Raw genomic sequence first — 72,089 nt, 5'->3', positions numbered from 1 at the left:
CTTGTGTTGTTGCAATAGAATTTTGAGGATGATACTTAAAAATTGAGACAATATTTATGTTGAGGTCTCTTCAACTAGTTGACTTGGAGCCTTTGTTTTGGTACTAACATTTTTGGGGAACCTTTTTATTTTTCTTTTTGATTTGTGTTTTATTTTGTATTTGCACTTTTATAGTGTTTTCTTTACAAGTGTATCCTTCTTTAGATTTCTTGTGTGAGCTAATAGGATCCTAAGCTTGATAGCTTTCTTATCTTAACTTGATGTTAACATATCCCTAGTAGGTCTTTCTCTCAACTATTTCTTCTTCCTTTATCATGAGTATGAGGATAAGTTCATACTCTCACTAAAGTGGGGGCTGAATGTAGTCGTGTCATAAATTGTATGCCTTTAAAATTTCACACTCTATTTGGCACCCACATTAGTATTCTTTCACCTAGATCATTTTAATCATGCTTATGCCTTATTCTACCTTGTAATTTAATTGTTAAATATGTAATGTAATCATTGTCAACTGTTAATTCCAAGACTAGGTCCTATGTTATGGACCCTAACACATTATTTTTCCCTTGGTTGGCTCCCTTTTTAGTAGACAAGGACATCCAATGTCCTAGTTCCTCCAAAAGAGGCCCAAATTTGAATATTTATGAGTGTCAACCTCCATCATTCATGATCCAATCTTGATCTTTGAATTTGATCATTATTTGTCAACCTACATTTTAAAATACCATGTGATCCCTATATAAAGCACATATTATATCATTCATAATCCTAATGGACTAATATATTCTCAACAAATCATTCTAAATTTGAGTGATAAACATATTGAGTAGTCTATAAGCATTCTTCGTTCAATTATGGATTCATGTTTGCCATTCATTGTTATCATGTTATTGCATTAACACTTGCAAGAATTCCAAAATGAGAATTGCATCACTACCCTTCATGTGAGGATCCATGAGAGTCTTTCATGCCTAAGGTAATCTTGTCATTTTAGCATTTCCATTACTATTTTACCTCTATTCTTGGTGCAGGAGCACCTTGTCAAGTTCAAGCCTCCATGAGTCAATTTTGGTTCTTAGCTTAGGTTTGGTAATTTAATAATGTAATAAGTTATAAAAGAAAATATAAAACTTGTTTGTATTTTTTTGGAGTCTTAGAGTGTCATTTTGGGGGTCATTTGTCAAATAATGTAAAAAATGTCAATTCTTGCAAAAGGGTCATGTTATAAAAAATGCAAGAATAGGAATATGAAGATTCAAATGATGTAAGCAAGGTTAAGAGTCAGTTTTTTTCAATTGGGGAATGTTTAGAATACTTTAAAAAGTATTGGTGCATGTTGGTAAGGGGTGGGAAGTTGTAATTTTCATTTTTGAATATCAAACACTAAGCTTTTCCTGTGTTTTCATAGAAATCTCCTGCTACATGCTCTTGTATGGCCTGGTACCATCAGATTGTGCAATTTTATAATTTGGAATTGGTAGAGGGATGAGTTAAGATTCTTTTGGTTTTGGTTTGAGATTTTTTCATTAAGATTTAAAGATTTTATAGAGATTTTATTGAAACTGGTCTTAAAACCCTGAATTTGAAGGTTTGAATGAATAAAATGATTCCTTGAGCCATTCCACCCTGTAGAACATGCTTTAACTTGGTGGAATATCAAAAATATATGCAATATTTTTGTTTATGTGATTTTCAGGATCAGGGAAGGCAGATTGTTAAATTTTGAGTGATGCCCAAGTTGATTTCATTCAAGTTTTAAGCCAAGAATGGTGGCCAAGAGTTGGAGTTAGAAGAAAGGTGATTGTTTTAAAAATGGTTTGGAGAGGTTTTTAAGATAATATTATACCTTCTCAAGGTGTTGGTGAATTTATTTGAGGCTTGGGAGTCATAGGACTTATAAACCCTTGGTGGAATAAGTCTAATTAAACCTTTATGCAAGCATAGCAGCAGTTTTTTGAGGGGTATGTTCCAAAGAAATCTTAGAAGATTTAAATATATATTGTATAAAGCCCAAATGAGTATCCAAAAGTGGTATCATATCTTCTATATTGGTTTTAGATTGAACATTATGGTTGAAATACATGAGTTGTTGCTCTAATTAGGCCTAATTGTGGCACTAACAGTCCATTTTTTGAGGAAGATATTTTAAAACAACCAATGCCAATTATTTTAAATGTTTTAGGGGAGCCAAAAGGGTATCCAAAAACACTTTCATAGTTTGGCAATAAATCTTGCTCAAAAATTTATTAATGATTGTCATGTTTAGGAGGGCTACAAGGAAACTAGGTTGCTAGGAAAGGAAAGATCTTGAGGTAAAAACCCTAACACTTTGTGTGATCAAATATTATTATATATGTCATTTAAGTCCCTGGTCTGCATCAATTGGTATTAGAGCCCAAATATTTGGGAAAGTGAAGAAATTTTGAATTTGTTTGTTTGTCTTTTGTAGGTTGAAGAGAGAACCTGGATGCCAAGAGACTAAGTGGTGAAGAAGAGAGGAAACCTAGGTGAGATGTCATGAAGATAGAGAGAAGCAAGGTGAAAGAGATGTTCTTGAAGAGAGATGGATTTTTTAAGGAGGTATTTGCAGGTTGAGGGTTCACTAGAAAAGAAACAAAAGAGGAAACAATTGGAAAAAGAGAAGGCAAAAAAAATGGAGATTGAGCAAGAGATTAGAGAATTGAAACAAGTCATGGAACAAACAAGAAAGGATACGGAGGAGCTGTAAAAAAAGAATGCAACTTGAAATACAAAGATGACATTTACATAAAAAGGAAGGTATCATGGCCTATTAAGAAGATAGTTCAGAAGAGAAGACAATTTGGAGCACCAAAACCAGATGAGAAGAAGACTTTGTTGATGGAAGAAGACAAGGAACAAGCCAAGCAAGCTGAGATGATGGTAGAGGAAGACAAGCAAGAAAATAATGCAGTCATTCCAAGCTAGGAAGATTCTAAAGCAGCAGGTATAAAACATAATCAGATTTTGGAGGGAAATGATATTGAATTAGTGTCAAGGTCTGATCTATTTAAGGTCAAGGATGAATTGATTTTGGAAAATAAAATTTTGCTTCAAAGGTATAATGGTATGATGTTTTCTTCATTTATTTTCAAAGAGGGTAGTGGCTTTTCAGTTTTGTCATTTCAAAGGTTCGTAATCCTAACAAGGCAACAAGCTTAGAGGTAGAATATTAGGTGGATGAAGAGATTATATTTAAACTTCAAAGGAGAAAGAGTAAGGAAGGAGTCTATGTATTTCTTGTTGAGATTTCAAGAAAGGAAAAACTTAAGTTCAATATGAAATAGATTGGGGGAGAATAAAAAGTTACCAAAGCAAGATCAACAATGTTTTTAGACAAGGAAGGAGACAAAGAGTAGCCATCAAGAAGATTATTCAAGTTGGAGCAATCCATCAAGACAAAAGGTGACAAGTAATTTATGTGTTTGATCCACTAGAAGGGTCTACAAGATGAAGGCAGAATTTTGAGGCCAACGAATGATAAGATATAGCATGATTTATTTTTACAACAGAGTCCTCAAGGGGACTTCAGTTCCGTTTTGGCCAAGAGTATGGTGTAGGAGCACCTTGTCAAGTTCAAGCCTCCATGAGTCAATTTTGGTTCTTAGCTTAGGTTTGGTAATTTAATCATGTAATAAGGTCTAAAAGACCATATTGAACATTTTTGTATTGATTTGTAGTCTTAGAGTATCATTTTGGGGGTCATTTGTCAAATAATGTAAAAATTGTCAATTCTTGCAAAATGGACATGTAAAAAATGCAAGAATGGGAATATGAAGAGTCAAATGATGTAAACGAAGTTAAGAATTTTATTTTTTTAGTTGGTGAAGGTTTTGAATACTTTAAAAATAATTGGGGCATGTTGGTAAAGGGTAGAAAGTTGTAATTTCATTTTTGAATATCAAACACTAAGTTTTTTCTGTGTTTTTCATATAAATTTGCTGCTATAGGCTCTTGTATGGCCAAGTGTGATCATAAAATGAAAATTTATGAGTTGGGATTGGTAGAGGGATGATTTAATATTATTTTGGTTTATATTTGAGATATTTGTATTAAAATTTGAAGATTTTATAGATATTTTACTGAAAATGGTCTTAAAACCCTGGATTTGAAGGTTTGAATGAATAAAATGATTGCCTAAGCCATTCCACCCTATGGAACATGCTTTAACTTGGTGGAATAGAATAAATATATGTAGGTTTTGTATTTATGTGATTTTAAAGAGCATGGAAAGTGAATAGTTAAATTTTGAGTGATGCCCTATTTGATTTCATTCAAGTTTTAAGCAAAGAATGGTGGCTAAGAGTTGTCCAGTTAGAAGAAAGGTGATTGGAAATGGTTGGAAAACAATTTGGATAGGTTTGTAAGATAATATTAGACCTATTAAATGTTTTGGTGAAGTGATTTGAGGCTTGGGAGTCATAGGACTAATAAACCCTTGGTGGAATAAGCCTAACTAAACCTTTATGCAAGCATAGAAACAATGTTTTGAGGGTTATGTTCCAAAGAAACCCTAGGGGATTTCAAGATATGTTCTGTAAAGATCAAATTGGTATCCAAAAGTAGTCTCATATCTTCTAGATCAATTCTAGTTTGAAATTTAAGGTCAAAATACATGAGTTGTTGCTCTAATTAAGCCTAATTGCAGCGCTAACAGTCCATTTTTTAGGAAGACATTTTCAAACAACCTATCCTAATTATTTGATATGTTTTAGGGAAGATAAAAGGGTATCTAGAAATGATTTCACATTTTGGGAATGAGGCCTTCTTAGAAATTTATTAATGGTTGTCATGTTTAGGAGGGCTACAAGTAAACTAGGTTGCTAGGGAACGAAAGGTCTTGAGCTGAAAATCCTAACACTTTGTGTGATAAAATATTATTGTATATTTCATTTGAACCCCTGCTCTACCTCAATTCTCCAAAGGATGTGCATACTTTTTACTCGTAATAGTTGGTGTGGAGATGGGAACACAAACACAAGGTTTGACTTAGACAATCCTTTATATACAACACGACTCTTACCCATTTTTTGTTTGTACAAGTTTATGTCTAATAGTGAAATTGGTATAGTAGTGAAAAGTATACTAATGTAGGTTGTGATATATTTTGAATAGGAAAAATATCCTAGACTAATTTGTTGGTCACCCATGTCTTGTTGTTCTAGCTGAAAATTCTAAGAGATGGCATTTCAAAACCTCTTAACTACATTCCTACTCACCTTTGTTAGTTTTGAACATCTTCAAACTAGGGTGCCCAACTACTCTATTCAGCTCTTTGTGCTCCACTTTTCATATCTAGGTTCCTCTCTATATCTTTGTTCCAAATTTGGCTTATCATGTCTATTATCCTTCTTGTATCTATTGTTTATTACTTGTTGGTTAGCAAATTTATCTCATTAAATTCTTCTTTACATGAATGATTTTATTGTGTTAGATATCTATATTCCTAACATTTGCAGCTAATATGATCATCAAGGAGATGAAAGTATTGGCTTGAATATTTATATTGATGTTGGCTATAATATTTTATTTTATTTAAGAAAACTTGAAAAGTTAAGATTTGGCATTACTACCTTTTTCATTTCTAAGTGGAAACTAATGCCCTCGGAAGGGAGGGAGTGTATCATCAAGGAGAGGAATGTAGATCTTGGAATAAGACGAAATTGCGATCGAGCCATGAACCTAGAGAGAAGTTGGCATTGGTGGGAGTTGTTGTTTTCCATTGTCAAGGTAGTTGAGTCGTGACCTTTTTCAGGCAATTGATCGAGTTTCAGTATATTCCTTCAATTGTCTTAATGATTTAAAAATAGAAAATCGGAACTATAATCTTATCTTGTAATAACTGAACTAAAATAAAATATTATATAAATTCAACTTTTAATCATATAATTGTACAAGAATAGATATACACATATATATATAAGTTGCAAATAAATATATATATATATATATATATATATATATATATATATATATGAATGATTAAGCTTTCAACGGCTATTTAAGGCAAGACATCTTTATCGTTGCATTTGAAGTTAGCTTGGGTGGCGGTCGGGTGTAACGCACACCCCACCACCTCCGTGCTAACAAACAAGACTGTAAGTTACCTTGGAACGAAACGAGGTTTATTTATGGATGTTGAAAAAATGTAATAGAGGTTATGCTCTCGACACAAGAAGAATTCATATGATCAATACTTCGAAACTAACGCAGAGTCTTCAATACTGCTCATTAACTCATTGTAACAGAAGGAGGAGTGCCAAAGTAGGGACGTGAAAGGAGCCTGTGTTGTAGCTCTTGCCTTAAACTGAGAACCAGGCATGTTGCTTTTGATCTTGAGCAGTATTTAAATAGCTATCAATAGACTTATATGTCTATACTATTAAATATTCAATCATAGCCTGATGTATATGATCAAGTGAATGTACATATTAATGAAGTCAATCGAGAACTTATAGTATCACTCTAGTCTTGTGTAATATTTTCTATCTGGAACCGTAAGAGTACATATATGGTTTTTCTATCTGTGAAAGAGAAAATTAGAAAGAAAGAATATTGTATGAGAGAACTTTAAGATCGATCTCTTATCTTGTTCATCCTTAAATCATGCATGTCGAGTACATCTTAATCATAATCTAGGAAGTGTCATTGACTCATAAACATTTGTATTTGGTTCAAACCCAGAAAGGGTATCGTTTTTAATAAGAAAGAAATGTTTCCCCAGTCTTAATTTTCGTACTTATGCCTTAAATCTTTGTTGATCTGTTTGGGCTCACAAAAACTATACATTTTTAATAACAGAGTATGTCGCCTCAGTACAAATGTTTACACATTAACTTGAAGGTCGATGAACCTAGATCAATACAGTCATATATATATTTAAGTCAAATAAATGAATTCATGTCTATATGGTATTTAATGTATTGTCATTATAAATCAGACAGTTAAGTCTTGAGATGCCAATTGTGGTAAAGTCATGCTCAACTAAATGAGAAGACCGTTAATGAAATAATAATAATTAATTAATTAGTTAAGATGGATGGAAACGTTTCTTAATGGATAATGAAGAATGTTAAGTCAATTAGCCTTTGAGAAGTTGCCTTGTTAGTGGTTATTGAACCATTGAAGGTCATTTATGGTCGTTAGTGTTAGTAGACATTAAGTAGTTAGCTTGTCTTCTTTTTTAGTAAGCTAGTGAGTCAGTTGGGCTCAGGAGATTTGTACAAGTCAAGTAAGGGTAGTGAATACTAACAGCATGTTAATCATGCTTGCTATAAGGAAAGTAGAGTGCGGAAAATACCTTCTCAAATGTTAAATTCTTAGAGGTAAGAAAAGGTGTCTTTAATTTCAACTACACTCACTAAGATGCACATAAACAGAATAACAGAGTACAATTCACAATCACACACCAAAGCACTAATCACTTGTATTAGAGAAAAGAGTATTTACATACAAGATATAGATTCAAATGCTCTGTTCTAGTCTCTGTAAAGGCAGTATCCAAAAATTAGATCAATTTCGATCCACACAGATTACAGTCACAATAATTCTACAACCTAGCATTCGGCAATCAACAGTCCCCTCCAATCGATCAACTTTCAACTAACTAACTAACTTTTTGCAACCATTTCTACAGATGATTTATATCTCTTTTTAGAAATGGTTCATTTCAGTTTCCTCATGGCTCCAACCATCGGACACTTCAGATTGCTGAAAAAATGCTAAGTACTCTACATTGGCTTCCAATCAAGTTCCTCAGACTCCAACTCAGACCAACCATCGACATCCAACCCAATAGGTCAAAATGAGTCACGCATGGTCCCCACTTAGTCTCAAAGGTTATCGGCAAGAGTTCTTACTTTGGCAATGTCTTAGAACTATTTTATCAAACTCAATGTCTCATCAAAATCAGCTTTATCGCCAAGACAAACCTCACATCTTATTGACATGGTCTTATTAGAGTACATTATAACTTCGGCAAACTACTCAAAAAGACTTATCAAAAACCAAAGTTATATCGAAAAAAATCCTTTGTCACCAAGACCGAACAAAGCTATATCAAAACTAGCCTCCTTCGCCAAGAGTGCTTCAAGTTATACCGAAATTGGCTTTATCGATAAAATATATGACTTTGGTTAATAGCTTGAACCGTCTTACTGAAATCATATGTTATATCAGAATGAATTCAACGTTCGATGTCACCAAGACTTCTATAAGTCTTATCAAACTCGTTGCATCTCCAATTGTGTGTAAACCACAAGGGGTAATCAACTGACTTCAGAGCTTGTCAATAACATGAAAGTTTTCCACATCGAATTGATCACTAAAAAAACCAAATGCCCATCTAAGAGATTTCAACTAGTAATTTTGAGACACCCTTTCTCAATATTATCCCACTTGACGAAGAACTTGTTGGTATTTCTAGAACATTTAAGACTATTCAAAATCATGGGCTCCAAGGCCCATTGAACTAGCACACCATTCGAACTTAGTTGTGCTCATAGGATTTGTCAATGCATCTGGAACATTCTTCAAAGTATCCACCTTTTCCAGATTAACCTTTCTATCTTCCACCATGTCACAAACAAAGTGATACTGCACATCAATATGTTTTGTCTGAGTATGAACGGTAGGATTTTTTGCCAAACAAATGGCACTTTGACTGTCACAGCAGATAGAAATTTTCCCTACATTAAATGCAACATCAAAACACAAATGTTTAAGCCAAAAAGCCTCTTGAAGGGCATGAATTGTTGTCATATACTCTTCCTTCATAGTAGATAAAGTGACTATAGCCTGTCACTTGCTCATCCAACTTATTGCACCACCATTTATCATGAACACATATCCACTAGTGGATCTTCTACTAGAAGTGTCCCCTACCCAATTAGGTTCCACATATCCTTGAATGCTAATAGTCCTTTATGATCCAGCCAAATTCCCATGGTAACACAGAGCATATTGATAAGCACCTCTCAAATATCTAAACACTCTCTTCACAACATCCCAATGTGGTCTTCCTAGATTTGCCATAAACCGGCTTAGTACTCCCACTACTTGGGAAATGTCTTGCCTAGTATAGACTTTTGCATACATTAAGCTGCCAATAACACTTACATAAGGCACCTTGGTCATGTCCTTCTTAGTAGAAGATTTTGGACAATCTTCAACAGAAAGATTTGTTCTTTGCAACATTGGAACAACTAACTGCTTGCAATCTGAAATATTGAATCTCTCAAGGATGATACTGATGTACTTACTCTAGCTAAGCCAAAGTTTTCTACTCTTCCTATCCCTTCGGATTTTCATCCCCAGAATATACCTAGTTGCACCTAAATCTTTCATTTCAAAATATCCTGACAACTAAGATTTTAAATCAAAAACCATACCATTATCATTCCCAATGAATAACATGTCATCCACATATAGAGAAATGATAAGTAAATGATCATTTTCAGTTTTATAATACACACAGTGATCTGATTTTGATCTTACAAATCCCAATGACACAAAAAAGTGTCAAAGTTCTAGTACCACATTCTAGGTGACTATTTCAAACCATAAAGGGATCTCTTTAATTTGTAAAGCAAATATTCTTTACCCTATACAACAAAGTGCTCAGGTTGGGACACATAGATCTCTTCCTCCAAAACTCCATGAAGGAACGTTGTCTTCACATCCATCTTCTCAACCTCAAAGTCATATGTTGCTGCAAGTGACAAAACAAATCTGATAGATGTCAGCTTAGCTACAGGAGAAAATATTACCCCATAATCAATTCCCTCTACCTAAGAATAATCTTCCATGAACAACCTAGCTTTATACTTATCCATACTGCCATCCAGACCAGTTTCCTTCTTAAATACCCATTTACAGCCAACTAGTTTTTCAACCTTCAGGCATAGGCACAATTCAAATCTAGCATCGAATATCCAAATATTTTTAGTGAATAACCATATCTATTAGGTCACTGCCTCTCACATGTAGTCCTCCTCAATGACTGAGGTGGAGGTTCTTGTTCTTCTTCTTGATCAAAACTCTCGGAGCTTCTTGAGCTCTCCTCACTTTCAGGTCCTCATGAAGTTCACAGTTCCTCCTTTTCTAGAGTTAGAGGAATTTCAACTACTACTTCCTCTTTCTCTTTCTTTTCAGGCTGCAGTTCTGCTAAGGAAGGTTTCAGCTCTTGGAAGATTACACTTCTATTGTACAATACCTTTTTCAGTGACAGGATTCCAAAGTTTGTCTCCTTTCACACTGATGCCATAACCAATGAAGATACACTTGACAACTTTGTTTCCGAACTTGGATCTATTTACATTAGGCACATAAGCATATGCCTCACAGCCAAAGACATGAATTTGTCTCAGAGAGGGCTTCTTACCAGACCATGCTTCCATAGGAATTTTGTCTACCAATGTTGAAGTGGGAGATCTATTTTGTAGATAACACGTCATGGATACAACCTCAGCCTAGAATTTATGCTCCAAACCAACACCACCCAGCATGCTTCTCTCTTTTTCCATCAAAGTTTGATTCAACCTTTCAACAACCCCATTTAGCTATGAAGTATAAGGTTTAGTCTTATGCCTCTGTATTCCATGATCTTTGCAATATTGTTCAAAATTTGCAGAACAGAACTCATTGTTATTATCAATCCTTAAGCATTTTTTTTTTTTACCAGTTTGGTTTTCAACCAAGTTTTTAAACTCTTTAAATCAATTCAACACTTCTGAATTACTTTTCAGAAAGTATACAAATGCCCTTCTCCAATAGTTATCTAAGAAAGAAACATAATATCTATATTTCTATAATGAAGGAACATTAACTAGACCAAATACATCAAAGTGAACATAATCCAGCAAACCAAAAGATCTATAAGGACTAGAATAAAATGAAATGCGGTGTTGCTTTCTATATATGCAATGTTCACAAAATTCAAACTCAAAATTACAAGCATCAAGCCCCTCTACCAAGTTTTTATATTTCAGAGCTTTTAAGCCCTTCTCTCCTATGTGGTCAAGTCTATGATGCCATAACATCATTTTTTTTTGTGGGAAGTTTGACCTCCAAAGAATTTGTAATGTTTTCCTTGCAGGAATCCTTGTCTGACTTTCTAGAAGCACTGTTACATTGAACAAACTATGCATCCAACTTGAACAGAGTACCAAACTATGCTCCCTTGGCCAACACTATGGAGTCTCTAGTCATCTTACAGCCACCAACTGAGAATGTAACTTGTACACTAGCATCATTCAGCTTACTTTAACAGAAAGAAAATTTTGAGCCAGACCTTGTATGTGCATTACACCATCAATTTCCTTAATTCTTCCATTAGGAAACTGAATTCTAACTCTTCCTTGGCAAACAATTTCAAGAGATGAATCACTAGCTAGATACACCTTTCCACCATCATATTCCTCATATCTAGAGAACCATTCTCCATGATATTTCATGTGGAAGGATGCACCTGAATCAATTAGCCAGACATTATCTGATGTCTAAGTTGCCAAGGAAGCAATGAAGGCATCTACATCACTTTGAGAAGACTCAATGTCAAAAGAGTTCTTCTTCTTCTTTTGTTTCTCCTCTTTACAATCCTTTTGGATATGGCTAGTCTGCCCACAATTCCAGCACTTCGCCTTGGACTTCTTTCCAGGAGACTTTGATCTCTCCTTTGACTTGGATTTGGACTTCTTGCCCTTTTTCTTTCCTTTTTCATTTGATCTGACTCAAACAGCAAGAGCCTCCTTGGTCATCTAAAAATATTTCCTTTGTACTTCTTCTGACAGCACCGAAGCAACCACATCTTCCATTTTGAAAGTGGATGTTGTACGTCCAATAGCCATCACCAAATGATCTCACATATCAGGAATGGATGTTGTTATACTTTGAATAGCATACAACAATCCTCATCATCATTTTTTACACCCACATAAGTTAGCTATGCAATAATCATGTTGAAAGTATTCAGATGATCTGGTACAAATGCACCTTCGTTCATCTTCAAAGAGTAGAATTTTTTCCTCAGGAACAACCTATTTACCAGAGACTTTCCTTGATAAATGTCGCCAAGTTTCTTCCACAAAGAAGTTGTTGTCTTCTCCTCGTGAACATTCAAAAGAACAGAATCTGCAAGACACAATCTAATTAGCCCTTTGGCTTTCCTATCTATGAGATCCCAATCCTCTTGTTTCATGCCCGATGGTTCAGTTCTAGACACTGCAACCCATAGATCCCTATCCACCAATAGGTCTTCCATCTTAAGTTTCCATAACTCATAGTTTCTATCATGGAACTTCTCAACATCTAATCTTCCCGATGTGCTCGTCATCTCAATCTGTAGTCTTAATCACCAGTCTTCTACAAAAATCCTACTGCAATATTAATACGAACAACCCGTCATACCCACAAGGATAACACAATTGGTCAGGCTCTAATATCACTTGTAAGGAAAGTAGAGTGCAGAAAACACCTTCCTAAAAGTTAAATTCTTAGAGGAGGAAAGTAGGGGTGTCTTTAATTTAAACTACAGTCACTAAGATGCGCATAAATAGAATAACAGAGTAAACAAAATAATTCACAATCACGGAGAAAACACCAGAATTTCATGTGGGAAAAATCTTACGAGTGAAAAAAAACTACATACCAAAGCACTAATCACTTGTATTATAGTAAAGAGTATTTACATACAAGATACAGATTCAAATGCTATGTTCTAGTCTATGTTCAGACAACATACAAATATCAGATCAATTTCGATCCACACAGATTACAATCACAATAATTTTGCAACCTAGCATGATGGAAATAGCTCTGATACCAATTGATGGAAATATCTCTGATACCAATTTATGGAAATAGATCTGATACCATTTGATGAAAATATCTCTATACCAATTGATGGAAATAGGGAAAACAACTAAGAGGGGGGCTGAATCAGTTGTCTATAAAACTCACATAGTCTAAACTTATTCTCAAATATGATAATTAAACATGAAAGCATAAATCAGCAACACATCATAAACACACATAAAACCAAGATTTTTGATGTGCAAAACCCTGTTAGGGGAAAAACCACGGTGGGGATGAACCCACAAAATAAGTATACTCTGTTAGAAGTATTACAATGGGGAATGCACATGCATTCAAGAACACTTCCTAGATATCATTGCTCAAAATCAGAAGGCTCACTACCCAAGGAAGGCTTAGTGCATGTACAAACAATCACAGATCACATCCAGAAATTATGAACTGGGAAATAGCATCTCAATAATATCTAGTTCAGTTCCATTAAAGCACAAAAACAAATTTTTTCTTCAGACTTCTTCTTAACCTTCAGAAGATGTATACATTCAACACACATGCATACTCATCCACACACCACAACTATGCTCGATCACAAGGTCATCACAATTATTTATACATGACATCAACCTTGGATAAATCAATAAGGTCGACTCAACACTCATTACCTAATTCAAAAATACAACCATACTCAATACAATATCACATGTGGACCAAGAAATGGCAATCAATACATAGCACGGACCCAAATATTATGCCTTGAACATGTTACACCTCCAAAAATTATGCCTCAAACATCTACAATATGCTACAAGCATTCGATCGGCCAAGAACATGAAGAACACCAACATACAAAAGAAAAACATCAATTACGAACTCAATGATCAATGCGGACCACCAGCACAAAAGTCACACGATCCAAAAACATCCACAAGCATTATGAATTACCATAGCAACATCTACACCAACACAAATTACTGGAATCACCAGTATCTTCATACTGGACCTTAGAAACACTAACTGCAATGCCTGCCAACTTTGAAAAATCACTTGTGGACCTCAAAACTATGAACCACTTGAATTGAGGATACACACGAGCATCCCAAACATGTATCCAAATCCACAAAACAATTTATTATAATGTGGAGAAATGCCAATTAAAATACTATCACGTTGTCACCACAGAACAACTAAAAAAACAACCACAACACAGATACACATAACTCAATTAAATATCCATGCGGACCTCTGAAAATATAACTGAATAAACTAAAGACAACTCTCTGCAAACCCTTTAATCTACAAACTCTGATCTTCATCATGTTACAGTTGAACAAACTAACTCACTGAAGCTTCATTGCATCAATGTCTCAGATAGAGAAATATGTTGACATCAATGACAACCCATCTCCCAAATATCTATTAAGCACATATTTGCAACATTCTTCCAAAAATATCCCCCTTTGGCATTGATGGCAACATATGATGTGATAAATAATCAATGACACAGAAAAATCAGCAGCTCCCCCTCAGACTTTGCATACTACTCTTATCTTTTTCATCTCTTCACAATTTTTCACATGACTCTCTCCCCCTTTGACATCAATGAAAAAGGAACATATTTGCAATCAAACCACAAAACTTACTCTCTCCCCAAATCTGAATGTCTGACACATAAAAGTGAGTACTTTTCCTGAGTAGTAGTCACCAATCATCAATCTAGATCACAAGATATGACTATAAAATGCACCGAACTGATGCATACCAATGCATCTTAATTATGATCAAGAGGGGAAACTGCCCCTAACTTCTCTCTAAGATACTCAAAATTATCCTTAGGCAAAGGCTTCATGAAGATGTCTGCAATCTATTCCTTAATATACACATACTCCAATCTATTCCTTAATAGACACATACTCCAATATATTCCTTAATAGACACATACTCCAATCTAACTTCCTTCTCATTTACCTTTTCTCTCAAAAAGTGAAACTTGATGGATATATGTTTAGTCTTAGAATGAAGCATCAGATTGTTAGAAATGTTAATTGCACTCAAATTTTCATAGTAGATATCAATAGGATCATCATACGCTAGTCTGATATCTTTCAACATTTGTTTCATCTATACCACCTGAGTACAATCATTTGTAGCAGCAATATATTTTGCCTCTGCAGTAGATAAAGAAATAGAGTTATGTTTTTTGCTCAACCATAAAAACCAATCTTTTTCCCAAGAAAAATGTACCCCACTACTACTATTTATGTCATCCACATCTCCTGCCCAATCAGCATCAGTAAAATCATTCAAATTAAAATCATCTTTAGGATACCATAGACCAAAATGCATTGTTCCTTTCAAATATCTGAAAAATTCTTTTGACATTTGCAACATGAGATTCTTTAGGATTAGCTTGAAATCTAGCAACAAGACAAACAACATCCATGATATCAGGTCTAGTATGAGTCAAATAGAGAAATCAACCAATCATGGATCTATATCTAGTCTAATTTGCCTTAGGGGAATCATCATCTTTAGTCAACTTACATCTGGTCACTGTAGCAGTACCAACCAATTTTGAATCTTCCAAACCAAACTTCTTCAATAACTCTTTTACATACTTGGACTGAAATATAAAGATTCTTTTTTCTGACTGTGTGATTTGTAAACCCAAAAAGAATTTCATCTCTCCAATCATAGATATTTCAAATTCATTTTGTATAAACCATCATTCCCTCCAAAGATAATATCATCAACAAAAATTTCAACAATCAGAATGTTATCATGATTAATCTTGAAGTACAGATTACTATTAGTAGTACCTTTGGCAAATCATACCTTAAATAGATACTTATCAAATCTGGCATACCATGCTCTTGGTGCTTGCTTCAGTCCATACAAATCTTTCTTCAATGGGCAAACCATGTCTCCTTGATCAGACAATTGAAATCCATCTGGTTTCTCCATGTACACATCTTCCAATTCACCATTCAAGAATGCTGACTTGACATCTATCTAATAGACTTTGAAATCCTTGTAAGCAGCAAAAGAAAGAAATAATCTTATAGCTTTGATTCTTGCCACAGAATCAATTCCTTCCATTTGTGAATATTCTTTACAAACAAGTCTTTCTTTGTTTCTAACAACTTCACCTTGCTCATTCAATTTGTTTCGGAAGACCCATTTGGTTCCAATTACATTTTTGTCCTTAGATCTGGGAGCAAGAACCCATGTATTATTTTCAATCTACATCAATTCTTCATCCATTGCTTTTATCCAATGTTAATCTTTACGTGCTTCATTCACATCCTTAGGTTCAATCTTTGAAATCAAACAATACTCAACTTGATCTTCAACAATTCTTCTTCTTGTTTGAACACCTTTATTCCTATGTCCTATGGTTTGATTTTCATAATGATTCAAGCTTACATACCTGGGAGTCTTAGGATTCTCTTGAATTTCAGACTCTTGTGTTCTTTCTTCGGCACTTGCACTACTTCCTTCTCCTTGAGACACTGGATTCACCAGAATGATTTGAACTTGATTCTGAGTTTGAGGTTGCTTCCCATTGTTTGTACTGTCATTTTGATCATCTAAATCATATCTGCAAGAACTGGATTGTCTCTCATTTCTTCCATCAACCCTGACATTTGCACTCTCAACTATCTTCCTCGGTCTCTTATTATAACATCAGCGGGCCTTGTTTTTGGTAGAATAACCAAGAAATATTCCTTCATCACATCTAGCATAAAAAATTCCTATATCTTCATCCTTCTTGATATAACATTTACTTACAAAAATCCTAAAATATTTAACAGTAGGAGCATGACCAAACCATAATTCATAAGGACTCTTACTGGTATCACCTTTGTGCACCTAGTTAAGAATGTAAATAGCAGTACTCACAACTTCTCTCCAATAGACATGCAGAACATTTCCTTCCAACATCATTGTCCTGGCAGTTTCTTGAATGGTTTTGTTCTTCCTTTCCACAACTCTATTTTTTTTAGGGGTTCTCGGAGGCAACTATCTTCTTATCACGTGTTCTTCACAATATGCATTGAACTCATTGGAAGTAAATTCACTGCCTCTGTTAGATCTCAGACACTTTAGTTTCAAACCTATCTTTATCTCAGCCATAGCCTTGAAAATCTTGAACTTGTCTAGAGCTTCAAACTTCTCCCTCAAGAAAGTAACCCACATCATCCTAGAATAGTCACCAATCAGCAACATGAAATATTTGTCCCCTTGCAAACTTTTGACTCTAGAAGGACCACACAAATAAGTATGCACAAAATCCAATAATCCACTTGAACAATGCTTCTTACTTTTGAAATTAACTCTGGTTTATTTCCCTAACTGGCATTCCTTGCACATAGTGTTAGCAGCTTTCATCAACCTAGGAAGATGGATAAGTGCACAAAGATGGTGGTCAGAATAGTAGAGACACCAAAAAAAAACATGAAAAACAACAAAATTCACACGGGATATTTCAAATTTAAAGAACCTCGTACGTGTTTAGGCTCATTTTATCAAGCCTAACTAAAGCTAAACCGCGTACGAGGTTAAAATTAGACTCACCATGTACACGGTTCAAAAACTAAAACTCCATATGTGGTTTAGAAACTAGAAACCCTATACTCGGTTTAAGTTTGTAAACCACGTACGCGTTTTTCTGTCAATAAAATATAATTCATTTAGCATTCTTTTTCAGTAGGATATATACATAAAATATAACATTTAAGTATAAGAAAGATAAAAAACAAAGAGACATGCCACTGAGTTATATTTTATGTATATATTGTCAGGATGTTTGAGAGTGGGTCCATATCTCTAAGAGTTATAATGCAGATTGTAGTTTTTTAAGTATTCTTATAAATTTCAGACTTAATCAAATTTCAGTAATCAACATGCTCATATCAGAATTATCTCTCTCGTCTCTTCCCTACATTCCTCCTCTCTCTTCCTTAACTCCTACCTTTTTGTCTCTTAGGTATCTCCCTCTCTACTTTCTTCCCTCTCTCAGGTATCTCTCCCTCTCTACTTTCTTCCCTCTCTCAGGTATCTCTCCCTCTCTACTTTCTTCCCTCTCTTGGGTATCTCTCCCTTAATTTCTCATCTCCCTCACCCTCTTTCTCTCTTTCATATATCCCTCTCTTTCTCTCCCTCTCTCAAATATCTATATCTCTCACTCTATCCCCCTCTCTTTAGTGTCTCTCTCTCTCTCATTCTCTCCCTCTCCCTCCCCCTCCCCCTCCCTTTCTCTTCCTTTTTCAAGTATTTATTTCCCTCTAACTCTCTTTCTCTCTCCCCTTTTCGCTTCATTTCTCTTTTTCTCAAGTCTCCCTCTCCTTCTTTCTATCAAGTCTCTGGCTCTCTCTCTCTCTCTCTCTCTCTCTCTCTCTCTCTCTCTCCCCCCCCATTCTTTCTCTCTTAATTATCTCTCCCTCTTTGCCTCTATCTCTCTATCTCACTCTCCTCCTCTATCAAGTGTATCTCTTTCCCACTCTCTTCCTATCTCCCCCCCTCTCTTTCTATTTTTCACTTAACTCTCTCTCTCTCTCTCTCATTCTTTATCTCCAAAGTCTCTTCCTTGAATCCTCTATCTCTCTATCTCACACTCCCCTTCTCTCAGGTGTATCTCTCTATCATTCTCTCCCTCTTTCCCCCCCTCCCTCTCTCCCTTTCTCATTACCTCTCTTTCTCGCTCTCTCACTCTCTCCCTCTCTCACTCTCTCCCTCTCTTTGCACCTCTCTCTCTACAGTCTCTTATACTCTCCTTCCATCCCTTCCTCCCTCTCACTCTCTCTTTATCTCTCACCCTCTCTTTCTTTGTCTCTCACATTTATCCACCTCTCTCTCTCTCTCTCTCTCTCTCTCTCTCTCTCTCTCTCTCTCTCTCTCTCTCTCTCTCTCTCTCTCTTGTGTCTCCCTCTTAGTCTCTATCTCTCTATCTCACTCTCCTCCTCTCTTAGGTGTATCTCTCTCCCATTCCCTCCCTCTCCTCCCCCTCTCTTCCTCTCTAGGTTTATATGGTATTCTTAGGGGTCATATGATATCCTAGGGATCCATGCATGTGTCCTAAGGGGTCATAGGACACCATATGACTCCTTAGGACACTATATGACCCATAACGACATATAAAAGGTCATATGGAGTCCTAAGGGGTCATAGGACACCATATATGACCCCTTAGCACACCATACATAAGGGAGGGAGAGAAAAAGGGGTATGGAGGAAGGGATAAGGGGAGAGAGGGATAGAAAGAGAGAGAGGGAGATGTAGTATGGAGTAAGGGATAAGGGGAGAGAGAGAGAGAGAGGCACCTTGTACACGCTTGAGAAGGGGAGAGAGGGAGACAATACACATACATACACACATATGTGTGTATATATACTTAATATATTATATATTATTATATACATATATATATAAATATTATATATTATATATTATATATTTATATATTATATATAAACTATATATTATATGTATATACACATTATATCTACAATATCATATTATACACACTCCCAAAATTTAAACAAACGTAGCGAGTACACACTATTTATAGTAAAAATAGTGCATACATGCTTTTTATTGTTAAGATAGAGTGTACATGCTTCTTACACCATAAGTACCCCATACGCTCTTTTTATACCATAGGTACCCCATACACGCTTTTGACTTTTTAGGCTTGGAAATAGGCCTGGATGACAAAGCTACGGTCTGGAAGTTTGATTTCCCTCCTTTTCCTTCCTTTTTGATGTGCTTTATTTTATCAACTTGATTTCTTGACTTTGTCATCATCAGGTTTACACTTCATCAAGTGGGAAATTGCAACCATATTTTCACCCATCTTCTAATCTTTGTAACCATATATTTTTTTAAAATTTGAACATCAATAACATATTATTATTGAATTTGTTTTACCAGTGTCTCCATAGTTCTCACAGACATACGTGCACCATTTTTTTAATAACTTTTGATATACTTGTCTTAATTTTAAAAAAATTATATATTATTGTCGTGCACTTTATTCTTTACAATTTTTTTTTAAAAAATTATTTTCAATTTTTTAGTGCAACTTATGCTTCGCGCACGAACAGGTACCTAATTTTCAGGATGTGCTCGATTGGAAAAATCATAAAAAACAAAATACTCAACAAAAAAATACATATATTCTAGTGCTCACTCTTAAGTATCTTTCTGCCAAAGGATTTATCAAAATACTAAATCTAACTATGACTTTTTTGATGCGCACGTCAAACACTATGTTATATTTTTCTGAAAAAATAAGGGTCTGTTTTTCATGCACGAAGGATTTGACCCCCTTAATATTATCCAATTTTGATGAAGTTTAGTATTTTGGAAACTAGATTCAGAGTAATACAATATTTTTTCTTTGATTATCTTCATATCTTGAGTGAATGACTTTCAAATGTTTTCTCCAAGTTCAGATTCACCTGATTTCAGAAAGAAAAATAAAGTGTCCTCTTATACCCCCCTTTTTTACCACTATCTTTGTGCACTTACCCAGATCTCTCACAGCCTAAGTAGAACTTATCTTAACAATGTTATCAAAATTCACATGACACATTATTCTATGTCACAACCAACTTTCATCAACCTGAGAAATCAAACATCTTTTACCATCACATTTAAATAAAAGATGTTGCCTTTAGTCTTTATACCTGATGCAATCTCAATTTGGGAACTACTCAAGATTGTACACTTGTCATTATTGAATTAAAGATCATATCCCTTCTCAACCATCTATCTAACACTCAAGATATTATGCTTTAGACCTTCTACATACAGGACATCATCAGTATTGTTCTTACCATCAAGAGAAATGGATCCTCTACCACAGATTATACCAGCTTTGAAGTACAATGAATTTATGGCAGTATGATTTGTTTCACACACACACATACGATGAAGTCAAATCGGATCTTGTATATATATCATATCAAGTATAAGAGTACAAAATGATGTCGAATGACATATACAAACTCCCATCGGAGCAAGAATTGTATAGGCTACAAAAAATGGGTGTGTCTACAAAAAAAATATCTGAGCTACAAAAAAGAAATAATCTAGCTAGCACCCTCTCCCTCATCGCTTGGCGGAGGAGGAGGAGCCTGATGCCCAGGATCCTGACGAGGTGCCCGTGCTCCCTCTGATCATGCCATATACTACAAGTAGGGTATCACCTGTTGCACAACAGGAACTGCGACACTATATGCTGCCACATAATAAGCTACCCTACTACTCTAGAGAAGGACCTCCAGTCATAAAGCCTCTATCTCTGCTCTCGACTCTGCCCTCAATGAGGTGATCTAGAAATCACGCTCGGCCCTCACCTCGACAAGCTGTCGATCTCACTCTACCAGCTGAGTCTGAGCCACTATCAACTGTGACTACAGCTCTGCAAGACGTGCTTCTCATCGACCACCCTGCGTTAGTCCCCTACTCTCTCGTAGGCTCCCCACCCCCATCTCCACCTGTGGCTCCACCCTACTCATCCTGCCACTGCCGGACCTATCTCGGAGTTGCTCGCTCCTCCTCAGTCCCACACAATCTCGCTCCTACATGCCCTAGGGATCCACCCTCACCCCTCTATTGTCCAACATCAACTGGCACCCTACTGCTGCTAGCACTAGGATCACCACCACTTCGTCATGGAGCCTCAACTCACTGTGCCTGTCCCTGTATGTGGCCCTATCCCTGTCCCTATGCCGGTGTGGGGACATCATCCTCAATATGAGGAGCCTCCTCACCTAGATCTATGAATCGAGGGAACGGATGCTGCTGCAAATAATCTCTATACTAGGGAAACACCCTCGCATCCACTACATCATTCATATAATCCCACCTCAGGCGATGTAAACTAGTCAGCTCCTGCATCACCAAAGCATAGGACAACCGTGGAGACCATCCCTGTCTCTCCTCATCTACATAGTGCACATAAGTTGTGTACTCTTGTGAGATCCCCTGAGGCCGGCCATACTGCCTCATCACTCGAGAAATGATGAATTGCTCCACAATAGTCTTTGATCTCCCAATCAGTGGGCGCTTCATAAAAATGTCCCTATAAACCATCTGTGAGTCATCCCATGGCTCCAAGCCTTTGTACGGTCTCCATACAATGGTTATCAGGTCATCTAGCTGCCATCTCCAAAAATTTGTCTTGCCTAGATGGGGCTGCATAATGTATCCGGCATACGTGTATATAATTGTTTGTCCAAGCTCTCTACTATCATCTACTATGGGTCGACAGATGGGAAGGTACTCCCAAGCCCACACCTGCAAAATATATACACCAGCGGCCATGCTCCGCCCATCTCTATACACGATCTCATGCATCTCTCAATACATGTGGGCCAATAAACATGAACCCCAACCAAATCTCTAAGGGGTCTCTATCAATCTCTATAGCATCTAACCCCATCCGCATTGGAAACCCTGCTGCCCTCTGTCTGGCATCAAAAACAACTTATGAACCCTGCTAGAACACATGCCAGAGGTTACTCCTCATTGTACCTACTCATTAGTATTTTTACTACTTATCAAATTGCCATTAGTTTTTATATTCAAAGTCATACTATATACTCTAGTTGGTTAACACTACCGAATCATGTAGTCGATATACACAGAGAAGTCGGTATGCACAGTCTAGTTGGTTACAGAGGAAAGCAGTCACAGAACGCAGTATACACCGAGCTATCTACTGAGTATCTTTTTGAGACTATCGAGCAGCAAAGATGACACACCGAGTTGATATACACTGAGTGAAACATGTTACCAGATACATTGAACCTGGACATGCATATGAAAACATGTTACACGATCAAGGCACATCTAACCATTATTACATTGGAAATTGCACCAGAAGATTGTGTATGATTTTGATATCAATCTAACCAATGAAATATTTTGTATAGTTATTCATTCGATAAATCTTGTTTGTAAGATCGAAGAAATGAATTAGATCACCATCTTAAGAGATCTATTTATACAGCATGAGTTAAGGGTGTGTATATGAGTGTAATAAGACTGTTACAGAGACATAGAGGTTGCCGAGAAGGTTTTTAGAGAACAGTCGAAGAACAGAGTAAACAAAAGGGTTTACCGATCTACTATATGGGTTACCGAGGTATGCTATAAACAAGGTAATCTATTCTAAGCACATAGAATCTGCTATAACATTTCATATGTAAAGTTGCAGATATTTGTAATGATTTTATTGTAATATTGTGAAGTAGAAAGAAAAACCTTTAACAGGGTAAAAGACTCTAATCAAGTCTATAAATTGTAAAGCCTCTAACCAGGTGCAGAATTCAGATTAAATGTTGTAAAATCCTTTAGCAAGGTAGATCTAATAGATCTTGTTACTCCTAACAGGGTAAGCTATCAAAAATAGCTAAAATGTAGCTCTAACCGAGCACTCTTTATTATTATAGTAGTGAAGTTGTGGGTGCCATCCCCACCGCAGTTTTTCTCTCTAACCAAGAGTTTCTGTGTAACCAAAATATATGTGTTATGGAGTGAATCATGTATGATTGTTATCTATTTGTTTTAACTTTATTTTATGTTACTGCACTATTTTGTTTATGCATAACAGTAAAGCTATTAATCAAGAAAAATTTTGGAGTACTAATTCACCCCTCCCCTCTCACTACATTAGCTTTCCATATTGGACCTAACAAGTATGTCCCAACTAATGAAATGAGTCAAAATGTCAGGATCACTGAAGACATCCCTCACTGTCTATAATCTTGGAAGGTGCCCTGAATCATTTGGAATTTTTAGTCCAGTGTGTGTGACTTCACATAAATAAATCAATTTTCCATAAATCTTCAAAAAAGGAAACAAAACAAGAAAGAGGAATTGGAAATTATGAGCACAAATCTTCAAAAAAGTAATTAATTGACAAAAAGAATTAAAATTTGAGAAAAGAAATCAATTGGAGATAATCTTGAAAAAAACAAATTAAAAATTGATAAATAATCTCAAAGAAAGCAATTAAAACAATTAAATGTTAAAATTGAATGAAATAGATAATAAATCGGTTTTTTCCTGATTTTATCTTAATTTTAGTTCAATTTCCTTTAAATCAGTTTTTCTGATTTTATCTTAATTTTAGTTCAATTTCCTTTAAAACTGAGAAAAGCATCCAATCACATCAATTCACCTGGATTGTGCTTCCTCTTGGAAAATCTTGACCGCTCATCATCATTTGATCTCAGTCGTTGGTTTCTTTCTGAATTTTCTATAAATTTAGGCTTGCATCTCTCATTCAAAAATATCCTAGAGAATATATTGTTATTATACTATTTTTGCTCTAGGTTCATTGAGAATATTGCATGCATATTTAAATCATTTATCTCATTTATTGCTTAAATCTTGTTAGATTAATCTTGCATCCATCTAGCTTAATATCATGCTCATATAGATTAAAATCCTTTGTCTTGGTGTTGTCTAGTCACCGGTATTGCTTATACAAATCTGAGAGCAATCTTATACTAGCATCTTTTAGAAGGCAATGGGTCGATTTGTTATGGTTTTCATATTCATGATTATATCTGTCTAACCATACATGTAATGACTTGATTGAAGTGTTGTGCATGCGAATACAGGTCCACTTTTCACAGACACATTTTTGGCGCCCACCGTGGGGCAGAAAACTACTTTTTCGGTCTCAGAATCATTCTTTTTATCTTGCAGGTTTCATCCGTACAGTCTTTGTGAAATATCGTACGAGCAGTTTCACTGCATCGTGAGACATTACATTGAAGCCTGCAATTTATCATACGACACAATATTATATCCTATAAATTATCGTACGAATCAGAATATGGACTCGTACGACATACTGCTTCTGTTATCTTATGTCATTCTTTATTGATTTCTGACTCGTACGATAAAAGTTTTCTGTCGTTCCATTTTATGAGAATTGTCGTACAATTCTGTTCTCTATTAATTAAAAGCAAGTTTTACTTTTCGAGGTTTTTCTTGAATTAAATTTGGATTATGTTGACGCTAACCTTGAATTGTCTTTTGTCTGCCTGGTATTTTCACAGCCTGACCAGTTTCTTGCAGGACGCTTGTCAAAGAATTTATCAATCAAACATACGCCTATCAAAGAATAAAAACAACATGACTACTGATGCATTGTTTTTGCAGGTTGCCTAAAGAGAAATCAATCAAACATCGTGTATTCTTTAGTTTTTTTAGGCACCTAACTTGCTATCTGGGTAATGAAAAAATCTGTCTTTTGTGGTTTTTTGGAAAATTCCAAGAGGTAGGAAAGTATGCTCTTGTCTTTCTAAGACAATCAGAAATCTAGACCCTTGAGGCTTTTTCTTTGTTTGATATTTGTACATCTTTAGCAGGCCTGCCCTCTTGAGGGGTTGAAAAACTCTTAAAGTCGTTATGGTCAGTATGAGGGGAAGGACCTAAGTGGGCACAGCTAAACGTCAAGTACTCCAACCCACTATAAAATAAACATGAATTGATGAAAATCAAGTCAACAACAGTGCTCAGGAATAGTTCTTAGTACCTTCGGGTATATTGAACCTTGGTTTTCAAAGCTGGGAGAATGGAACCCTTACTAGATCTAATTAAAATTAGAAGCTACCTGATTCACCTTCAAAAGGTTGATAATCTTTGTTCAAGAGAGATAGTAACTCTCCCAAGACACTTGCCATATCGTGCCCCCATTAGCGTTTGGAGTCGGCTAATACGACGTTGAGAATCCATTACGTGAGACTCAGCGGTCGTATTCTGATTAGCTATTGGGTGTGTACACTAAGTTAGCAAGCAAAGGCTTTCTTCTCTAAGCCAACTTCCATAGGGTTTGCATGTTGTGATTGGAGTTATTATTCATACTACGTGTTTTCTGTGTTTTCATCCCTCAAACTAAAAATGGAACATTAAAACTGGAGAAAACAAATCAACAAACTCAGTGATCAAAACTCTGTCTATGTCACAAACTAGTCTATCCTGGTCAAAAAAAAATAGTCCATTTCAGAATTGGTCATACTCAGTTGTCATACTCAGCCATTGAAAAACTCAAAAAATTTATCTTTGTCTTGTTAACAGTCATATGAGCCTGATCATTTGTCGTCCTGCACCATATCCTGTGTCATATGAGTCTGCTAATTTGTCATCCTAAGCTCAATCCTCTATCGTATGAAACCCAATAGTCTATCGTTTAAAGTTAAATCCTGTGTCGTACGAGCCAGAACTGCACTGAATACTTTGTCGTTCGGGACCTACCAATTTGTCGTACAGTACTAGGCAGCAACTCGTACAAAACAGAACTGTTGTCATCCTGAAGCTGTTAAACTGTCGTACGATCTCAAAAAATTTGTCATACGAGTCTCTAATTTTGTCAGTCCAGAATAGTCAAACCTGTCCAAAACAGTCTACAGTGAGCCTAAAACTAGTTATCATCCTCCTGAGCATAAACAACCTTGATAGTGTACCTTTGTCGTTGCGTTGCACGATTTTGTCGATCATCTTTAAGCTAGTTCAAACAAACATCTTATCAAACCTAAGTTAACTTAGATAACATCTTACGTAGGATAGATCATTCCTGAAACCAGACCAGGTCTTAGTTACTTCTCTCAATCACTACATTAGATGAACTGCTAGCTATAATTTGATCTTGACTTCTGCAACACATCTTGCTCTCGGTCCTATCGGTTACAAATGCCTATTCAAACCAGAAGCTCTCGCAGCAAAATAGACAAAACAAAAGAAACACCCTTTTCATCAAATGACAATCCATTCTTCAAAGAAAACCCCTTTTACAATAAACCGTCCTCATCATAGATACCAGTTTACGACATACCAATCTTTGGTCAGCCCCTATCTCCCACCATGTCTGAAGAAAGACAAGATAGAGAAGCTAATAAATGAGATATTCATGATGATTTCAGCAATCATGCCACTGACAGTGATTCCTCATCAACTGAATCTAAGCTTCCTAAACCTCCTAAAGCCAAAGTACATAGATGTCAGAATGATAAAGAGTTCTGAAAAATGATGAAGGTCATCATGGCTAGGGAAAAAGAAGAGTATTTCCTAGAATTAGCAAAGCAAGGCACCAAACTCCCTACTAGTTATAATGTGGAGGCCCTCATCGCTAAAGAGGAAGAGACACCATGGGGAAAAATAAGCAAACAAATCCAAGCATTACAAACTGCAGTCACAACAATACAAGACAAAGATAAAACGCCAAAACAATATTCTCTGGACACAATATTCCCATTCCCATTTGACAAAAACTTTTACATGTCTCCATTTCCTTCACGAGTTGAGATCCCAAAATTTGACAAATATGATGGTACCTCAGATCCTCAAGATCATGTCAGAGAGTTTTGTGCCGCTTGTATGGAGTTCATGCACGATCAAATGTACCTCATGCACCATTTCCCAAGGAGTTTAGGGGGTCAAGCCATGGAATGGTTCTCAAGTCTACCCAAAGGGATAAAAAAGTTTGAAGAACTAATCCAACTATTTTTGCAACAATACGCATACAACATTTGACATCCTATGACTATGATAGATCTTTGCAATACTAAACAGAAAATAGGGGAGCCTTTTCTCACTTTCCTCCAATGTTGGAGAAAGATGTTCTCTAGGTATTCACGACCTATCCCAGACTCTGAGAAAATGGATATATTTGTCAATAACCTGGTCTCATAACTGAAATACAATATACAAATGCAAGTACACCCATCATTTAACAAAATGGTAGATAATGTTATTCAGATGGAAGATGTGCTCATAAAGAAAGGGGATATCTCACTTTGGAAGGAAACACAACAAGGTTCTAGCTCTAAAGAAAAGAGTAAATACTGGAAATATGGCTAAGATAGCAACAAGAACGTCGTTAATGATGGAGTGGTAGATACTGTCCAAGCAAAAACAAAATCCACAATATTCAACTTGGCCAATGGCACGCAAGCACTCAAGGCAGCTGAAACTACAACAGAGAATCCCCCAAAGTAAACAAGAGAATGGTTTAAAGAAAAACCTTGGCTTTCAAAGCCTAAGCGTGATTTTACTCCTCTAGATGAATCATATGAATTGCATTTTAAAACTTTATTGGTAAATAATCTAATAACATTGCCAGACAATTCTAGACCATATGACCCAGAAATTAGACCCAAATGGTGGAGAGAAAATGAATACTATGACTACCATCGGAACAAGGGACATAACATAAACAACTGCATGAAACTCCAACATGAAATCCAAGATCTCATTGATGCAAGAAAGATCATTGTTGGAAATCACGTGACTAATGTTGATCATAAGGCCTTTAAAGATCCCTTACCCACTTATGAACATGGAGATTCCTCAAAATCCAAGCGAGGAGCTAGGGTCAATTATACCTACACTAACAACGATAATATGATCAACATGATTGAATCTGCTCAAACTAAATATTGCAATGTGATCATAGTCCCAGATCACCAAAATCAAACACAAACTGTTAATGCCATGAGTCGCACTCAAAGGAAGATTACTCTCCCAGGAGCTAGTTCCTCAACTTTCAATCAAACAACATCAAATCTACCAAATTTTAACACAATCATGGCCAAATCAAAACAACTGGATTCATCGTCTTCTCCTGGTTATAGTATTGTCGAACAATTGAAGAGAACCAATGCTCAAATCTCCTTTTTTTAACTACTTAAGATCTCTTCTACTCATAGAGAGGTCCTGGACAAGACTCTACTTACCACTAGTGTCCCTAATGATTTAGACATAGATCGGTTTCAATCTATGGTGGGTCACCTCACCTCACCTCATTATCTCACTTTCTCTGAAGAAGATGATAACTCACTGAGTCACCCACGTAACCAGCCATTACACATTGAAGCCATGATCCATAAACACCGTGTTAAAAGTGTTTTGATAGATTGAGGCGCTGGGTTGAATATTTGTACCTACAATCTATTGACACAGCTGGGATTTTCTGAAAATGTTATTGATCCAATAAAGAAGATAACAATCAAGGCTTATGATGAAGAAGAAATAACTTCTAAGGGTTTGGTACTATTACCAATCAGAGTATGACCTATGGAAAGAGATGTCATTTTTCAAGTCCTCGATCTTCATCTTTCATACAACATCTTATTGGGTAGGCCATGGTATTTCATGAAATGAAAGCAGTACCATCTACGTAACATCAATGCCTGAAATTTCCTTATAATGGAGTTGAAGTCAGTATTCATGCCGATACAAGCTATACCTATATTGCATTAACACAGAGTGCTGATGCTTTTGTTCCTCATAATAGAGAAGCCTCCACAACTGAAAGTTTGGAATCTTTGCTAAAATATTTACAAAAAAAATTGAAAATCACAAACACTGGCATGGATGGCTATAAGATAGAGCCTATACTCTCACTAACGTCTCTTCCTCCATCACCAAGACAGTCGGGAAAACCATCAAAGGCTATGAAGCCACAAACTTCAACTCCAAAAGTCATGTATGATGGTCTCTTTATACAGTCCTCTACTTCTCTTGCAAGTGAAATAGAAGAGGATGATGTTCTCAAATCACTTTTCAAAGAAGATAGTGAAAACAAAGAAATATGACATTGTGAGATTTCTCTGACACAATATGGTCCAGGCTATAAGATGCTTCAATGCATGGGATATTGAGGTACTGGTCCTCTAGGCAAATATCAAAAAGGTATTGTTGAACCTATTAAGTTACAAACTAAGTCTGCCAATGATAAAGATGGATTGGGATATGATCCAAGAAAGCAATCAGATCAGAAGTACACGTCCCACCATCAACGTAAGTGGAAGAAAAAGGTACTACCTTTAACAACACAAGAAATTAATACTGACCAAGCTCAGGAAGAGTGTGACGATGAACAAAAAGAATTGCCCACCCAAAGAGAGGAAACATATGGTAATCAAGTTCCAGTTATATCAGCTATAGTACCACAGGAAGTAGAAGTCCCAAAGGATATGAGAGACGAAGTATACAGGATTAGAGATTTGTTTGCACCACTAAAAGTTCTTGTCACATATATGGCAGACAACAAGTAGATGATTCAGAAACTGATTCAAATGAGTATGAATGGGGTCCAGACCACATCTCAAATACATCTACTACAGAAACCCTTGAAGAATCCAGTGATACCACAGATGATGCACAAGAGCTGATATGCTTAAGAATGCAAAAGGAAATAGAAGAAATCAGACTAAAAAGACAAGAAGACTATGAATGATAGCTGGAGAAAGATCGGACACACGTAATTCCTTCACCTACCAACCCTCCTAATGAGATAAGACAAATCAGGTACGAAACTACAAAAGAAGAACTAGAAGCTACAGAAACAGAACTAGTCATTAGTCTAGAAGAAGTTGAATGGAATAGACGACAAGGATTAACAGAACCATCAAAGTTATGCCCACAAGTGTGTCAAATACAAGTAATCAATGAACCAAATCACAAAGGAACTTGCAGCATCAAAGATGTGGGTGTTGATACTATATATACCTTTACTAAGCTACTTCAAGATGAGTCAGCAACTTCATCCTATGACTCTAATGACTTAGATAGGAGCTCTATTTATAACAACAACTATTCAACAACGCATTATGATTACTCTATCATGAATGATGAGATATTGTCTACTGTCACACCACGGTATGTAGTCCAGTGTGAAGTAGGTGATGATGCTAGAAGTAGGTCAGTTGGGTTAGATCCAATGAATACTAACATGAATTTTGATAATTATGTCGTAACTCTTCCTAGTCTCGAGACACATACGCAAGGTAGTCTTCTGGAACTCAACTGGTCAGTCTGAAGCCATGATGATAGTACCATGAACTCCCTTGAGCCTGTTCCAACCTTATCCTCAATGCATCTGAAACCGATTGATTGTACTCTTTATAACCAACCCTTGAATGTACCTACTTTTACCAATGACTATACATTAGCCTACTATCTCAATGCAGTTGAACCCATGTACTCTTCCACTAGTGAACAGAGTGAAAACATGACTCAAGTGGATATCAAGTATCTTAGTCGCAAAAATAAGAAAAATAAAAATAAAAGATCTGATGGCGAAAACCACATTGTGGTAGTGTTAGAATCTATAAAAGAGAAAATAAAGGACGTACCTAAAGGTGAAAACCTCTTTGAGGTTCCTGAAGGTGAGATACTTGATATACTACCAAGTCACTTCTAGGAGAGATCTTCTATATTGATCAAGCCAACTCAGCCAATGAACATTGGGAGTCAAGAGACGCCACACATCATTCATTTAGCTCAATCACTATCAACAGAAGAGTTAATAGATTTCAGCAACTTTTTTTAGAAAAGAAGATCAACTTTGCATGGACATACTCAGATATGCTAGGACTAGATCCTGATCTCATCATGCATCACCTCTCTATTACACTGGGAGTTAAACCAATCAAGCAAAAACTTTGTAAGATGCATCCCCATGTGGCATTGCTAGTCAAGGCTGAACTAGAGAATTCGCTAAAAGCTGGATTTATCAGAGCTATAGACTACGTAGAATGGATATCAAATATAGTACCTGTACCAAAGGTAGACAAATCTATTAGAGTTTGCATAGACTTCAAGGATCTCAACAAAGCATGTCCGAAAGATGTTTTTCCATTGCCCAACATTAACAAGATAGTAGATATGACTGTTGTATATGAAATGTATTCATTAATGGATGGATTCTCTAGTTACAATCAGATCAAGATAGCACCTGAAGATCAAGAAAAGATAGCTTTCACATGTGCATGGGGAACCTTCTGCTAGAATGTTATGTCGTTTGGTCTAAAGAACGCGGGAGCAACTTACCAAAGAGCAGTAACCACTATCTTCCATGATATGATGCATAAAAACATGGAAGATTATGTTGATAACACCCTAGTAAATACTATCAAGAGATCTACACATATTCAAGAGCTAGGCCTCATACTAGATAGAATGGAAAGATTCAAGCTCCTATTAAATCCTAAAAAGTGTGCATTTGTAGTAACATTAGGAAAATTGCTTGGTTACGTAATTTCAAAAAAAGGAATTGAGGTTGACCCTGAAAAGGTCTAAGCTATAATGGAAATGCCTCCGCCCAAGAATATCAGTTAGATGAGAAGTTTACAAGGCCGTCTTCAGTCAATAAGGCATTTTATATCTCAGCTAGCAGACAAAGTTCAACCCTTCACGAAGGTATTAAGGAAAGGGATTCAATACAACTGGGATAAAGATTGTGAACAAAATTTACAACAAATCAAAGAATATCTTTCTAATCCACTCATATTAATGCCACCGATTCAAGGTCAGCCATTGATCCTATACTTATCAGCTACAAATACTTCACTAGGAGCACTTCTGGCACAACAGGATGACAATAAAAAGGAACGAGCTATTTATGACATCAGCAGAACATTGGTGTCGTATGAAATAAACTACACTATAATAGAGAAGGCATGCTTAGCATTGGTCTTTGCATCACAAAACTTAAGGCACTATATGTTGGCACACTCTATTAAGTTGGTAGATAAGATTGATCCACTCAAATATCTTCTCAGTAAAGCAACGCTTACAAGGAGATTGGCCAAATGGGTCATGGTTCTTACAAAATTTGATATTGAATATGTGGAACGTAAAGCCATCAAAGGAAAGGTTATTGCAGACCAACTTGTTGAGGCTCCACTTGAATACAGTCAATGTCTGCATATAGAATTCCCAGATGAATCAATCATGCACCTTACTGTACAATCATGGAAGATGTCATTTGATGGGTCTTTCAATCAACATGGTTCTAGTGCCAGGATACTTTTTATTACTCCCCAAAAATACTCAATTCCAAAATCTTACAAGATTCTCTTCCCTTGCACGAACAACATTGCAGAATATGAAGCTTTGGTAAATGGGATCAAGTTGGCTATCGAGTGGAAGATTGTTGAATTACACATCTAAGGAGATTCGCAACTCATCATCAACCAAATCAATGACCTATATCAAACAAGAGATGAGAAATTGATGCCTTATAAGAGAATGGTGGATGATCTCAAGAAATACTTTACCTTCGTATCATTTCAACAGATCCCCAGAATAGAAAATAGAGCAACGGATGCAATGGCCACTTTGGCATCTATACCACAACTACAGGAGTCTAATTTTTGCTTTGAATTCCTGGTGGAAGAGTTACATTACCCTGCCTATGATTCTCTTGAGTCCCAGGTAGTCTTTTCTATTATTGGACATGACTCATCTCGTTATAGCCACATTTACTCTTACCTGCATGACCAAGTTGTCCCTGCTAATCTTTCCCGAAATGAAAAAAGGAACCTAATCTGAAATGTGTCACAGTATGTCATCATTGCTAACGACCTATTCAGGTGAGGTTTAGATAATACTTTGCTTAGATGTCTAGAAACCTAAAAGTCCCAACGTGCATTAACTGAGGTTCATGAAGGTGTTTGTGGATCCCATTCGAACGGTCTAACTTTAGCATGAAAACTACTATAGGTTGGCTACTACTGGCCAGACATGGAGAAAGAAGCTATAAAATTTACTAAAACCTGTGAAAAGTGTCAACTACATGGGCACCTTATCCATGCTCCTGCAAGAGATCTCCTACCCTTTGTGACACACTGGCCCTTTCAACAATGGGTGTTTGATCTGATTGGCCAAATATATCCTACATCATCTAATGGACACAAATTTATTATCACTGCCACTTAGTACTTCACTAAGTGGGTAGAAGCAGTTCGGCTCATCAAAGCAACCGGCAAACAAGTAGCTCTCTTTATTCTTAATTATATCATCTGCAGGTATGGTATACCTTCATCCATTATAACAGACAATGGAGGACAGTTCAAGAACAAAGATCTAGACAAACTCTGTGAAAAAATCAAAATAAAACAACACTTGTCCTCAATATATTACCCTCAAGGTAATGGACAAGCAAAGGCATCTAACAAAAACCTACTGACTATCTTGCACAGAACAGTGAACAAATCTGAGAAAGATTGGCATCTACAGCTCAATCCTGCATTATGGGCTTATAGAACAAGTATCAGAACACCTACTGGGGCTACACCTTTCTCTTTGGTGTATGGGTCCGAAGCAGTATTACCTATTGAAGTAGAAAAACCATCTCTAAGAGTTTCCTTGTAAGGTCTTGTTACTGATGAAGACTATAGAATATCTAGATTGCAAGAGCTCAAATTGATGGATGAGCGTCGGCAAGTCGCGTTTGATCATCTTAGAGTGTATCAAAAGAGAATGTCTAGAGGATATAACAAAAAGGTTTGACACCGATAATTTTAGGTTGGTGACTTAGCTCTAAGAGAAAATCCTAAAAATCAACAGTTTCGAGACAACAAAGGGAAGTTTGAACCCAACTGGCTGGGTCCCTATATCGTTACTGTAGCTTTTGGCTCTAGTGCTTATCAACTCTCAACATTGGAAGGAGAATAGCTTCATGAACCAATCAACACCATCCATCTGAAGAAATTATTCACCTAAATATTCTCTACTCCAACAGCTTATACGGTGAAAAAGTCTTGAAAAAAATCATAAAAATTAGGAAAAGTCTTGAAAAAAATCATAAAAAATTAGAAAAAGTCCTAAAAAAAATCCTTAAAATCAGAAAACGTCCTGAAGAAATTCAAAAAAAAGAAAAAGAGAAAATTAATTTTAAAAAAGGAAAAAAGAGAGAAAATGCCTTGCTGAAAACCTGGTAAACAGGCACCTTGGTAAAAAAAAAAAAAGGAATCTCTGCCAAGCAGGTGAAAACCTGGCAAACAAGCGCCTCTTGTTCTCAAGCGCTCCATCTATCAACGCAACGTTGGCATTCACGCTTTCATGCATCTTTGCTTTCGCTTGTACATATTTCAGTCACTTTTGTGACATCCTAGTTCATTGGAACCCTCATGGCTTGAAACCGATCATTGTCATAGTCTTAGGTTAATCGACAAGAGCACAATACATGTCCTAAGCAGTGTCAACCAAGTCAATCTTACGTCAGTGAAACCTGGTTGTCCACTCTGAGTCAGTCACCTATCTCCTGACTACTAAGGAGTTTTATCACTGAGTTAACAAGTAAAACAACTTAACAGAAAACAATCCCTAAATTGTTTGAGATATGCATGGAAATTTTCTTTGTGTGTTGTCTTTTATATTGGTTTTTTATTATTATCCCTATGAGTAACTCGACGAAGTCTATCTTGACTAAGAGGAACAAGGATTGGGGGCATAATATTTTCTTTGTTTTCTCTTGTAGGAATGATTTCGATGATCTGAAAACATCTAATCAGCTAGGTGTTTGTGATAAGTGCCTTCACATCAAGGTGAAATCGCCTCACATACCTTGACTCCGCTTATGTGAATGCTACAGGGAGGTCCATATCATTTCTTTGTCTGTTTTGAGGGAATTTCTTTATTGTGCAATCCGGATGCATGCGTAATTTGTCCAAGGATATGAACCGAAAAAGGGTCATTGCGGACAAGATAATTAATATTGCACATGAAAAGAAAGGAACTATAATCTGCCTTCTATGTTTGTAAAATGCTCAATGATGACAATTAAGCTTTTTAAAATCCAGTGACTAGGTTTAGGGTTGCATCTCATTTTGCATTTCATTCTGCATCTTTTGAATTTAGAGTGATTTCGGTATGGTAACAATGATTTCTTTATCTTCTGAATGAGAGTTGGAGCATCATCATTTCTTAGCTAAGTGGTCTCTTTTCATCATTTCCCCGATCGAGTACTTGTGTTTTTGAGATGTTAGCTGCATACATAAAAATTTAATATAGATTCATACATTTCATTATTCACTCATCTGCATCCATCTTATTACATAGAAAAATAAACATTTGCATTACTAGTTACTCATTCTCCTCATTTATCTGCATCATCATTTATTTGCATAAAAAGAAACAAAAATAGACATCCATAATCATTTGCATTTCATTCATCTATACTGAAAAGAAATGCATACATATAGAATAAAGCATATAGAACAACATCCCATAATCAATCAACACAATTACAATGAAATGAAATCACGAGCTTGTAAATCGGTTGTCCTGAGTTCATTTTTGGGATCGAAATCGAAATCTAATGTCAACTCTCTCATCGAAATTTCACAAAATTTGGACCACTTAGCGCTTTTCATCAAAAACTCATTCTCTCTTCAATTTGCACTCAATTTCTCGTTAATCAACGTTGAATCTCAATTTAATTTCTACAAATCAACTTTGAGCTTAGTTTTCTCATCAACGCAAAATTTTCAAAATTTCCTCTGAATCAATTTGTGCTCAAATCATTATCATTGCTCAAAATTGCCAACCATCATGTACCCTCGCTATCTTTCGATTTCGCTCCTGAGGGGGCATACTCATGACCTTATGACCTCACATCTTCAAATGTCGAGGAAAATTTTCAAATCTTCACCGAAAGACGAGCAAAAATCTTTTTCAACTAAAGAAAATCAATCAAATCCTCATCACTAGGAGCATCTCAACTTCATCCCTTTATATCAACTTGAGATTTCTCAATCATCTGAATCAAACCTATTTCTAGGAGCATATCAGTTTCATCGCTTCAAATCAAGCTGATATTTGTCTTCGTCTAAATCAATCTCTTAACGTTAATCAATTTCATCGCTTTTCATCAAGTTGATTATTCGTTTAAACTCAATCAAGGGTTTAAAGAGTTTCTTTGATCATGCTCAATCTAAGCAGGTGTTCAGTATTCGTTGCTTTGGATCAAGTTGGATAGTTTATCTTCATTGTATCTTGATCAATCAAGTTCAAGATCAATTTTTATCATCACTCACTGTGTCTAGATCAATCAAGTTCTAGATTAGTAAGATCTGCTTCTTGATCAATCAAGTTCAAGTTTGGTATCTTTGTTTTCTATATCTCCTAAGTTCAATCAAGTTCGGGAACGTTATCGCTTTAATCAGACTTCATTCATCTTCGTCACTTCGAATCAAGCTAAACATCTCGCTTTCATCAAGTTCATGATCAATCAAGTTCAGAACTGGCATCTCCTAGACATCAACTATTCTTTGAACCAACGTGCTACTCGCACATTAATTCAAAGAGGGGAAAATGTAATACCCTAAAAATGGTCATCTAAACCATGGGCCCCTAATCTCGACAACATCACCAAGGTCCTAACCAAAGGCAATTAAATTAATCTTGAGCACACAATTAATTTCTTAAATCATCAATTTCACATGGCAAAATTAATCACCCAATATTAATTAAATATTTATTTAATTAATTAAATCATTCCAAGTAAATCATTTTAAACAATTATCTTATTTATTTTAATTAAATATCCTAGCATATTTAATTAAATAAATCAATTTGCCACAAATCTTCCAAAAAAAAGGAAACAAATCAAGAAAGAGGAATGGGAAATTATGAGCACAAATCTTCAAAAAAGGAATTAATTGACAAAAAGAATTAAAATTTGAGAAAAGAAATCAATTGGAGATAATCTTGAAAAAGAAAATAAAAATTGATAAATAATCTCAAAGAAAGAAATTAAAACAATTAAATGTTAAAATTGAATGAAATAGATAATAAATCAGTTTTTCCTGATTTTATCTTAATTTTAGTTCAATTTCGTTTAAATCAGTTTTTTTGATTTTATCTTAATTTTAGTTCAATTTCCTTTAAAACTGAGAAAAGCATCCAATCACATCAATTCACCTGGATTGTGCTTCCACTTGGAAAATCTTGACCGCTCATCATCATTTAATCTCAGCCGTTGGTTTCTTTCTAAATTTTCTATAAATTCAGGCTCTCATCTCTCATTCAAAAAAATCCTGGAGAATATATTGTTATTATATTGTTTTTGTTCTAGGTTCATTGAGAATATTGCATGCATATTTAAATCATTTATCTCATTTATTGCTTAAATCTTGTTAGATTAAGCTTGCATCTATCTAGCTTAATATCATGCTCATATAGATTAAAATCCTTCGTCTTGGTGTTGTATAGTCACTGGTATTGCTTATACAAATCTGAGAGAAATCTTATACTCACATCTTTTAGAAGGAAATGGGTCGATTTGTTATGGTATTCATATTCATAATTATATTTGTCTAACCATACATGTAATGACTTGATTGAGGTGTTGTGGTTGCAAATACAGGTCCACTTTTCACACACACAGATTATACCAGCTTTAACTTCACAATACCACCTTCATACTTTCCAAACTCACAAACTTTCTCTTATCACTTGTCATATGGTGAGAGCATCCACTATCAATAACCCATTCATATTTCTCTTCAACTTGTGCAGCCAAAGCTCTTTCCACATTCATGCAACTAGTAGAATCAGTAGGCGTTGGATCATCTTCCTTCATAGCAATCAATAACCATTTATTATCACTTTTATTTCCTTTATCAGATTCATCATTTGTCACATCTTCATCAGTAACATAATAAAATCTCTTTTGAAATCTAGGTTTGTAAGATATTTTAGGAACTCTTTCCAGACACCTTGAGGCAAAATGTCCTATCTTATTGCAAGAAAAACATTTAAGAGGCAAGTTTCCTTCATACATACTAGGTCCTTTAGGTAATATCTTGGCAATAAGGACTTCAAGATCCTCAAGCTCTCGCTCTTAATCTTCAATCTCCTTCCTCCCCTTCTCATATCTAGGCATTATTGAATAAATTTCTCTTGGATCATATCTCTACTTATCCTTTCTGAAAAGAGTAGCTTTGAATGTAGATTCTACCTTAGGAAGAGAATCTCCAAACTCACTCAACTCAAAGGTTGAAAGCTTATCAATCAAAATATCCCTAGTTATATCTATCACAGTTCTTATTTCCTCAATAGCAACAACTTTATGCTTGTAGGATGTAGGTAAAGATCTGAGCACTTTAGCAACAATCTATGATTCTTCCAACTTCCCACCAGCACATTTAATATTGCACACAAGTTCATTCACCTTCTGCATGTAAGAAGTGATGTTCTCATCTTCGCTTATCCTCAACATCTCATATTTTCCCTTTAGGCTCTGCAACTTGGCAATCTTCACATAACTGTCACATTCATAGAAGGTTTCCAACTTCTTCCAAATCTCATGAGCAGTCTACAATTCCATAACATTTGTCATCTCGGAGTCAGTCAGAGCACTCAACAATGCTTCCTTAGCCCTGATATTTTATTCAACACTTTTGATCTCATCCAGAGTTGAAGGTCTATTTGCAGGAATGGTATACTTTCTTTTAGTAATATCCCAATAAGGTTCACCAATGCATCTCAAATGACACTCCATGCGATTCTTCCAAAGAGAGTAGTTAGTACCATCAAATCTCGGACTATCCTTGTAAGTCATCATCATGAATCACCTCAAGTAGTTAAGATTATTTGGAGGAACATTCTCTGATACCAATTGATACAAATAGCTTTGATACCAATTGATGGAAATAGATTTGATACCAATTTATGGAAATAGGGTAGACAATTAAGAAGGGTGGGTGAATCATTTATCTCAAAAACACACAAATTAAACTTATTCTTAGATATAATAATTAACCATGAAAGCATAAATTAGTAACACATCATAAACACACATAAAACCAAGATTTTTGACATGGAAAACCTTGTTAGGGAAAAAACCACAATGGGGATGAACCCACAAAATAAGTATACTTTGTTATAAGTATTATAATGAGGAATGCACATGCATTTAGGCACACTGCCTAGAGCTCACTACTCAAAATTAGAAGGCTCGCTACCTATACAAACAATCACGGATCACATCTGAAAATTATGAAGTGGGAAATAGCATCTCCTTAATGTCTGGTTCAGTTCCATTGAAACACAAAACAACTTTCTTATTCACACTTCTTCTCTACCTTCAAAATATATATATATATATATTCAATGCACATACATACTCATCCACACACCACAACTATGCTCGAATACAAGTTTATCACAATTATATATACATGACATCAAACTTGGAGAAATAAACAAGGTCGTCTTAACACTTATCACCTAATTCAAAAATACAACCATACTCAATACATTATCACATGTGGACCAAGAAATATCAATCAAGACATAGCGCAGACCCAAATCTTATGCCTTGAATATGATACACCTCCAAAAATTATGCCTCGAACATCCACAACACGCTAAAAGCATCTGGTTGGCCAAGAACATGAAGAACACCAACATACCAAAGAAAAACATCAATTACAAGCTCAATGATTAATGTGGACCACCAACACAAAAGGAACACAATCCAGAAACATCCACAAGCATAACAAATTACTATAACAACATCCGCACCAATACAAATTACTAGAATCGCCAGTATCTTCATACCGGACCTCAGGAACACTATTTTCAATGTCTGTCAACTTTGAAAAGTCACTTGCAGACCTCCAAACCGTGAACCACTTGAGTTGAGGATACACACCAATCTTCCAAACATATCTCCAAATCAACAGAACAAGATATTACAATGCGGAGAAATGCAGATCAAAATATTATCACTCCATCACCACAGAATAACTGAAAAACCAGCTACAATACAGATACCCATAATTAAATCTCCATGCAGACCTCTGAAAATTGAACTGAATCAACTAAATACAACTCTCTACAAACCCTTTAATCCGCAAACTCTTATCTTCATCATGTTGAGCAAACTAACTCACTAAAGCTTCACTGCATCACTGTCTCAGACAGAAAAATATGTTGACATGAATGACAACACATCTCCCAAATATATCTCAAGCACATATTTGCAAAATTCTTCCAACATAGCATTCAACAACCAACTGTCTCATCCAATCGATCAACTTCCAACTAAATAACTAGATTTTTGCAACCGTTTCTATAGACGATTTATATCTCTACTCAAAAATGGTTCGTTTCAATTTCCTCATGGCTCCAACCGTCAGACACTTTAGACTATCGAAAAAATGCTAAGTATTCTACATTGGCTTCCAATCAAGTTCCTCATACTCCAACTCAAACCAACCATCAACATCCAACCCAGCAGGTCAAAATGAATCACATGTGGTCCCCACTTAGTCTCAAAGGTTATTGGCAAGAGTTCCTAGTTTGGAAATGAATTAGAACTATTTTATCGAACTCCAATGTCTCATCAAAATCAGCTTTATTGTCAAGACAAACCTCATGTCTTATTTTAATATGGTCTTATCAGAGTACATAATGACTTTGACAAACTGCTCAAAAAGACATCAAAAACCAAAGGTATATCAAAAAAGTCCCCTTTCACAAAGACCGAACAAAGCTATATTGAAACCAACCTCCTTCACCAAGACTGCTCAGGTTATACTGAAATCGGCTTTATAGATGAAAGATATGACTATGGTTAATATCTTAAACCATCTTACCGAAATCATATGTTATATCAGAATGACTTTAACATTCGATTTCATCAAGACTTCTATAAGTCTTATCAAACTCACTGCATCTCCTATTGTGTGTAAACCACAAGGGGTAATCAACCGACTTCAGAGCTTATCGACAATGCAATTTTTTTCCATATTGAACTGATCACTACAAAAACCAAATACCCATCTGAGAGATTTCAACTAGTAAGTTTGAGACACCCTTTCTCAAAACTTGAAACTTTTAAACCTTGGCCAAGGTGGTGCAATCAATGTCATGTGACTATCAATTCACATGAATAAGATACACTTACTAGTTAGATGGTCATGCTAGTTAAGAGGTAACTAGAATTATGTAGGTTGTAAACACCAAACTCAAATGGAACCAATCCCATTCTTTGGTCTACACCCTCTTGAAGTGTAGAGCCGCTTCTAGAAGGAAGGTGTGTGGAGGACCGCCAGGTCTGTGGTTGGAGGTAAACCCTTGATGATGATCTCCCTCTTCACAGCACTCTCGAGACTTGTAAGGGTGATTCCAGTTGTATAGTATGCATGTTTAGTAATATATAATGCTTTTACTTCTTTATGTCTAAATGCATGATTCTTGTTATTATGTATTTTTATTTTAGTTATGAAATATTACATTTTTTATTTTCCCAATTCAAAAGAAGTTAGTTAGTTTCAGTTATGTTGTAGTATAGATAGATAGTTAGTAATTTCATTTTCAACTAAAATAGTAAGTTTATTCTTTAAAAACATGTATATCCTATTTACTTGAAAGTTTTGTTTTGTTTTAAAATTGTATAAGCTTAGCATGTTACATATGGTATCAAAGCTACCAAGTTAAATGCTAAACCTTGGGCTCGCCACTTAGAAAACCTAAGATAGAAAACAAAAATAAAAAGCATTTTGGGTGATTCAAGGATGGGGATTCAAACCACTAAACGAAAAAGGGTTCATGGTTTGGCATGTACATATGTTTGTGGAAGACTAGACTTAAATATGACTATTCATGTTGATCACTCCCTTTAGACATTGAAACCCTAGAGAAGAAGCTATTAAAAGGCATCAGAGGGAGAGATGAAAGTGGATAGATTTAGGAAAAAAAGCAGTTAAAGCATCCATCCTTTCTAATATGAGACCGAAATGTGAACCTCTTCTAAGAAACCTACATGAGAAAAGAATTGAGTTAGAAGGGCTTAAGAACAACTTAATACCAACCCCTAGATATAGACATGTTCCTTATTCTAAATTTCAAGGGAAAGAAGAGTCCATCACCGATGAGAATAGTGACTCATAGATTGAGTCTTATTTTGTAATTGTATACACCTAGAAATGGTTTGAAGATAATTAATTGAATAAGAAATTATTTAATTAATCCCCCTTCCTAATTTAATTGAATTCACTAAGTAATTTGATTAAATTCCCCCTTTCATCTACCTATTAATAAATCTAAGGATTTATTTAATAGGTTCATTTCAATAATCCCCTATAATTAATTAATTCAAATTAATTAATTCCCCCCATCAAATTTATTTCTTCTAAAATATCCTAATTAATTAAAACAAATCAAATTCATGAGTTGTTGAAATTAAGTAGCCTTTTCCTATTATTTGAATTTTTAAATTCAAATTCTCCTAACTTCTATCCACCTAACCTAACCACTCCTTAACCTAACTCATTCCATCTAACCCCAAGTTTGCCTAACCCCATCCTAGCTTGCACATCCTAACCATCATGTTCCCTTTCCTTGGACACTTTGCCCTCTCAATATTGATCGTTGATTCATGCCACCTCACCCCTAGCCTTGGGAAATCCTATAAATAGACCCCATTTTGGAGTTCAAAGGGCCCCCGATTGATTCATCTTATTTGGATTCATGCATTGTTGCTATAGGCATCTAGCTTCTAGTTTATCATTTTAGCAATGTTATCATGTTCAATTTTAGCTTAAATCTTAGCTTATTTCATAGCAATATCATAGAATCATATAGCTTAAATCATTATCTCATCTGTATCATGCATCTTCATCATTTAAATCCTCCATTTAAGTGTAGTCAAGTCACTAGAATTTGCATAACCAGATCTGAGAGCAAAATTCATACTCGCATTTACTAGGAGGCAATAGATCGCTTAGCTATGGTTTATCTTTCTTTGTTTTAAATTTTCTAATCATTGCTTGTAATGATTTATTGAGTGTTTTGTGTTGCAGCTACAGGTATAACAGGTACACACTTCATAGATACATGACAGTAATAACTAGCATTTGAGAATCTAAAATTTTGGCTTAAGCAATATAAGCTAAATTTTATTTGTGAAAATAAATTATGGACTTGATTCTATATTCACTTTTATTCCATGTTGTTACAATATTTTTGAATTAGAAACTAAAAGGATACTCTTAATACTATTAGGGAATAAAACTTGAATATGGATAGCTTTAAGAATGATCATGGGGAATTTTAGGATGCGAACAACCCCAAAGATAAACTAAATTAGCTCTTAAACATGATGAATGGAATCCAAACCTGACTTATGAACCTATAAATGAAGGTTGAGGGTCAACATGGAACTAAGGAAGAGAAATGTGAAACTCAATCTAGAGGAAACTTAAATAAACAAGAGCCTACCATACATAGTGAGCAACAATTAGAACACTTCGAAAACCAAAACTTGAATGTTAAGTGGGATCAATTAGCAACCAAACTTTCTAATGACATGAAAAATTTTAAGCCACATAAATTTGAGGGCTTTGTATTTGGTGATGGCACTGAGGAATGGTTGACAAAGATGGAAAAGTACTTTGAGATCCAAAATTACTCTGACAACTCCAATGCAAATTGAGGAGCTTATCAACTATCAGGAGAGGCAGCTACATGGTGGGAGAATAAAAAATGTTAAGTTGCGATCGAAAATAAATGAGATTACTTGGGAATAGTTAGTAGGAAGTTTTAGACAAAGATGGCTTCCACAACTATTCTATGACCAAAGATTAATGGATTTTCAAAACCTAAGACAAGGAAAGTTGTCAATCAATGAATACTAGGAAAGGTTTACTAGATTACTTAAGTATGTACCTCAGTTCCAACAAGATGAGAACTATTGTGTTAGGAAGTTTTCCATGGGGCTCAATCATTTAATTAGAGGAGCAATAGACGTGCTTTTACCCTTTACTATATTGAACCCACAGTGGGACTAAGAGGGGGGTGAATCATTCCAGATCTTGAATCTCTAACTTATAAAACTTAAATTATAAATATTTAACTACTTTATAAAAATAGTAAAATCATCAACCATCAACACATGAACACTAAATATGCGTGGCAAACCCAACAGGGAAAAACCACGGTGATAATCACACTCATAATATGAATAGAATTAATTATAATATTTTAGGCTTATTACCAAGGAGCAATATGCACCTGATGGACCTGCAAGGATAATGTGCACTAGCTTATGGAAAAATACAATGACTTGCACAACTGAAACTCACTGCTTCAGGTCAAGATACAAAGAGTTGCCAAGAGACTCATTATCCTCCAGCAATAGATTGAATAAAAGAATTGAAATGAAAGGAATCTCATAATCATGAATTTGTCCTTAAATCACTCTGTCAATCAACCAATATCATGCCAAACACATTAGACATCAACCATTGTCTCAGAACATTGTCACGCTAAAAATATCATCATCAAAGCTCCTCACAAACTAACTCTCACACTTTTGTTGTACCAAATCTACTTGCATAATATTTACATTCACTTCACATGAATTCACACACACTTCATACCTCAACTTATACATTCACACTCCTTAAATACAAGTTAGATCATCAAAAAACTCAGTTTAGGGTTGGCCATAGACAAAGTATATAATATTACATAAAATAGGCCACCCGAACCAAAAACGCTCAATGTGGTCCACTCTAGAAGATAGAGGGGAACCAAATACCTAATTACAATCCAAAGATTCGTACATGCTGGCACATCCTCCAAATTTGGCACCAAACATAACGTATAGAAAAATAATAAAGCTTAGCAACTGGTCGGTCCCAAAGCACCTTCCAATGAAAATTACATATCGTAGATATCCACATGCCATGATGAGACATGATAATATTCTAGCTCAATATCCAATGCATTTCTGAACTAAAATTGCATAATCCAAACAAGATAATCCAATCAGGCATGCTGGAAGAACAACACAACTAAACATGCCAAACACAGACCAACATAATTCAATTGCGGAACAGAAACACGACCAGGTAATTGAACTGGAATACTACATGAACTAAATAAACATAGCCTCAAAAACTATAGTACTTGAAAGTATATGTCTAGTAGACACCAAGCATGCTTTCGACCAATTTGACAAACACTCTTACTGTTAAAGAGCAACAACAATGAATCTCATTATTTGAGCAAATAGAGGACTTGTAAACTTGATAGTACACTACTCACACATTGTTAACATTATATCCTAATCCACAAACCATACTCTTCAAAATCCTGAGGAATACAAAGAATTCCATTATTGGGACATTAAACACTCTTTCCTACATATTGAATTTACCAATTGTAGCCTTTCGAAGATACTTCATACATATTCACCAAGCACAATACAAACATCTAAAAGTATACACAACTAATTACAAAATCAATAGCAACATTGTACTCTTCATGATCATTCTTCCACTGGGACATTAATATTGTTTATGACTTCTATCACACAAACCTTCTGGAGACATCACATGCAAGCACAACAACTGACCACATATTGCAAGACAATATATCTCATCCATAATACTAATCAACAGTCTCTTCACTTCACCTCCATTTCTGCACATTATTGGACAACAACAAATACCACTACCATTGTTGAACATCACTTCAGTTTATCATCCAAAAATGGATGGCCAAATAGAAAGAGTAAACCAAGTCTTAGAGGATCTTCTAAGAATGTATTTTATGGACTAGTATCTCAAGTGGGAGGAAATTACCTACCACTAGTAGAAATTTCTTACAGTTCAACTCATCCTAGTCAGCCATCAAGATGGTGCCATCCAAGGTATTGTATGGAAGGAGGTGTCGAATAACTATCAAGTGGGATAAGTTGGAAGATAGGATAACCCTCGGTCTTGAAATGCTCTTAGAAATGGATGAATAAGTTAAGATGATTGGGCAAAGGCTAGCAGAAGCTAATGATCAACAAAAAAGATATATCATGTTTACTTGAAAGGTTTTTGTTTCATTTTTAAATTGTATAAGTTTAGCATGTTATATGTCTCCTCGGAGATTTAACTATTTGACTCTATTATGCCCAAATTTGAAGACAAACAAGTAACAAATAATTGGGTAAGTTATTAATCAACTTCCCTTATATGATAAAATTTTGATTTTTTTAAATATTTAAAAAGGAGTATACTTTTAACCAAACATTAATATAGGAAAACTAACATTTGTTCATAAACATAATACAAATGTGATGGAAGGATTTTGAAACAGGAAGCTAAATTTAGAAAACCAACTTTAACACATAGGTTAATGAGAGTAAAATACTTTTGAAAACAAAATACCACCAGCACTTCAACATAAATATTGAATACCAATGATAATTATATCTTCGTATTTAAGTTTTGCTAAATCCCAAAATAAAAATGAACACCACTTAGATGAATATCACATTCACAAAGAAATGCAATATTCATACATTTATCAAATCTCGTAGACTTCAAATAAATATTAAATCAGAAAATATTCATTTCCAAATGCACATAGACAAAAGGATTCCTTCATGAAAAAGAAATTTTATTGATCCAACTTTGATTGTATCTCACTCTTGAACTACAATGCAATGGGAATTAAAAAGTAGGACCCTCCAATAGTCCTCCAATTACATATTTATACCATCTCAAAATGTAACGACCAGATAGTCTTTGAAACCGATTCTTTAAAAGAATCACTAAAATAATAATTTAAATTTATTTTGAACTTTATTAAATATTAAAACTTTATAAAAAGAGAACTAGGCAACTAAGGTTGAGGTAGCTAATTTTGAGGGTTTGTTCTTGTCCCATCAACCTGGACTTGTTGTGTTGTTTCCATGCATGCCTTGCAATATTTTAGTGTCTGATTCAATGTTAGGATCTCTATGTATTGGAGAATGAGTACATTATGGCTCTGAAGCTTCCAAAGAGCTTTATTGGCATGAGCACTATCGGTTCTGGTAGTGAATTTGGTGGGATGACCATCATACTAGGATAAAGCATAATAAATCCTTGTTGAAACTTATTTGGAGTATTAATAAAAACCTTTTCATCTAAGAATACATCAATGACCTTTTGAAATTCATCTTTCAATTCCTCCATAATGGCATCTCTTGAATTATATTTCCTTTTGAGTTGGTACCCAATGTCTATGAACTCTTTGATGATATCTACCTACATTTTATTACATTCCCTCATAATATTAAACTCTATTCTTTGGTATTATGTTTAAGTAAAGTGTATTATCATTTTATACTCTCTCTCCACATCATGCACCTAGTATCATTTACATTCTAAACAATATTTCATACCATGGCCTTATCCATACCCATATTTGCAATTTCATTGAGCTCTTGATTTGTTTGTAACCATACAACTTGTTTTATATTGACTATCTCAATGCTGACTATATTTCTCACCAAAATCATATTATCATAAACCTTTCTTAATTTCTCAAAAAATGGAGGCCCTTTATCCTTCAAATTTTTAATCCATTCATGAGTGGTTCTCCCAAAGTAAATATCTAGCTGTAGTTTACTCACCATATTCTTTCCTTCTGAATTTGGGTCAAAGGAGGCCTATGATGAACTAACAAGTTGTGATGAGGGATCAACAAGTGACTTCAAATAGCTTTTGAGCAGTTCTACTACTTTCTTCAGCTCATCCTTATCTTTATTTATCTCTATGTTCTTTTCACTTGCCTAGAAGTAGTTACCTGAAAATCATGGACATCTCCAACCTTGCTTGGAGGCCCCAAATCCACTTTAGTTAATGTTATAGTCAATTGTAGTAGCCTAACTAGGATCCTTTTGCATCGATGGGTGTGCAATTTCCACAAATAATTTTTCAAAACTCACTCTCAATCAACTTTGAGGTGGTCTTTAACTTCTTAGGCTTAGGGGACCTTTGTAGGAGTTATCCCACTATGTTATCCTTCGGTTGGCTAATTGATACTATCTTTCTTTTTTTAGTCAAAGTATTTTCCAATCATGATGGAGAAGTAGCAGAGCCCAAATCTTGGGACAAATAATCAAGACATGAAAAGTGAAGAGGATTTTTCAAAGGGGGGGGTATGAATGTTACATTTTTCAAATTGAATGGAAAAGAACTAGAAGACTTACCCTTCTAAGGAGTTTTCTCAAATACATTTTGAGAAGATTCTTGTAATGGGATAGACGTATCAACATTCATTACCTCTATTTCTTATTCTTGTTCATTTTATTTCTCTTTCCCCTTATTCTTCTCTATTTCTTTATCTTTTTCTTTCTCAGCCTACTCCTTTGCCCCTATGTTCTTTGGTGGGCCATCCCGATAGGTCTTCTTAGTATTTTTTCTTTTCTCATAGGGCTCATCTCCACCTCCACTTCCTCCTAGAGCAATAGTATGTTGGTCAGTGGTTGACAATTTGGGCTATATGAAGAATTCCCTACCTAGCTTAGATTAGCTTGTCCTCCTACCTTTTTCCCTCTTTTGGTGAAAATGAAGGTTTTTGATTTCTTCTTAGCCAACTAGATTTTGATTCTTTTCAATACCATAGTAGACTTGGAGTTAAAATATTTGTGTTCTTTGAGACTCTAGTCTATTGGGACTATTGGTTGCATCTAAATATGATAAGTGTAGACGGGGACAGACAAAGCCAATTCATCATCTTCAATACCCTGAACATCCCAACCCAAATTGAATTTAATAATTTTCTTTATACTCATTCTCATCCAACTTCTCTTTTTCACCTCACAATCATCTAAGAAATATGTTGAATAATCTTCCATATGTGGAAGATAACTGAAATGAAGGGCCAAGATGCAAATTATTCTTTATTTAGTCCTTGTTGTCAAAAGGAAATCTCATATCATAGGTAGAGGTAGTATACTTAACTATTTCCCTCTCAATGTTGAGGGAATCTGATTTAGATTTACAAGAATAGTATCCAATTCCAATGGGGAATTGGATTCTTCCTTTCTTTCTCTTTGCATAGTGTTTGTTGACCTCTACAACTTGCCTATAGATCTCTATCAAAATGAACTTATCTTTTTAATATTTGGGTAACTTATAAGGAAACCCATCAAAATCCTCTACTTTGATGTAGGTGAACCTCTGAAACTAAATTAAGTGGCTTCCATGTTAACTTATTAATTGAATGGCCTCAAGAGAGATCCTTTGGCCTAAATCCACTTGTAGCTTCATGACCAATCTCATGGTAAATACATCATTTATTCTTGTGTACTTATGATAACTCTTTTCTAGTTGAAAATCAAGGTAGTAGTTGTATATTTGGATTCTATAATCAAAAACCTCAGTAGGCCTGAATCCTAGTCATGGTGTTATGCATGCCAAGGCATAGAAAAGATAAGAGGACATGTAAAAGAACTTATTGAAATTAAAATGAGAGATCATATAATATAATCTATCACTAATTAGACTATCCCAATCAAGATGTTGTTGCCTTCGAAAAATAATTTGTACAAAGAAGACATCTACGTCTCTTCAAGTTCATGTCCACTCATGTTTCCCTTCAATGTATTTAGCAATATTTTGATATCTACAATTTATCCTTTCAAATAAGATTTGTGCAAGCCCTTAGGTAGCTGATGCATGCCTTTCTTAGGCACTACAAACCATTCTTTGGAATTATATTATTTAATGCCCTTTTCTTTTCACTAAATTCTCTTATGAATTGGTGAAATCAAAGGTAGCATACAGGTGTCTCTTGGGTAGTCAGAAACACCCACTAATGGTAGCTATGTGTAGAGTTATGAGCAATTTATCATCACTGGTTATGATTTCTCTATGTTTGAAAAGTAGTGATTGATACATTCTAGCACTAAATTGGTGTATTTCATAGCAACTAGGAATTCAATCACTTCAAGAAAACCACTCTCTACAAGTATCTAAGTGATTGGGTCTTTATTCAGGTTATTTACCCCCTCTCATAAGTCCCCTAGATTGATATGCCCCAACTTTGTATCTCCTATCTCTGGCAATGTATTGTCTAGTTTATATATATGTACATAGCTTAAGTATTTGTATTTCATTTTTGTAGACTCAAGCTCAAACTTTTACCCTCAAAATCTAGAGAAATTTTGGTAGAGCGCCACATAGGGTACTCAACTTCTGCTTTGATAATTTTGGAAAAAATGCTCGATATGAGAAACAAAGATGACTACTAGAGAACTGGGGATGAGTACTTACTAATTTCAATATTTCTAAGACAATACTAACAAAAGATCGTACTTTTCTTATCGATAAAATTTTTCTTCAATTTTGCTTGTTGTGCTCTCAAAACCCATGATACTTGCTTGCAAATTCCCTTGAAGTGACCAAATTTGAGTGTCTTTACTTTATTAGACCCTCTACATTTAATAAACCTACATCAATTCTGATCAGAATTAATGTAGGGTAGTCTTCATTTATTAGTGTTAACTTTCAAATCTATATTTTGAAAAAGAGAATCAGAGAGCCTCCGCTAGGTTCTCAAAATCTTGTGAAAGTTTGACAAACATTTTAAAATCTCAATCATTCTCTTCTTTGTTCTTTTCATTATTTCTTTCAGAGCCCAACAAGGTTGTGAGAACCTTGTCGATTCCCTATAATGGTTTTCAAACCAAGTGAGTGGGCCACCTTTAAATAAGACTTAAATATTTTGAAGCCTTTTTCTTTTCAAAAAACCTTTTTGAAAAGTTACCAAATTATGAAAACCTCAATGGTTCTTGAAGAGGTTTGAAAACCTACACAATGTCTGATGTTTTGAAGAAATAAGTGACTCTTGAAAGCTTTTGATATTAGAGAAAGACACAACTTTGTCAGGTCCAAGGCGGGTTGTGAGAACCCTAGTGGAACCCGATGGCAGTTATGAAACCTACTTTAAAGACCAACTTCTAAGACTTGAACCTTTGAAACTTTTAAAGAATATTGGGAAGACAATGTTTTGTGAGGGTCAAGATGGGTTGTGAGGACCCCGTCAAAACCTAGCGGTGGATTTGAAACCAAGGAAAAAGTTTTATTTTGAGAAAAATGACTAAGTGTTAAATTATTTTAAAAGGACTTAAAAGAATTTTGACACTATAAGATGAGTTCTAAGACCTCTAGGCATAGAATTAGCCATTAAATGAACAAAATGATTTTTTTCTTAAATGGGTTGCCAAAAACAAAGGCAACATTACTGAAATCAATCATTTTGCAAACATTAACCCTAGATCTAATACACACACTCCATAATCTAAATTTTATTACAATAAAGGAATAGAATCTCAGTGTTCAACTCTCCTATCTGGACTATAGCTAAACCTATTCATGTTCCAATGCTATGTAAAAGTAATTTGAGATCTTAGTTTGCATTCATAGTCCTAGGATCTCATTTCCATACATATCAGGTCCATCATGTCAAAATCTAATTTTCATCCTTCAATTATCAAGATAAATTTAAAGAGCTAATTTTATTGAAAATAAGGGAAATAGTCATTGTCATGATCATGGTCTATTTTTATATCTCCTTGGACTCGTTTTTAAGCCACGTGATGAATATTAGAAGAATAATGGTTTAACAAAAGAACAAGGTATATGAACTAATAGGTATTATGATTTATGTTCAAAGTATATTTTCATCAAATAGAGAAAACTAAGTGTCCTTTCATGAGTTGGAAAATCATCCAATATTTGCATAGATTCTTTGAGCCATCATCAAACTAAGATGTTTCCTTATATGATATTGAAAATCCTATCACCCCAACTTATGTGAGCACGTCCTCAGGGAATGATCAATATAATTCATCTCCTTCATATGCTATTTCATCTACAATTGATATAGTATTTCATCTACAATTGATGATACTCTATCTCCTCCATATACTATTGCATCTATATTTGAGGGTATTTTATCTCCTCCACATATTGTTGCATCTACAATTGAGGATATTCCATCTCCTCCACATGTTGTTGCATTTATAGTTGATATATTCCATCTCCTCCACATACTATTGCATCTATATATATATATATATATATATATATATATATATATATATATATATATATATATATATATATATATATATATATATATATATATATATATATATATATATATATATATATATATATATTCTCCTTCGCATATTATTGCATCTAGAGGTTGAGGATACTTCATCTCCTTTATAAACTATTACATCTATGGTTGAGGACAATCCTAAAATTCTTGATACTATTTTTAAGTTCAACTATACTTCTTCAAGAGCTCCTAGTGGTTTGATGGAACAATCTATTTATCATCTTCCAAACACAACTACTTCAAATGAGTTCCTCATAGACATTTCTAGTTTTTTTTGTGATTCCTATTTTTTATGCTTGGAGGAAACTATTGAGTATATACATATTCTCTTTAATTGTAGCTCCTCTAGAGTTGCATCATCTTCTTTAGATGTTATGCGGGTATCTTCAGGCCCTCTTTCTCCTTCTCTAAATCACCATTTTTCATAGTTTAGTATCGGTATGGAGAAATCTTATCAGTATCTATAGATTATGTTCTACATTTATCACCATTAGATTCTAGATTTTCATCTTCGTCGATTCAGCATAGAACACATGATTTGGTTATGGTACCTTTTGGTATCAATATGGGGACACTTGAGTAGAGTTAAGAAACTTCATTCATGTTGAGTTTTCTTTATTCGTATTCCTTTTAGGAATGGGATGACAACTTACATACTTTTGTGGATCTATTTCTTCTTAAGAGGAAGAATGTTTCTTAGTGAGCTTGGATAATCTTTAGAATTTATTGTCAAGCATCTACCATCATGGAAAGAGATTATACATTGAGGAAGGCTACATGGTCTCACTCCTTCTTCTCTCTAATGGGAAGGATTTTTTCCTCACAATGGATATTTTACTTCTCATATTTTAGAGAGCATATTCATTTATGCCCATTTGGGGGGATATTTTTCTCATTGATTTTTCTCCTCTTTTTTATGAGTGTTTTATACTTGGATACTGTTTTAGTCTTTGATGTTAGTACCCACTCTTTTTTCCCACCTAAGTTATGATTAATTGGGTATTGGTCTATTAATCATGGTCAAAAGGTTCTTTTGTGGTATCTTACTTATGTGGAAACTAAGTTACATGGGTAGGTAGGATATGTCTTATATATATATGTACTTTCATCTTATGAATTAATCATTCACTCAATAATCAATCTTATTTTTTGTTCTTTTGATTCTCTCATATGTTGTTTACATTTTTTCCTAGTTTATTAGATAATTTTTACATGTAGTTATAGGAAGCCCCAATATCAATACAAACATTATCTATTGTAGGAGTATTACCATCTGAAGTCTATGGAAAAGTGAGGTAAAAAAAATAGATGGAGAAAAAAGTAACAAGTTCCATTAAAGGATGAGATATCACAAGTGTTATGAAAAGTTGTCATCATGGAATATGAACTAGTAATTTTTGGTAGAAGTAACGACAAATATCAAATAAATGATAAAGTATGCAGAAAAACATTCAAGTCCTTGATAAGATTATTGATAAAGGCTAAGGAAAGGGATTGGTGAGAATATATACAATGAAAGGATCAAAAAATTAAGCATAGACATTATAGAGATGGAATGGATACTATAACTGCAAAGTTGTGATGTCAATAGCTAACAAGATGAGAGGGGGGGTGAATCATACAAACTTAATCTTCCATAAAATCAATAGATTCAACCTCAGTAACTTGTACTTCAGCAATATAACCAAAAACTGCTAAACATGCTAACTCATAAATCCATAAACATCATAACACATATAACACCAGATTTAACGTGGAAACCCAAATAGGGAAAAACCACTGTGGGATTTCAGACCCACTAAGAAATATACTCTTCTAGAGTATGCTCGGTTAAAAGAAAATCATGTTAAAGATTACAAACACATTGCTAGATGTGACCCGATAAGGGATTTCCCTCAGATCTGTTAGGATCTTCACTTTGTTAGAAGTGACCTTGTCAAAGGATTTCAAACACTCAACTAGAATGTTACCTTGCTAGAGGGTTTACAAATAAGACTGTTAGGTCCACTCGGTTAAGAGATTTTTTTTCACTTACAAAATAACAGTAATAAAAATATATCTGCAACTTCACATCTAAAATGCTAAAGCAGATTCTATTTGCTCAAAACAATCTTGTCATAGGACTTATCTTGTCCATCTGCTGGGCTCCCTACTTTGTTATTCAAACAGGTCTTCAAGCTTCTGTGCTCGGTAATCACTATGTAGCATCCCTGTGCTTACACTTGTCTGCATCCATTGTTTATCAACAATTTCTTATTTATAAACAATTTGCTAACCGCTTAATCTCCTTGATCACATTTCCCATGATCAATCATAGGTATCAGATCTTCAATCTTGACTAGGTTCAATGTATCCTTCGATCTGAAAAATGTTTTACCTCGCCTTGGAACTTGCATTCCTTCCTAGGAATTTGTGCTAGGTTATTGCGGTTCAATTTGTGTTGTAGATCTTCCTTCTGTATTTTCCATTGTCGTAGATCTTTAACAAACTTTATGCATAGCATACCAATCATTTATTCTACTCCAACTCATCAGCATCCTTCATTAAATAACGCTTTTATCCATCCAATGTGATCTATTGTAACTCGGTTGTTACTCGGTTAATACTGGACTTTACTCGGTAGATATTCTTCCTTCTTTAACCGATATCGATAACCTTAGGGTTTACCGACTAGGTTCCTTAGGGTTTACTGACTAGGTTCTTTGCTCGGTGACATAGTATAGTATTAACCTTATAATCAACAACATATGTAGGATATCAAAACAATCAAAACATCATGATCTCATCATTGTCTAACTCGGTAATAGTTGCCTATTGAATAACTTATTTCTCCCCTTATTATCACATCCTTTCTGTGTCATTTACTGACCTCTTAATACTCATCAATACATACTTCTCAAGATATGGCAACATTATACTGAATCAGAAAATCAATTTCTTGACATCAATGACAAAATAATGTTATAAAGATAGTTGTCATCCTTCTTTAGTTATATCAATAATCTTCAACAACCTTCTCAATATCCTTAATGAATATCAACAATCTCCCCCTTTGGCATTGATGGCAATACCAACTTTTAAATGGTAATACCAACTTGATTTATTCCACTGATTCAGATTTAGATTGTTGTTAGACTTCTTCTGTTATCCTTGAGTTGTTAAAATCTTTTGAAGTCTTCTCCCCTTGTCATTAGTCTTCTGTTATTTTCTCCATTTAGTCTATCTATTCCATTTAGTCTTCTCCCCCTTTGACAATAATGCTAAATAGTAAAAGAGCTAAATCATGAACTATTCTGTTGTGATGTGATTTGCCTTGATGTGTTACACATGTATCATCTCAGTTTCGGTCAGAGCAACTTGTCTCTATTCACTATTTCCTGCACACCTTTAGAAAACCTCCTAAAGTGCATAAATCAGCATCAATCCACAAATAATATTCGATAGAGTCATCGAATTGATGCTTTCACCGAACTCTGTCAGTGAGTAGAAGATAGGGGTAGCACCCCTAACTTGCTTCTGAGATACTCAAAAGTGTCCTTTGGCAGTGGCTTTGTGAAGATGTCTGCTATTTGCTCCTTTGAACTGATATATTCCAACACAACTTTCTTCTCTTGAGCTTCTTCTCTGAGATAATGATACTTTATAGAAATATGTTTTGTCTTAGAGTGCATTACTAGATTCTTTGAAATGTTAGTGGCACTCGTATTATCACAGAATATAGTTACTGGCTCAGTAACCTTTTCATTTATACCTTCCAACAGTTGTTTTATCCATGCTATATTAGTGCAATTCAATGATGCAGTGACATATTCAGCTTCAGCTGTTGATAGTGAAATACATCCTTGTTTCTTGCTAAGCCAACTCACTAGTCTATCACCTAGAAGGAAAGCTCCACCACTTGTGTTTTTCCTGTCATCAATGTTTCTAGCTCTTCTTGTAGATACACAATCCTCCAAGATTGTTTATAGCCTTCCCTTGATAAGATCTTTCTCTTTAGGTAGTTAAATCCTTTTCCAAGATTCAAGCTCTGATACCAATTGTTAGGCCCAATATGGAAAGCTAATGTACTAAGAGGGGAGGGGTGAATCAATACTCCAAAACCTTTCTTTGATAATAACCTTACTGATATGCATAAACAGAATAGTGCAGTAACATAAAATAAAGTTAAAACAAACAGATAACAATCATACATGATTCACTCCATAACACACATATTTTGATCACACAGAAACTCTTGGCTAGAGAGAAAAATTGTGGTGGGGATCGCACCCACAACTTCACTACTGCAATAATAAAGATTGTTCAGTTAGAGCTACATTTAGCTATTTCTAATAGCTTACCCTGTTAGGAGTATCAAGATCTGTTAGATCTACCTTACTAAAGTATTTTACAACATTATATAAATGTTGCACCTGGTTAGAGGATTTACAATTTATAGACTTGGTTAGAGTCTTTTACCCTATTAAAGGTTTCTCTTACAACTTCAAAATAGTACAATGAGACTTTACAAATATCTGCAACTTTACATTTGAAATGCTATAGCAGATTCTATGTGCTTAGAATAAGATTACCTAGCTTGTAGCATACCTCGGTAACCTATATTGTAACTCGATAAACCCTTTTGTTTACTCTGTACTTCGACTGTTCACTGATAACCTTCTCGGTGACCTCTTTGTGTCTCTGTAACAGTCTTCCTTCATGCATACACACACATATCTCACATCTCTTCTTTTCACCCTAAAATCATGTTGTATAAATAGATCTCTTACAGCGGTGATCTAATTCATTTCTTTGATCTTACAAAAAAGATTCCTCGGATGAATAACTAAACAAAATATTTCATTGGTTAGATTGACCTTGCCATCAAACATAACCTTGTAGTGCAATTTCCAATGTAAAAACGATTAGATGTGCCTCGATTTTGTAACACGTTTTCATGTGCATGTCCAAGTTCAATGTATCAGGTAAAACGTTTCACTCAGTGTATATCAACTCGGTGAGTTAACTTTTACTGCTCGGTAGCCATGAAACAATACTCGGTAAACAGCTCGGTGAATACTGCGTTCTGTGACTGCATTCTTCTATAACCGACTAGATTGTTCATACCGACTTCTCTGTGTGTACCAACTGCATGATTCAGTAATACTAACCAACTAGAACATATAGTATGACTGTGACTATAAAACTAATGGCAATTTGATAAGTAGTAACATTTGTCACCATAATAACTTTGAACTTTCATGGGACCACAAAGATTAGTATGCACTAGATCTAAAATTCCTTTAGAAGTGTAGGACTTACTTATAAAGCTTGATCTTGTCATCTTACCCATCTGGCATCCTCGGCACATATCATTCTCAGGTTTTTTCAGGCTCGGTAGACCTCTTACTCAGTGCTTCTTACTTATTTTGATCAGATTATAAAAATTTACATGACAAAACCTTTTATGCCATAACCAGGTATCATCTATCTTTACATAAAGACACTTCTTCCGAGTTGAGTCAAAATGAAATGTATTACCTTTTGTTTGTGTCCCAGTAGCAGCCAGCTTTCCATGTTTGTCATGAACTTTGACACATCCTTTCTGGAATTCTATTTGGTATCCTGTATTGTTTAGCTGTGCTACACTCAACAAATTGTATTTCAGAACCTTCAACCCAATATACATCATCACATTTAGCACTGTCAAGAAGTGTTATAGATCCTTTACCTTTCACCGGACATGGTGCATCATTACCAAATCTTACATAACCTCCATCATAGTCTTCTAATTTAACAAACTTGTGTTTATCACCTGTCATGTGATGTGATCATCCACTATCTATGATCCAAGCATCATTATTATTTATGTGAGATATTAAGGTTTTTTCTTCATACCTTTCTTCATCTGATCCATCTTTAATAGCCACATAAACAACTTCCTCAGTATCAGTTTCATCAGATTTATCATCGTTGGATTCCTCATCAGCTACTAGGCATGTCTTTCTGTCTCTCCTTTTGAAATCTCAGTATCTTTTGTAGTGATTGTCTTTCTGTCTGTCATCTCGGTATTCTCTCTTTTCACTAGATTCTTTGTCAGGGAAGTTAGAAGCCATATGTCCTATTTTATCACAGTTAAAACATTTTAAAGGTAGCTTTCCTTTATACTTACCTTTTCTTCTCGGTAACCTTCTGGCTAATAATGCTTCAAACTCTTCTTGCTTTTTGATTTCCTCATATAGTTTGTGCACTTCTTCCATCTTCTTACGAAATCTTTCACTTGCTCCACAGTGATTCCCTTCATAATACTTACTCATTCTATCATTGTAATCATTACATTCACCAATATGAAAAGAACTGAATGCAGACTCAACTTTATTTACCGAAGACCCACTGTTATCAAAATTACTTAACTCAAATGCATGTAGCTTACCAATAGTAGCATCCAAAGAAACTGGCATATTTGGTACAAACCTTAGTTCATTGATTACAGAGACTCAAATGGCATAAGCAGGTAGAAGTGTTCTAAGCAACTTACTTGTTACATCCTTTTCTTCAATAGTTCCTCCTGCTCCTTTGATTTGATTGACAGTCTCCTTTAACCTTGTACAGTACCGGGTTATGTTCTCTCCTTCATTCATTCTCATGGATTCAAGTTGTCCTCTTAGACTATCTACTTTTTCTCTTTGTACATGTTCATCACCGCCATACACAGATATGAGCTTGGTCCACATTGCTTTTGCATCATTACAGCCTTCTAGATCATTAAACTCTGAGTCCGTCAATGCTGATGTTATTTTAATCATAGCTTGAATATGGTCTTGCTTTGCCTTTATCTCTTCCAAGGTCATCAGGTTAGTGCTTGGTGGTATATAATCATTCTCCAAATAATATGTTGCATATTCTCCAATTTCTGATAAATGCAGCTTCATCCTTTTCTGCCATGTGGAGAAACTTGACTCGTTCAGCTTTGGTGCATCCCTTTTACACATCTTTGGATCTTTGCCTCAAGTACCTTTAAAATTTTCTTCCGAAGTCCACAGCTCTGATACCAATTGTAAATTTCTGATGTCAATAGCTAACAAGATGAGAGGGGGGGAGTGAATCATACAAACTTAATCTTCCATAAAATCAACAGATTCAACCTAGGCAACTTGTACTTCAGCAATATAACCAAAAACTGCTAAACATGCTAACTCATAAACACATAATCATCATAACACATATAACACTAGATTTAACGTGGAAACCCAAATAGGGAAAAACCACTGTGAGATTTCAGACCCACTAAGAAATATACTCTTCTAGAGTATGCTCGGTTAAAAGCAAATCCTGTTAAATATTACAAACACATTGCTAGATGTGACCTGGTTAAGGGATTTCCCTCAGATCTGTTAGGATCTTCACTTTGTTAGAAGTGACGTTGTCAAAGGATTTCAAACACTCAACTAGAATGTTACCTTGCTAGAGGGTTTACAAATAAGACTGTTAGGCCCACTCGGTTAAGAGATTTTCTCTCACTTACAAAATAATAGTAATAAAAATATATCTACAACTTCATATCTAAAATGCTAAAGCAGATTCTATTTGCTCAAAACAATCTTGTCATAGGACTTATCTTGTCCCTCTGTTGGGCTCCCTACTCTGTTATTCAAACAGGTCTTCAAGCTTCTATGCTCGGTAATCACTATGTAGCATCCCTGTGCTTACACTTGCCCACATCCATTGTTTATCAACAATTTCTTATTTATAAACAATTTGCTAACCGCTTAATCTCCTTGATCACATTTCCCATGATCAATCATAGTCATCAGATCTTCAATCTTGACTAGGTTCAATGTATCCTTTGATCTAAAAAATGTTTTACCTCACCTTGGAACTTGCATTCCTTCCTAGGAATTTGTGCTAGGTTATTGCAGTTCAATTTGTGTTGTAGATCTTCCATCTGTATTTTCCATTATTGTAGATCTTTAACAAACTTTATGCGCAGCATACCAATCATTTATTCAACTCCAACTCATTAGCATCCTTCATTAAATAACACTTTTATCCATCCAATGTGATCTATTATAACTCGGTTGTTACTCAGTTAATACTGGACTTTACTCGGTAGATATTCTTCCTTCTTTAACCGATATCGATAACCTTAGGGTTTACTGACTAGGTTCCTTAGGGTTTACTAACTAGGTTCTTTGCTCAGTGACATAGTATAGTATTAACCTTATAATCAACAACGTATGTAGGATATCAAAACAATCAAAACATCATGATCTCATCATTGTCTAACTCGGTAATAGTTGCCTATTGAATAACTTATTTCTCCTCTTATTATCACATCATTTATGTGTCACTTACCGACCTCTTAATACTCATCAATACATACTTCTCAAGATATGGCAACATCATACTGAATCAGAAAATCAATTTCTTGACATCAATGACAAAATAATGTTATAAAGATAGTTGTCATCCTTCTTTAGTTATATCAATAATCTTCAACAACCTTCTCAATATCCTTAATGAATATCAACAATCTCCTTCTATTGAAATGCCAACAATCTCCCCCTTTGGCATTGATGGCAATACCAACTTTTAAATGGTAATACCAACTTGATTTATTCCATTGATTCGGATTCAGATTGTTGTTAGACTTCTTCTATTATCCTTGAGTTGTTAAAATCTTCTAAAGTCTTCTCCCCTTGTCATTAGTCTTCTGTTATTTTCGCCATTTAGTCTATCTGTTCCATTTAGTCTTCTCCCCCTTTGACAATAATGCTAAATAGTAAAAGAACTAAATCATGAACTCTTCTGCTGTGAAGTGATTTACCTTGATGTGTTACACATGTATCATCTCAGTCTCGGTCAGAGCAACTTGTCTCTATTCACTATTTCTTGCACACCTTTAGAAAACCTCCTAAAGTGCGTAAATCAGCATCAATCCACAAATAATATTCGATAGAGTCATCGAATTGATGCTTTCACCGAACTCTGTTAGTGAGTAGAAGATAGGGGTAGCACCCCTAACTTGCTTCTGAGATACTCAAAAGTGTCCTTTGGCAGTGGCTTTGTGAAGATGTCTACTATTTGCTCTTTTGAACTGATATATTCCAACACAACTTTCTTCTCTTGAGCTTCTTCTCTGAGATAATGATACTTTATAGAAATATGTTTTGTCTTAGAGTGCATTACTGGATTCTTTGAAATGTTAGTGGCACTCGTATTATCACAGAATATAGTTACTAGCTCGGTAACCTTTTCATTTATACTTTCCAAGAGTTGTTTTATCCATGCTATATTAGTGCAATTCAATGATGCAGTGACATATTCAGCTTCAGCTGTTGACAGTGAAATACATCCTTGTTTCTTGCTAAGCCAACTCACTAGTCTATCACCCAGAAAGAAAGCTCCACCACTTGTGTTTTTCATGTCATCAATGTTTCCTACCCAATCAGCATCAGTATAAACTTTTAAATCAAAATCATTCCTCTTTCAATATACTAAGCCATAATCTTCAGTGCCTCTTAGGTATCTGAAAATTCTCTTAATTGTTGTCATATGGGTTTCTTTGGGATCTGCAGAGAATCTTGCAACAATACCTACTACATGTGCTATATCCGGTCTAATGTGCACAACATATTGCAACTTTCCAATCATAGATCGATAAAGTGTCTCATCAACAGATGCAGATTCATCATTCTTTGATAATTTACAGTTGGTAGTTATAGGAGTACTTACAGGTTTAGAATCCTCCATTCCAAATTTCTTCAAGATTTCCTTTATGTAATTGGATTGAGTAATGAAAATTTCATCTTTCATTTGCAGTATCTGAAAACCTATAAAATACTTGATCTCATCGATTAATGACATCTCAAATTCTTTGCACATTTCATTTCCAAAGTTCTTGCATAAGGAGTCATTACCACAAAAAATAATATCATCAACAAATATGGTTGAGATCAGTATTCCATTGTCCTCATCATTCTTCATGTACATATTGTTGTTTTCACTTGTTCTTATAAAACCAATCTTGATCAAATAAGAGTGCAGTCTTTCATACCATGCTCTAAGTGCTTGTTTCAGACTATATAAAGCTTTTTTCAATTTACATACCTGATCTTTACTCTTGTCATCAACAAATCCTTCAAGTTGTTCAATATAAACTTCTTCTTCTAGTATACCATTCAAAAATACAGATTTGACATCCATTTTATATACCTTGAAATTTTTGAAAGCAGCATATGCCAACAATGTTCTTACTCCTTCAAGTCTAGCCACAGGTGCAAAAGTCTCACCATAATCTATTCCTTCTTCTTGAGCATAACCTTTGCAAACAAGTCTTTCTTTATTTCGAATGACCTCACCTTTTTCATTTAACTTGTTGTTCTTGGGACCAGTGTCCATGTTTCATTCTTCTTGATTTGATCAATCTCTTATGTCATAGCATTTACCCAATCCTCATTGTTAAATGCCTCTTTTACTATTCTCAGTTTAAATTCAGATATCAGAAATGTGTTTTGTCTTAGTTTGTTCCTTGTCATCACTAGATCATCCTTATCTCCTATAATTTGACTTATTGCATGATGTCTTTTGACATATTTGGCTAATATAGGCTCGGTAGGCTCTATATGATCTTCTTCATCACTCAGTAACTGGACATTATCTTCATTTTCTTCAGTAACTCTCTCGATAGGATTTCTCGGTTGAACATAAACAAATTCCTTCATCATTTCTTTCTGCAAACTCATCAATTTTCACATTTGCACTTTCTACTATTTTGTTAGATGATTTGATCAGACATTTAAATGCTTTACTTCTAGAAGAATAACCTATAAATGTTCCTTCTTCGCTTTTCTGATCAAACTTTCCATTTCTGTCATCTTTGTGAACATAACATCTACTTCCAAAGATTTTAAAATAACTTAAATTAGGTTTCTTGTCATACCAGATTTCATATGGTGTCTTCATAATTCCTTTCTTCAGTTGTACTCGGTTCAGGGTGTAAACAGAAGTGTTGATTGCTTCTTTCCAAAGTGTTTGAGGTACCCTCTTTTCTATCATCAGGGTTCTGGCACAATCTACAATTGATCTGTTTCATCTCTCAGTTATCCCATTTTGCTGAGGTGTTCTCAGTGCAGACACTTGCCTTTTTATACCATGATCATTGTAGAATAAGTTAAATTCATCAGAAGTGAACTCTCCTCCTCTATCAGAACTAAGACATTTCAGTTGTCTTCCTAATTTATTTTCAACTTTTGCCTTGTACCATTTAAACATTTGAAAAGCTTCTGATTTTTCTTTTAAAAACATAACTGACATTATCCTTGAGTAATCATCCACAAATAATATGAAATAATTGTTAGGCTCAATATGGAAAGCTAATGTACTGAGAGGGGAGGGGTGAATCAGTACTCCAAAACTTTTCTTTGATAATAACCTTACTGTTATGCATAAATAGAATAGTGCAGTAACATAAAATAAAGTTAAAACAAACAAATAACAATCATACATGATTCACTCCATAACACATATATTTTGGTCATGCAGAAACTCTTGGTTAGAGAGAAAAACTGGGGAGGGGATGGCACCCACAACTTCACTACTGCAATAATAAAGATTGCTCGGTTAGAGCTACATTTAGTTATTTCCGATAGCTTACCCTATTAGGAGTATCAAGATCTGTTAGATCTACCTTACTAAAGGATTTTACAACATTATATAAATGTTGCACCTGGTTAGAGGATTTACAATTTATAGACTTGGTTAGAGTCTTTTACCCTGTTAAAGGTTTCTCTTACAACTTCAAAATATTACAATAAGACTTTACAAATATCTGCAACTTTACATCTGAAATGCTATAGCAAATTCTATGTGCTTAGAATAAGATTACCTAGCTTGTAGCATACCTCGATAACCCATATTGTAACTCGGTAAACCCTTTTGTTTACTCTGTTCTTCGACTGTTCATTGATAACCTTCTCGGTGACCTCTTTGTGTCTCTGTAGCAGTCTTCCCTCATGCATACACACACATATCTCACATCTCTTCTTTTAACCCTAAAATCATGTTGTATAGATCTCTTACAACGGTGATCTAATTCATTTCTTAGATCTTACAAAAAAGATTCCTCGAATGAATAACTAAACAAAATATTTCATTGGTTAGATTGACCTTGCAATCAAACATAATCTTCTAGTGCAATTTCCAATGTAAAAATGGTTAGATGTGCCTTGATCTTGTAACATGTTTTCATGTGCATGTCCAGGTTCAATGTATCCGGTAAAATGTTTCACTCAGTGAATATCAACTCGGTGAGTTAACTTTTACTGCTCGATAGCCATGAAACAATACTCGGTAAACAGCTCATTGAATATTGCGTTCTGTGACTGCTTTCTTCTGTAACCGACTAGATTGTTCATACCGACTTCTCTGTGTGTACCGACTGCATGATTCGGTAATACTAACTGACTAGAACATATAGTATGGCTTTGAATATAAAACTAATGGAAATTTGATAAGTAGTAACAATCTCCCCTTTTGACAGTAGTTGAGATGTTTGACAAAAAACTAATTTCAAAGTCATAACTCAAAAACTATAAACTTGCAAAATGACTATACTTGAAAATATATACAATAGTCAATAAAATAGTATATGCAGATATACTCCCCTTATCATTATTCTGTACATAACTCTGAATTTTGCATGTTCGGTTATGTTCTGTGCTTGTGTACTCTGAATGCTCTGTATATTCTGCTCGGTATACTCCCCTTGTATACAATACTCAAAACTATGTTACCAAAACTATATCACTCCAAATATAGTATTACTCCCCCTTTGTTGGGTATTACTTTCCTCTATGTAGTATCATAATATTACTCCCCCTTTTTGACAAACATCAAAAACTTAATTTCCATCCAGAGGCGGTAACTGATCAAAAATAGACTTATACTTGGTCCAGGCATTGGTGAGGGCGACTGAGAGCGAATCCTTTACACTTTCCATTAATGAATTTTGTGCTTGAATATCAGCTAGGAGTGATATTAAGCCATCAAGAGTGCTTCCCTCTTGTGTAGTTGATAGGCGTGTAGCTCTGTTGTTCTATTCCTATACTGATGAGAGATGAGGAAGGAATAATGTTTGAAGGGTCATTATATCCATCCTGATTTTATGCTCTTCATTCCTCAGTTCTAACTGTTGAGCCATGAGTGTTGGATTTTGCTAAGATCAAGAGCTCAATGAAATGTACAAAATAGAGACATAATATGGGACAAGAATAAACTGTATTCTCATCAATAGAAAATGATCAATAATATAATTCAATAGTTGTTCAATAGTTACATACAATGTAGATGAGCCTGCTTATATAGGCAAGGCTAGGGATATGTGAGTACACAAACATGACATGTGGCTCAATAAGAAACAAGGGTAGGTAGGAAATAGGTGTGGGTAGGTAGGAGAAATAATATAATAGTCCACATGAGGTGGATCACCCACTGAATGTGGAGTGTAACAACAAGATCAACACCATAAAAGGTGAAATTACTCCTACACACACTATCCCAATGTGGCACAAACACCCAAGTGTCTCATACCCAAACTACTATGAAATGCATTATCCTAAGTAAACTTAAGTGTAATAATATCCATGATGAATAATTATTTACACCAACACCCCCCCTTAAGTGAAACTTAGGGGAATGAACTTAAGTCTACAATGCAACTAAGCAATGCAAGATGGGTCCCGGCTACCAGGCCATGTTAGGTACCCATGTACAAATGCAAATGCATGCAAACCAATGCAATGAAATCTCTCACAAAGTGGGGAAAGAGAGAAAAACCCAATGGGAAAAAACCCTCCCCCAAAAGAGAGATGAAAAACATACAAGAGAACTCTCATAGAAGAATGTGAGGAACAAAACCCCATGTGAGGAAAAAGTCCCCCCCATATGAGAGAAGAAGAGAAGTCAAACTGTGACCCCCCCTCAATGGAGAATCTGCACCAATGATAGAAGCTCGATGTATGAAGAAACTGCTCCATGAACGTCGAACAACATTCCTCCCCTTATGAAGAAACAAAACCAAAGGTGTATCCATGAAGTCTCCCCAATCATGAAGGGAAGATGTATGAAGAAAACTCATGATGAAAGGAATCTCTGAAAACTGCTCAAGTGTCCCCATGTCGATGCTGAAAGATACCCCCTCCAAAGGTGGTAAACTGTGCCACACTGCTGAAAAAGGCACTCCAAGATCTAGTGGAGATGGATGTAAAACATGTCCCAAAGACTCACATGTCTCCTCAAAAAATAAAGAGACCTCCTCCAACTGATGTACATAAGTATCCACAATCAGGTCAACCTCGAAAGAATGATCATGTAGAGAATGAACAAGAGGGTCAGACTGTGCCCTCGCAACAATCAAAGAAGGATCATCTTCATCAAAGAGAAGATGAATGTCATCAATGATGTCTCCCAAATCTGAAATGTAGGATTCCATAAATAAACCTGCAATATCTATCATGTAATCATCCCATGAATCGGAAGTTGGAAGACAATGAATATCCTGCTGCACTGAATCACATGAAGGCAAAACTGTCGCACTATACGCATCATCAGGTGCAATAGGTGATGTGATATCAATATGAGGATATGAAATACAAGACTCAAGAACGGGTTCACATGTGAGAATCACCATGTTCAAGTGCCCAAAGTTCTCCTCAAAATCTGAACCATCACAAGAAGTGTGATCATAATGTGTAGAATCATCAAATGTGAAATCATCATCATAAACAAAATCTGAAAAGGAGTATAACCGAGATGCATGATCAACCACTTCAGTCGCAATGATAGCTCTAGTCTCCAAGTCTCTAATGAAAACGGAGTCAGGTGTGAACTCCACAACTCTCTTAGTTGCACCATGTGTGATTTGATAGATAGAAAGGAGATTGTTTGTCAAGTGGGGTACACACAACACATCATTGAAGGAGTTATCCCCAATGTCAATAGATCCTTTCCCAATCACATCCATGTATGTATGATTGCCCATCAAAATCTGTGGCATGGTGCAAGGCTCAAATGTAGAGAACATAGACTGTGAAGATGCCATATGATGAGAAGCCCCTAAATCTAGAAGCCATCTCTCTGAATCATGACTAATAGTAGCACATAGAGCTTTTCCTTTTCTTATTCCAAAAGAGTGAGTCTTTCCACTTGTAGAAGCCATGAATGCTTGCCCTTTTCCTTTTGAATGTGAGGAAGTGGAAGTTGATGAATCATCCTTCTTGTAGACTTTAGGCAAATCAATGTTATGCTTTTTGATGATATGTGTAAGCTCATCAATCTTCTTAGAATAGCAACGATGCTCCTCATGACCAATGTTTTTACAATAAGCACAAGTAGGTCTCTCCCTCTTTGGTGAATTATCTCTCTTGGAAGAGGATGAATCTCCTTGTTGTGGAGAAGATGATGTTTTGTCCTTAGGCTTTGATTGTGATTTCTTCTTGTTTGAGTTGTCCTTTCCTTGATTTCCTTTGTTCCCTTGATTTGCCACTAAAGCTTGAGACTTAGAAGCCTTAAGAATGCCCATGCTTATCAACTTAGTTTGTTCCATCATCAACATTTCATTGAAAGCATCAAATGTAGGCATTGTGTAGCTTGAACCCATTGTCATCCTATGGGTTTGGAAACTAGAAACAAATGTTGCATATTCTTGTGGAAGCTTGCCTATCAAGTTGAATATCAATTGAGTATCCTTTTTATCAATGCCACAATCTTTGAGTTGTGCCCTCAACTCATTTGCCTTAGTGAAATAATCTTGTATAGTATCAAAGTTCTTGGGATCTAACATGGTGAGATCACTATCAATTTGATATCCCCTAATCTCATCAACTTGACCATACAAGTCTTGAAACTTTTGCCAAGCATCCTTGATTAGAGTACATTTCTCAATATGAAAAATGAGATCCTTTGATACATACTTTCTTAAGGTACCAATCGCCATGATATTTTTAGTGAGCCAATCTAAGTGACCAACTGGATCAGCCTTAGGATCAGCTGGAGCAACAATAGTTCCATCAATGTAATGAGTGAGTCCTTTTTTCCATAAGTTTACTCCATGCATCAATTTTCCAAGTAGCATAGTTATGTGGAGTTAAGAGAGGAAACTTAGAATAACCCATAGAAGCAAAAAGGAAGGAACACAAGAGCACAAAAGCACAAGAAACACCCCCCCAAATTCACTCAATCAAAGTACCCCCCCCAAAGTGATGATTTTGGCACTTTATACTTAGTGCGATTACAATGAGCCACTTCCAAAACAAGGCAAAGTGGACTTATGATGCAAATTTTACAACTTCTCAAATGAGATACAAGAGACTTCAATCAATAGTGCAATGAATCTAACTGAGATTCAAGCAAATATACAAGTACCAAGAGAGCCAAAAATGGCCAAAATTTGAAAGTACAATTTATACTTACAATGGCATCAATCTGATAGGATCATGTGAAAGTAGACGAAAAAATATGCACTTTCAAAAAAAAACAGCACCTGAAAAGGAGGTCGTATGACCCCAAACGAAGCCTCTGAAGTTGCAAAAACTAGGATTACTCAGGTACAGTCACCAAAAATTACATTTTCTGAAAAATCCATGCATCAAAATCAAAAAATTTCTTCACCATTGTGGAGAGCATGAAATTCTAGCCCATTTCAAAAAAAATTGCACCCAAAAAGGAGCAAAAATGAGCAAGTTATGGCCATTTGAAGTTGAACTGCAAAATCAAAAATGCAAATGAGAGGGGGGTCCAAAAATTTTCAAACCCTGCTGATGTGGCGCTGACGTCAGCAAGTCACTATGTTAAATTTGATGGTCCTATGACCATCACAAAAACTTCGCCTCCCTGTTGACTGGGCGTCTGTACTGTACAGACAGATGACATGGCAGACGATTGTGCAGGTGACTGTGCAGTCCATACCATACGGATTTGCTGACTGGGCAAATGACTGTGTGTACGGATGTCTGCGTGGCACTATATGGAAATCCGACTGGGTGTGACACGTGGCATCTACGTGGCGGTCGTACGGATGTCTACGTGGTAGGTTTGTACCCGCGAGCCAGTGGTCGCCTTCCACGTGGCGGGCGCGGGTCCTCCGGTCTGGTTGACCATCGGTGGGAGGTCCGCGTGGCCTGGATGATCGCCAGAGAGTTGAAGACCGGCGGTCGGGTACCTGCAGGCGCGACAGAGCTGACGTGCGGATCACGGAGGAGCCAGCGCCGGTGGTTGTGTCGGGAGCGTCCGGCGGCGTCGGGAGGAGGGCGGAGCCTGTTCGGCGGTAGGTGACGCGGCAGCCGGCGGCGTACATGCGCGCAGACCAGGTACGCGGCTGTCAGGTGGTACGCGAACGGCAGACCTGCAAGGTACTGGTGTCACGGGGGGGGGTCCGCAAACCCTTTTTTTTTTTATTTGATTTTTTCAAATTTTTTTTTTTCGAAAATTTTCCCAATTTTTTTTTTTTTTGATTTTTTGATTTTTCGAACAATTTTCAGAAAAATGAAAAAAAAAAATTCTGAAAAATATAAAAAATTCGAAATCCGTACGAATATAGCAAAATTGGAGAAAAAAAATTTCTCACCAAAATAGGCAGACTTTTTAACCAAAATTCATGGAAACGGCCTTCTTGACGGAATGGCGGGGTCGGATCTGGTCTAGGACGCCTCCAAAAGATGCTGCTCCTCAGATCTACCTCTTGACGTCGCAATAATGTCTCTTCAAGACGAATCAATGAAGCCCCAATGGCTCTGATACCATGTTGGATTTTGCCAAGATCAAGAGCTCAATGAAATGTACAAAATAGAGACATAATATGAGACAAGAATAAACTGTATTCTCATCAATAGAAAATGATCAATAATATGATTCAATAGTTGTTCAATAGTTACATACAATGTAGATGAGCCTACTTATATAGGCAATGCTAGGGATATGTGAGCACACAAACATGACATGTGGCTCAATAAGAAACAAGGGTAGGTAGGAAATAGGTGTGGGTAGGTAGGAGAAATAATATAATAGTCCACATGAGGTGGATCACCCACTGAATGTGGAGTGTAACAACAAGATCAACACCATAAAAGGTGGAATTTCTCCTACACACACTATCCCAATGTGGCACAAACACCCAAGTGTCTCATACCCAAACTACTATGAAATGCATTATCCTAAGTAAACTTAAGTAAGTGTAATAATATCCATGATGAATAATTATTTACACCAACAATGAGCTGTTGAAGCTATGTATAAAAATTCTAAACCGAATTAGGCTCGGTGGTCAACTTAGTTGAGAGATCGGTGATCTCTTTCTCAATTGCATCAGTTTTATTTTCAACATATTTAATAAATAAGGAAAATGTACACAGTTTCTGGAATAAATAAAGAATATGATTGAGTTGAGGGGACAACTCAGCAATGAATTTGACAAGTTTTACCTTGCCAACAGCAATGGATTTATGTACTTCCTCTATCATTTTAGCAATTAGCTCTTTATCCTTGAGCTTGCTTAAGTACTCGGATGCATCAACTCCAGATGTTTCAATATGATTTAGGAGTTCATCCAATTGAATATGGATGGCTACATCGGTTGACACTGTTGCTAAAGGTAGCATTTCTATGAGTAGTGTCCTAACCTTCTGAAGTACTTTATTCTTCTTTTGAATGGCTAGTTGCTTCTCCTGTTCGGCCTTTGCTTTGCATAGTTCACCGAATTCAGTGAGTGCTTGCCCTTTCAATTTGGAGATGTCTACATTAGGCAACACTATCGGTTTAGATAAGTCAAATTTGAAACCATGCTTTCTCACCTTCTTCTCTTTTCCTTTGGTCGTTGGTACTTGTTGGCATTTTTATTGTTTATGTTGTGACTGTCATTGATGGACACACACTTGTATTGAGATCCCCTTTATGTGTATGAGCTTGTGCTCAACCGGTATTTGTTCCAACCGGTATGTTGTATTCTAGTTTTTAGACTAGTGGTGATTTTGAAGAATGTGTTTCCCAGTCTGAAGCGGCATGTCGACCCCAAGCAGTTCGTAGATCCCAAGCGGCACGAGGGAGCAAAGCGGCACAACACATTCTCACCAGTCTTCATTTTTGACAAACCGGCAACCGGTATTTTGTATGAACCGGTAATACTCTGTGATGAGTTACCAATCCACCAATTGTTTGATGGTGCCGACACATTGATGGTGCTTTTTGTGTCATGTTACTGAGTACGTCTAGATGCATTGAACCTAGAAAATTGTAATGTAATCCTATTGGACCGACATGAAATCAGATTCCTTTAAAAGGACATCATGTCTAGGGTTTTAAGTTGTTGCTGAAAGGGTTAATGTCGAGCTAGGGTTTAAGGTGGAGATTGAGAATGATCTTATCTGAGAAGATCAAGTTGTAACTGTGAGAGAGATAGAAAAGACTGAAGTAATGTTGGAATGCATTAGTTGTGAGCAATACTGGATCTAACCAAGCAGTTTTTGCTATTAGATAGATCAAACACTTGTTGATTACTCACATCTTTGACA

Source organism: Cryptomeria japonica, chromosome 7, assembly GCF_030272615.1.
Source record: "Cryptomeria japonica chromosome 7, Sugi_1.0, whole genome shotgun sequence".
Classification (NCBI taxonomy): Eukaryota; Viridiplantae; Streptophyta; class Pinopsida; order Cupressales; family Cupressaceae; genus Cryptomeria; species Cryptomeria japonica.
Note: the sequence above shows the minus strand (reverse complement) of the source record.